Consider the following 60,328-nt stretch of genomic DNA (forward strand, 5'->3'; position numbering starts at 1 on the left):
TACACTAGTGGTGCCGGTTACAGCCTGAATTCTAGAACCTTCGAGGCCAGACCAGGCTCAGAATGGAGCCAGACTCCTGACACAGTCAGGTGAGACGGGCTCTGCCCTTTCCTCCAGCTACCCTGCTGGGGCCAGATCAAGTTCCAGTACCTTCGAGCCTTCCACCCAGGCTTGACGGCAAAAGGGCTCTGAGTACCTAAGGGCACAGTGCCATGATCCGTGTGGTCCAGCCAGGGGCAGTGGCTGTCCCCTCCCATCAGCACAGCCCCAGGACCAAAGATCCTGGGACAGACAACTGCCTGCCCTCGGGTAATTCTTTTTTTAAGGAAAAATTCCTAGAACTGAATTTGCTAAATCAAAGGAACCCACATCAAAAGAGTTTGGTGACCCACCAGGAGATCGTCCTAGGATTTTGCACCAATTCCCACAGCTTTAGGAGTGTGCTCAGGGTGTGAGGAGTGTTTACCTCCTAAGTCACCAACAATGCCTGGGGGCCCAACCAAACAGTGACAAGAAAGCACAGCCACCGGGACTCTCATGCACTACTGGTGTGAAGAATGTAAATGGTGCGACCACTTTGAAAAACTGTTTGGCAGTTTCTTAAAATACGAAACAAACACCAGCTGTACGATCCAGCCATTCTACTCTTAAGTCCTTAGCCAAGGGAATGAAAGCATTTGTCCCCACAAAGACTTATGCACTAGGGTTCCCAGCAGCCTTATCTGTGATAGCTGAAGAGTGGAAATTACTAAAATATCCATCCATATCTGATTGAATAGGTAAGGAAGTTACAGCATATCCTACCCAGCAATAAAAGAGGGAACTATTGATAAACACAGCTGCAGGGATGCACCTCAAAATAATTAGGCTGAGAGAAAGAAGCCAGACAAAGGAAGGGTGCACGCTGCAAGATTTTATTTAGGAAAAATTCTAGAAAACGCGAACTGACCTCCAGTGACAGGACGTAGAGCAGTGGGTGCTCCGGGAGCAGTGGGGAGCGAGTGGGAAAGAAGGGATGGTGACAAAGGGGAGTCGAGAGCAGCGCCCTCGCAGGTCCCCCGATCTGTCTCTTGCTTCAACGGTGCTTGAACGGAACAGGCCCAGGGACGCCCCTTCTCCCAGCCTCTGACCACCCTCCAACCTCTTTTTGAGTTGCCACCTTCAGAACCATCTCAGCCATCCTCTGCCTCCCAGACCAGCCAACACTGTTTTTTGAGCTTAGTTCCTTATTACTGAGCAAACATGAATTCCCGAAGGCGGAGGCCCTGTCAACCACCTGGTCAACCTGCATCTGCGGGCCTCCTACACCTACCTCAGTCTGGGCTTCTACTTCCACACAGACAATGTGGCTCTGGAGAACATGGGCCCTTTCCTCTGCGAGTTGGCTAAGGAGAAGCGTGAGGGCACCCGGCGTCTCTTGAAGATGCAAAACCAGGGCAGCGGCCTTGCCCTCTTCCAGGATGTGCAGAAGCTACACCAAGATGAGTGAGGTGAAACTCAGGACTCCACGGAAGCCGCCGTGGTCCTGGAGAAGAACCTGACCCAGGTGGTTTGGATCTGCTTGCCCTGGGATCTGCCCGCATAGATCCTCCGCTCTGTGACTTCCCAGAGAGCCGCTTCCTGGATGAGCAGGTGAAACTCACCAAGAAGATGGGCAACCACCTGACTCAGCTCCGCAGGCTGGTGGCCCCCAGGCTGGACTGGGCCAGTGTCTCTTCAAAAGGCTCACCTTCAAGCATGACTAGGAGCCTTTGGAACCCAGAGGCCTTTGAGGGCCCCAACCCCCCTGCATCCCCTTGGTGTCTGGCTTTTGCCTGAGCCAATTCCTGGAGCCCTGTCTCATGCCTTGGACCAAATGGAAACAATAAAGGTTTTTGCAGTGAAAGAGAGAAAGGAGGGAAGGAGGGAAGGAAGGAAAGAAGGAAGGAAAGAAGGAAGGAGGGAAGGAAGGAAGGAAGGAAGGAAGGAAGGAAGGAAGGAAGGAAGGAAAGGCAAGGGAAGGGAAGGGAAGAAGCACCAAGAAACTTGACAGCGATGGAGATTTTCATGACATTCTCATTGTCTGAATTGCGGTGATGGCTTCACAGACATACATACAAACTCATCAAATTGTTAGATATATGGAGTTAATTGTATGTTGACTATACCTCAATAAAACTGTAAAAGAAGAAACAGATAACTGGACTCCACCAAACCCACCCCGTGGTCATCACAACGTCCACCTCTGCATTTTAAAGAGACTCCAGGTCATTTCTACGTGCACCGATGTCTGAGAAGCCTTGTTGAGGAAAAGCTTTCTGCCACTCATACCCCATGTCATCAAGGCCCCTTGATGGAAAGAGTGGGTAAGAAGGGGCTCTTCTGTGGGACCTGCTGCTTCGGGACGGAAGGTATGTGCATCACAATGCTGCTCGTTTTACAGGTAAGGAAACTGGGACCTTGAGGAATAACCTACATCTTAGGTAAGGGACCCGGGGTTACAAGTAACAGAAATCACCCACGTTAGCGCAAGGAGTGGAAGGAGCTATAAAAATACAAGGTTCCTGCAGGCAGTGGGGAAGGAGACTTGGGGCAGGGATCAGGGCTGGGAGCTTTATGGAACCATAGTCACGTACATGGGACTCTCTCAGCCCTGGCTCTCCTGGCATGCTCCCTCCTTCCTGTCCCCATGACAGCATCCTTTTCTACTTCTTGGCATGTGAGGTGTAAGAAGGTTCAAGCAGCCACAAAGACTGAGCCGATCTCTGGATCCCAGGTCCAAATTTGGGACAAGAAACCTGATTGGCTCAGTTTGGACCAGATTACCTCTCCTTGTCCAATCAGCTGTGGCCAGACAGGCAGATGTTCAAACATGTTGGGAGGAGAGTGGAAAGAAGGCACAGAGGGCGGCCAGTGTTTTGGAATTTAGGATTTAGTCAGAATCATCTGTGAGCTTGTTAAAAGTTGCAGGTGCCCCCACACCTGCCCAACACCACCAGATCTGTTTCCACTGGTCCAAGGTAGGGCTCAAAAATATGCATTTACAACCCTGATGGTCCTAAAGCTAAAGTCCCTTGGTTTACAACTCGAGAAACAGCTGATCCAGGCAAATACTCTTAAGATATTTTGACTTGGAATTGAAATCACAGATCCTTACCATGGGAAAAAGCTTTAGGACGCTTTCAACTGCTAGTGACAAACACTTGCTTAAAATGACACAAACAACCCTGGAGATTTGCAGGTGCTGTAACTGGTAAATCCAGGAGGGTAGACCTAGCTTCAGGAGCTGCTGGATTCAAGTGCTCAAACCTGAGCTGAAATCTTTCTCCATCCTCTGTTTAGCCTCTGCTAGGTTGGTTCATTATAAGGTAGGCTTTCGCCATGGGGTGACCTCCCCAGAGCTTCAGATTTTCATCCCACCAGCTTGGAAACTTCATTAGAAAGAGCAAAAAGTCCCAGGGCAGACTCTCATTGGTCCAGTTGGGTCATGTGCTCACCCTTACCCAATCACTGTGGACAGAGCGATGCATTGCTCTCATGGACCAGTCCTAAACCCCATCCTTACCACTGAAGCCAGAATTGGGGTCCTTCCTTTGAACTGCATGGACTGAGAGTGGAGGAAGTGTGTTTCCTCCAAACAAAACCAGGGTGCCCACACAGCCAGGAGGAGCCCTGAATGCTGTGTAGGCACTAAAGACAGCCAACTGAAATCACTGGAGGCCTCTTGGCCCAACCTCCTACCCAGACAGGATCCTGTTGGAGGCCTGCCTGAAAAGAGTGCTTCTACCAGCCTCAGCCTTGGTGAAGGTCCCCTGTGGCAGCCAGTCCCCATTTGTGCTTGGTGGCTGACAGGCAGGTGGCATGTGAGTGTCATTGCCATGTTTGTCAGGACTGACTCAGCTTTGAACAAAGCAAGAACCCAGCCCAGGTCCTCCCAGTGAGTCAGTCCCAGCCTGAGCAAAGGAGGGGCATTCAGGAGGGGCATCTATCCCTAGTAGGGACCATTCCAGCTAGGACGACCAATCCCTAGCTGGATGGGGAGACCAAGGTACAAGAGAAAGAGAGAGCTGGCACCGAGGCCTCCTGCCTACCAACTTCTGCTTCCAGGTGCCCTCCTCTGGCTCCTCCTAAGAAGTACAAACTGGCCCCCAAAGAGTTAAATACAGAGCTTACAAACTGACTTTGATGAATTGATGCTAGCCCACAGGTGTGTTTTGTGTGGCTTGCATAAGATTTACAAATATCAATATGTTTAAACTGGGACATGTTATATAAAAGCCCAGGTTTCTGGCTGCTTTTATAAAAAAGAGAATATCTGGCAGGATGGGCCCACATTCCTATCTGTCAACATTTCCTAGTACAGCCTCCTTGTGCAAATGCAGGGGGGACCGCGGGGGCGGCGAAGGGGAGGGACCTGTTATCTGAGCCGAGGGACTCATCTGAGTGGCTGAAGGCTGGTCTTCATTTCTTCCCTTCCGAGAGGCCAGGCCCTGTGTGGGGCTCTGGGGCTGTATGTCACCTGTGCACAGTCCCTCCCTTCATCCATCAACTTCATTTATCTCCGTTAGTCCTCTCAGCACCCTCAGAAGCAGGGACTGCAGAGGAGGGGACAGCCCAGTGGGGGGATGCGGCCCGCCCAAGGTCACAGCACACAGGTGAGGCTGAGCCTCTCGGGGTGGGGCACCTGAGGCAGCCGTCACAGGTCCAGGGTCCAGGCTGCAGCTCCGGAAGCCTGATTCACGCTCATGATGACAAGGGGCTGACTCACAAAGAGGAAGCAGTGCTGCCAGGCACACCTGGGAGGGACGCCCAGCACTGGTCTTTACAAAGCATGTGCCAGCAGGGGAGTCTCGCCATCTACCAAATGGGGCAAACGAGGGACATCTTACAGAAGTGCTACTGACATTCGATTCAACCAGCACGGCAATGGAGAGTATTAAATACCTGTTCAGGGACTGTGCTGGCGCTTGGAAAGCAACTATGAATGAGACGGATCAAATGGTGACAGGAGGAGACTTCCTTGGGGTGGTGAACACACAATGGAGGTGATGGATTATGGAATTGTAAACCTGACAGTTATATAATTTTATTAACCAATGCCACCCCCATGAATTCATAAAATGAAAAAGAAAAAAGAAAGAAATGGAAAAAAAGCAAATACAAATGAAACTTAAGGTAATATAAATAAATAAACACAAATAAAACTACAGATGTTGCTGTAGGACCATTGTTCTCCATGGGAGTGATTTTGCCCGTCCCCGGGGGACATTTCACGATGTCTGGATACGTTTCTGGTCATCACAACTGGAGGGGAAAGTGTGACTGGCATCCAGCGTACAGAGCTCAGGGATGCAGCTAAACATCCTACAATGGCCCTCACGACAAGGAACGATCCAGTCGCAGGTGATTGTTGTGCTGAGGTTGAGAAACCCTCCTATAGCAGGATCCAGACATTTAAACCTGTGACCACAGTAGAGTGTGATGAACATGTGAGAGGGGAATCACAGGGTGTGACCCAAGAAGGCTCCCTGGAGGAAGTGATGCCCAAGCTGATGTGAAGGATTAATAGGAGTTAGGAAAGTGATGAGGAAGAAAGTTGTTCACAGTAAGAGGAACAGCAAAGGCAAAGGTTTGCAGGGTAGAAAAAAAGCCTGACATTTGTAAGAAAGTAAACTTTTGTTGTTGTTGTTGTTGAGAAATTGTCCCCAGGATTTATTGAGATATAATTGACAAGAAAGTAAACGTTTAGTGTGGCTGAACGAAGTACAAGGTGAGAAGCAGCATCGGACCATGAAAGGGTCTGTAGGTCACATTCAGGAACTTATTCTTTACCCTGAGACATAAGAGAAGTCATTCCAGGGATGGAACAGGGAAAAGACCCTACTCAGAGGGGCCTGGGGTCAGGGAGGCCCTTGAGGGGGCTGCTGTGGGTAACCCAGGAGAGAGAGGACGTAGGATAGGAGTAGGAGAAGGAGAATGAGGGTAGATTTGAGGGCTTCCAGGAGGAGGAGTCTTAACAATCAGTGGATGTGAGGGGTGAGACAGTGGGAGGAATCCAGGATGTCCCCTGGGCTTCCAGCTTGGGCAACTGGGGAATAGAAGTGCTGGGCTAAAGGTCGCTGAAGCCATGGGGCTCCCAGTGAGGGCGATCAGATAAGAAACAAGCAAGTCCGAATGGGACAGAGAGGACACTGTTCCGGGAGCTCTGTGTGTGCACCGCAGGGGAGGGCCTACCTGGGCTGGCAGGTGGTTGGGAAGGGCCTCTTGAGGAAGTGACATCCAGGCTGAGCCCTGAGGGCTGCCCAGGAGTTGGCCAGGGGGAAGAAGTGGGGCAGAGACGGTGTCCTCAGCTGGCAGAGAACTGGCAGGTTCCGGCACAGCCTCTGTGCTGAACAGGCTGTTTCGGGAACCACATCCCTCTTTGTAAATATGCATCCCAAGTTTAGCTCATCAGTTCTAACCAAAAGAGTGGATGTAACTGAAGGGAGGGGGGTCACTGGGTGGAGGGGGACAAAGGGAAAAAAATTGGGACGACTGTAACAGCATAATCCATAAAGCATATTAAAAAAAAAAAAAAAAAAGTGTGGATGTGTCCCTGCCTGCTCCTCATAGCAACCACCTAGCCATCTGGTACCAGTTGTCTAAAATTTACCCAGGAGTCAGGAAGTCTTTTCAGGCAGGTCCCACAGATGGGCCCCGCTTAGGCCCCGGGCCCCCTTTCTGATGCACAAAGATTTCCGGCCATGTAAAAAGAGTCAGAGTGGCCCGGTCCTGCCAAAGATTTTCTCCTTCTAATCTCTTGACTCAAAGATACTGAAAATGGAAAGTAGCTCCAATGGGTTTTCTTCCAAAATTTGGGGGGCTTCCCAAATGTCCCTTACCTCCTGATTGGTGGACTGGAGGGAGTCCTCATTCCCCCAGGAATGCGAGAGAGGCTGTCTTTCGTGGGTTTGGAGTCCTGACCCCAACTGGTAATACAAGCAGCATGTCAACTCATTTCCAAAGATGACCACCATCAATTCTTCCTCTCCTTGTATGCCTGAGCCACACCGCCACCCTGAGCCGATTCCTCTACCCCCTTAAATCTGGGCTGGCCTGGGACCGCACGAGAATTTGACAAAGTGATGTTGTGCCAGCTCTAAGCCCAACCTTTAAGAGGACTGGCAACTTCTACTTCCTTGTTCACGGAAACTGAGCCCCTATGCTGTGAGGGAGCCCAAGCAGCTGCAGGGAGAGACCCACGCAGAGAACGGAGACGCCCGCCCCAATTCCTGGCCCCAGATGACGGTCCCAGCGCAGTCCCCAGCCCGCATCCAGCACCCACTTGCAAGACATGTGAGTGAGCCATCTTAGAAGTAGATCCCGCAGGCCCAGCTGAGCCGCCCCTGTTGATACACTGAGAAACAGAGATGAGCTGTTCCTTCTGAGCCCTGGTCAAACTGCAGAATCCTGAGCAAATAAATGATTGTTGTTTTCAGCCTCTCGGGGTTTGAGTGGTTTGCTGCACAGCAATAGCTCGCTGGGACAGGCTGCTATGGAGCACCGCCACGTGCCAGCAGGCGCTGTGTTAAGTGTTCTGCAGGCACTAACTTGTGAACTTCTCACATTAACCTCATTAGAGAAGGATTTCTAGATAAGGAAGCCAAGGCTTGCAGAAATTAAATGACCCTACGCCAGGGCACACAGCGAGTAAGTAAGAAGCTGGCTGACCCCGAAGACCTGGTACGCACTTGTGAGGAGTCCAGCTCCCAACACAAACCTCTGGGTAATCTTTCAGGCCCAGCCCGAGGCTGTTATAGGGGTTTTACATGGCAGGCCTCACAGGAGGACACTGCCCTCTTCACACCGGACCTGGGGCCCAGCCAGGGCACTACAGTCCCTGAGGGAAGCTGCAGTCAAGGAGGCAGGCCCCCTGGCTGGCCGAGCTCTTGCGCATAGCTGCATTCCTAGCCCAGGGGCCTCCTTACGAGGTCTCTTCCTTGGGGGCCGTCAGTCGAAGCCTTCCCCAAGTACCCATGCCAAGACCTCCTTATTGGGAGCCATAGGGAGACTTTGCTCTGACTCAGTACTTTTCCACTGCCAGCCCGTCCCCTTCTCTTCACCCCCAACACACACACCAGTCCAGAAAACAGCAGGAGAGTTGTGTTGGGGGTTCCCTCCGCAGCGACATGACTCCCCGACTGTGACACATCTGACCCCTGCTTGGAACACTGGGGGAGCTGGCCCTTTCTCCTCTTGCTTATATCATCCCAGTAAGTGCTTACACACAGGCCCGCTTCTGACAACTTGCTCAATACACCTCTTCCAAAGCCCTTGTAGCAAGAGCCCCCCAGGGTCCAGCTCTCCCCTGGGCTGGCCTTGGTGCCCAGGCCCCAGGCTGCCTGGAATCCCAGCTTAGTCTCTGTTCCCTGTGCCCCGCACCCTCTAGTTCCAAGGTCACGTCTTCTGTAATCTGACTCAAACCTCTTGTGACAAAGCTCCCATTGTGATCTCCAGAAAAGACTCCCTCTTTCCCCTCTGGAGTCTCAGACACTGAGAGGGGCCAGTATTTATTGAACACCGGATGAGGTCTAGGCACGGGCTAAGTATTTTACCAACATGACTTCGTGAAATGAGTTCGTACATATAGTGCTCAAAACGACATCTGGACATGGTAAGGGCTCAATAAATGGTACCGCTTTCCGCCCAGGAGCACTTTTGTTTCCTGTCAGCCAATTTTGGAATTGAGAAAACTGGGGCCCCAAAATGGTTCAGACGGAGAATAATAAGTAGTGGAGCCCATCTTTCCACGAGGCAGCACTGCCTCTCGGGCCTATTGGGCGAACTCTATTGAATAAGAAACAGCTGGGTCAAACACAGTTCACAAAAAACCTATTTTTGAAAGACTTCCATCAAAATGCTTTAAAATGTAGAAGGTTTCAAGGCTTGAAGTAGCAAGCTTCAGTGGCTTAGAGGTGCTTTCCTTTATGTTATTAGAAAACCAGATTCAGCTGAGTAAATTGGAAAATCTAATTGGTTTTGTTAAGTGATTCATGAGTTAGGGTAGCATCCCACCCAACAACTGGAAGGGCACTCCAAGGGGCTGTACAACATGGAAGGTTTTTTTATAGGAAGAAGGGTGGGGGGCAAGGGAGCTACTAACAAAAAAAGGGGGGTCGATTATTTTTAGACCAGGACATCTTCTGGGGGGGGGTTGGCAAGGATATCAGGCAGACTGCCTCTTCTTTCTGTGGAGGGTGTAAGGAACAGAGTGGGCCCAGGTGATAGATTATCTTACTGGTGCTTGACCAGAAAATTTTAGACCGATTGATTAAGGTTACATTTCTGGGAGAGACTAAGAAGGCAATTAGAACAGATATTAAATCTAGGTTTGGTATCATGGGCTTTTAGCACGAGTGACACCATTTTGGGCCTGTGAGCATTCCTTTTAACAATGTAACAATGTTTCAGAAAGGACTGCAAAAAATCATCCTACTGTAAGTGACAGTTCTCCACCAGCACCACCAAGGTGTGGGGGGCTTAATTCTGTTAATTCACCGTTTTCCCTCTTAATATAAATGAGTCCAAAGCCTGCAGTGAGTAGGAGAGGTCAGTGTTCCCTTTTAAGTGCCAAGAACAATAACAAAAACTATCTCCTAGACCGCCTTTGACCTAGAAACTCTTCAATGATAGGCTCAAATTACTTCTGATTTCACTTCTACAGGCTGCAAGGTTAAAGTAGTTAAGAGTTAAGAGCAATACAGCACTTATTGCGGCCTCACTGTATTGTGGGATTTTTAAAAGTATTTTATTTAATTATTAATCGCGGATTTTTCACTATACCGTCGCATTTTGCGGTACTGTATACGTGTGTTCTTAAAGTTACGTAGGTTTAAGAGTGTAGGTTTCAGAACATGAGTAGTGTTTATAAAAGTGTGGAAAAGGTTAGTAAGGGAGTGGGAAAGGTTAATAAGGGACTGGGAACAGTTTATAAGTGTGTGGGAAGGGTTTATAAAGCCTTAAAATATATATACTAAAATAAATGTAAGGTTCCTACTTTGCGGATTTTCACCTGTCGTAGGGGGGTGGGGTCTAGAAAGTAATACCCGTGATAAGTGAGGGAATGCTGTAGTTAAGGGAACAGACCATCCCAGGAAATTAGGTAGCTGTGTGACCTTAGACAAATTATTTAACCTCTCTGACTCTTAGTGTTCTCGTCTGTAAACCGAGAACAATGCCAGAACCTAATTCATGGGGCTGCTGCAGGGAGTCAATGAGGACCTGGACAGAGTAGGGCTGGAAAGAGTTTTTATGATTACTAAATACTCAAGTGAGTGATAACTATGTCCAGGAAGGCTAGGATCCCTCCAGAACAAAGGCCAGTCTTAAATGAGAATCTCTGCTTAGAGAAACTCCTGAGAACCAGCCCCACTCCAGCTCAGTTTAACTCTTCCAGTCTCTGAGCCAAAGTTCTTAACCTTCAGGAAATAACAGAATCGCCCAGGGTTTGTTTACCATGCATATTCTTAGAGCTCTCTCTTTAGGAGTCTTTTCCAGGCTTGGGGGTGAAGCCAAGGGTTGGGTATGTTAGACCAACACCCCAGGTAGTTCTCAGTCTGAAATACTGCCCAACGCCAGGAATAGGCAGACATTTTCTATAAAGGGCCAGAAAGTAAATACTTCGGCTCTGTGGGCCAAAGGTCTCTGTCACAACTGCTGGACTATGCTACTGTAGCACAGAAACAGCCGAAGACATTACATAAATGAAGGGGTGTGACTATGTTCCAATAAAACTTTATTTACAAAGACCGGCAGGGGCCAGATTTGACCTGTGGGCCACAGTGTGCCAGCCCCTGCTCCCCACCAGCCCATATCTCTTCTATATATAACCAATGAAGACACAGACATGGGTATTAAAAAAAAGTGATATTTCTTTAATTAAAAATTATGACCTGGAAAGAACCGGTCAGTTTAAGTGATCCAGGCTTCCTTCCTCTGTATACCCAATTGGAACAGACGCAATATTGGCTCAGAACGTCAACCCCAGAGAACAACCAAACCAAATCGAAAATCATCAGCAAGTCCCTGCAGCTACCCTGCTGGAGCCCTCAGGCTCCTCAGAGGGAAATGTGACCAGGTTGCTAGGGGCTGCTGCTTTCCAGCCGCACTGAGAAGAGCTTTTCTTCTGCCACCCAACACCCTCACACGCCTGATTCCTCTCCATTGCTCTGTAGCTGGCCCTGCACATGTCCTCCACAGAGATTGGTGGCATGAGAGTCACCTCCCAACGGCCTCTGGGGGCACCTTTCCATGACTGCAACAATGGAGCTGAGCAATTCTGAATGCACGTGTCCAGAAGGGCAGCACCTTTGTTGTTCAGCTGAGATCGGGAGCCTTGAGTTGTAACCATTAGTCGTGTGTGGTTGAGGCTCCAGCAGCAAGATGGCAAACCTGGGAAATGATCTGGAAAGATACAAGAGTCTCGGTAATTGATTCAACCAATTTCATTGTGAAAATGGAACGGGTAAGTGTCATCTGGGTAAATTCCCTGCAAACAGGGGAAAGCGTCAAGAGGGAACAGGGAACATCTCCTCTTCCAGGACTCCAAGGTCTCTCTGCTCTTCCGTAGCACAAAAATCAAAGGTCCTACTTCTTAGGTCAGCGACGTTTCCACCCCATATATTCAGGGCCAATCAGGCCTGCAGGTTCACCCAGCCAGTGGGTTCCTCCAAAGAACTCAGGGCTCTGAATAATGTGTGAAGGGAGCCCAGGGGGTGATGCGGAGCGGGCTTTTTTCTTTTTTGCAGAGTTTTGGAAATGTGTAGTCAGTAGAGAAGAAAGGAGGAAGGGCGTGGCCAGAGCAGCCCTGGAGATCCTAGAGGCCTTCCCAGGAGGAGTTCATGGACGGAATAAATACAACTGGCTCGAAGCAAGGCTTCTGGAAGGAGCCAGCAGGTCACCACAGATCTGCTGCAGTGGGACAATGAGTGTCCACACTGGTTTGCTTTCTCTAAAATTTACAGCACCCAAAGCCTAATGCTTGACCTGAGTCAAAAGCCGTTGGGACAAGCCACTAAGGGCTGCCCGGGGACGCTGTGGAAGACTGGACGGCAGCCAAGCCACCCCCACCACACACAGCATTCCTGAGCCCGGTGGGCCAGATCCTCGGTGTAACGCAGAGGCAGCCCGGGGCACAGGGTGAGGAGGATAGGGCACGGGCGTTAAATAGAGTCCCCTGAGAACCGAGGCGCAGTGAGGGGGAGAGGGGTTGGTTTCTCCTCAGGCCCAGTCACTGTGCCTCCCAAGGGAGGGAGATATTACTGCACTACTGCCAGCACCACTGACATTATCTGACTCAAAAGATGGCACCTGGAGGTGGGGCTTCTCAGCACAGACACCTCCCACCCCTTTGCTGTGTGGCTGTGTGATGATTCCCCAGTGAGAGACTTCCTTACAAGTGTCCTGGACTGAGGCTGCGTCATGTCGCGAGGCCTGACTGGTGACAGCACGTGTTCCATCACAAGCGCCTGACTAGTAGTCTTTGGGTTCTTAACAAGGCAGCTTGAATGGTGGGGTAAGAAGGTTTGGGTCCCAGGATCCCAACAAGTTCCTCTTCCCAGTCTCCTTTCTTTCCTGAAAATAGTGAACCTCCTAAATGCTTATTAAAGAGGGAGCTGTCCACGTGGCCGGTCCTAGCCAAAGGCCAGCCACAGAACCCACTTATATGACCATGGCGGTGTCATCCAATCACAGCGCAAGGCTGGCTCGTGGCTGCCCCTCACTGGATGATGCTGTCTGGCTGCCCATTCTGGGCCATCTGTCCAGGGTCTGAGGCGGGGGGAGGGTTGGGCGTGTTGCTCTGCAGGTAGCGGCGGAAATCTTTGATCATGGGCCGGAGGACCTGGATGAGGACACTCAGAGCCGCCTGGGTGCCCTCCATGGCCTGGGCTTGGCGCTCCTGGGCACAGGCCTGCACCTCCTGCGAGCGGCGGATCATCTGTAGCAGGTCGTTCTGCTGCTCCAGATGCTGGGCGATCTCCTTCACATGCAGATTGGTGACCCGCTGCTCTTGGATCAGCTTGGCCGAGTTGAGGGCAATGCGGCTCTTGAGTGCCTGTGGCTTGACTGAGGGGTCTGCGTGCTGGCTGATCATCTCCACGGGGGCCTCCGCAGGCAGGGGTGGGGGGGCCTCAGCCGTGCAGTACTCGACCACTCCCTCTTCCAGCGTGTGATAGGTGGTCTCTGTGGGGACTGTGGAAAGAGCAAAGGCAGTGTCAGGTCACTTTCTAGAAAGAGTGAAGCTGGCCACGTGGTGTGGGGAGGAAGCCATTAAAACCTATTCTGGGGAATTCAGGCCTCCTATGGCTTTATAGCTATGCACATACCTAACAAAATCTAGAAACTAAGGGGTTTTAGAACCTTAATCTCCTTGGTAATCAAAGGGTCAGCTCCAGATCTGGCAAAAGCAAAGATGCTAATAATAACACTAGCAAAAAATACTATGTGCCGGGCACTGTGCTGAGCCCTTTGCACCCGTTAGCTCGATGGATCCTCATGTCCAAGAAGTAGGTCCTGTCATGTTCATTTTCAGAAATGACGACACAGACTCAGAAACATGGAGTGACTTGCCTAAGGTCACAGCTTTTTCAGCAGGTGCAGGAAACAAACCCAGGTTTCCCCAACACCATGATCCATAGTATTCAATACCACCCCATGGAGCTGTTTCTGGCTAATAGAGGCAGGACCACCTGCTCCCTGTGGTGTCAGTACACAGCAAGCACCTACAGGAGCTGTTTGTGGCTACACTAGTCCTACCTTCTTTGGTGCTTTCTTGACTTGTAGTCTTGTTTGACCAAGCAGAGAAGGAAGTGGGAGTGGGGTGGCAAAGTGCCCAATAAATGCCTCCCTGTCTTCTTGATCACCCTGGTCAATGGGATACCTAAAGGTCTTCCCTGTTCCAGAACAGCAATTGATTTAGGTCAGTGCTGGATCCTCTGTCCCACCTCAATATCCTTGAGAAGTATGGCACTGCGGGGGATGGCACTCACACCCAAGTCACCAAAGCCCCACAGAGAATCAATGATCGGTAGTTTATAACCCAGCACAAAGAAGTAGTTAAACAGATTACTGAGGCAAACCCTTATCTGAACTAAAAAGTACAACCTAAGCCATTCCCATTGCTATTCACAGTTGAGAACCTTTGAAGGGATTCTTGGCGGGCTGTTTGAGCCTCCATGCATAGGGGAAAGATCAGTCTTCTCTACCCTTCAATGCCTACATCAACTGTGTGTCCCTACCCCAACCAAGAAGGCAAGGCCCCTTTCCAAGTTCTTAGGTTCTCCCAACTGACAGTGTACTTACTCATATATTTCTTATCTGTCCTATTAGACTGTAACTGGCCTCTGTCTTAGACACCTTGCTAGTCCCAGTGCCAAGCATGGGGTTTGGCACAGACTAAGTGCTACTGTTTGTTGAGTGAATGAATGAGTAGATTAGCACCAAGTTCCTCAACTGTGCCTGATGAGTGTTCGGCACACTGAAAACCCAGAACGTCTCTGGCCAGAATCCATGTCTAATTTGGGCATTATCATTCCCATCTCTCCACTCATTCAACAAATATATCCTGACTGCTGACTATGTGCCAGGCCCTGTGATAAGTCAGTCCTGTGGGGATATAAACATGGCCTCTGTCTTCAAGGACCACACAGTCCAGTCATGGACATGAATGGTGGCGACACACAGTTGAGAGCAATCCAGCTCAATCCACCAGAAGTCCAGACTGCGCGCTGAGGAAGTCCCAGAGAGAACAAGATCACTTCTGCCTGGGGAGCTCTTGGAAGGCCTCATGGTCTTCCAAGACTATCTGACCTTTGACCCTTTACCATCAACCTTCCCCAGGCTGCCCCATCTCTTGCTGGCCCGTCCCATTTATGCACGCTGGACTGGGTGGAGAGGTCACTCACTCTGTGTCAGGGTGACTGTGGCTGAGGCTGCAGTAGCCGGGGGTCCGAGGGCCACGGGGTGGATCTCTGTGGTGCTGGGCAGGCTGATGATGGTGGCCTCGCCCAGCAGATTGCAGATGCGCTGCTGCATGGGGGTGAGCAGTACAGGGGCTACAGCTGGGCCACCGCCATTACTGCTACCACCTGTCCCTGGCCCGCCAGCTCCATCCTCCTCAGTGGGCCCTGGGGCCTCACCACCCTCCACAGCCGCCCGGACCTGGGCAACCTTGCGACGGACCTCGGTCTTGAGATCAGACCACTTCTTCTTGACCTCAGGCAGCTCTCTGCGGCAGGTGGCCACAGCGTTAACCCTTCTCAGGATGCTGTGCCAGGCCGCACTCTTGGCAGCCAGAGGGACCCCGGCGTTGAAGTGGTTCACCAGCAGGTGCTTCTTCAGTTCCAGCTCCTCCACGATGATCTCCACCTCTCGTTCAGAGAAGTTCATCTTCCTCTTCTTGGCTGGGACGGCCATGGCCTCTCCCTACTCCTTCTTTTTAAAGAAGTTATAATCCCTTCAACTGCCCAATTCCCCTTCTCTTCCCTCAACCTACGCCCCCCACCCCACCCCCTACATGGGATAGGCTTGGCTTGCCCAAGGCTAAGCCCCAGGTCTTTAGTAACCCCCCTCGTTACGCAAAGTGCGTAGGGCCCAGCGCCGACCGGCCCAGCCGCTGCCAGCTAGCTGCGTAATGGCTTCCTGAATCTGCCTCTTCCGCCGGGGTGTGCGGAGATCCGCCCACTTCCCCTCTTCCCGCCTCCCAGCGCATCTCCAGGGGAACCCGCCCTCCCGCTTGGGCGCGGCTCAATATCAGGTCGCTCACTGGTTCTTTTAATCTGTCGCTCAGCTACAGAGCACGCCCACTTACTGGAATTGGTCCGATTGCTGATCTAAAGGTGTGTCTGCCGCTATAGAGCGCCCCGCCCACTGAGTCTTTATTAACTTCCAGTGACAAATCGTTGACGTTCAATCATCAGTATTACGACCACTACGCTATTAAATTAAGCTATTTTATTGGTGGTTTAGGGAGTTAGATTATCAAAACCTGGCCTCCTGATGATCCCTAGTGCTTTCGGCTTGAGCGGTTGGCCAATTCCTCTCAGGGCTCAAAATAGTTTGAGCTGCAGCTCACAACTGCTCCTCACACAACTTCTATTTTCCCACTGAAGACTACGATCTCTTCGTATACGATCTCTCCTCCCAGCCTTACGATTCCGAAGTCTAAATAGAGTTACTCAATGGAAACTGGACACGGGCCCTTCCGCCTGCCAATCATATGAATTCTGCCTATAGCAGCGTGATTTCCTCTCTTTGGTCCGGCTCAGCCAATCCCCGCCTCCTTCAGTTTGAATCGGCCCCAAGCTGAGCCGAAATCACCCCGCTCTCTCCATTGATCCGGGTCGTCAAGAACGAAATGGGCAGTCCTTAGGTGAGGTTCCGCCCCTCTGGGTGGTAGTCCGGGCTTGTGACTGGGCAGCGGCGAATCTAGGGGCGTGGCCATAGAGGCGGGCAGTGGGGTGGGGCTCCCGGAAGCGGCCCCTCCCGCCAGTTTGCCGGCATCTCGGAACCCGCGCCGGCAGTCTGAAGATACTCGCGTGTCTTCCGCGTTCTCCTGTCCGCCCGGCGCCCCTGCCTCGCGCCCGATGGTGAGCAGTGTGTTGTGCCGCTGCGTGGCTTCCTCGCCGCCGGACGCCGCCGCAGCCGCCTCGTCCGCCTCGTCACCGGCGTCTGTAGACCCGTGCGGCGGCGCTGTCTGCGGGGGCCCGGACCACCGGCTGCGCCTGTGGAGCCTCTTCCAGACCCTCGACGTCAACCGCGACGGCGGCCTGTGTGTCAACGACCTGGCCGTGGGACTACGGCGCCTGGGACTGCACCGCACCGAGGGCGAGCTCCGGGTAGGCGGCGCGCACCGTCCGCGCGGGTGGGGAGGGGACCCCCTTCGCGTCCCAGACTACGGAGAGGTTCCGTTGACAGGTCTGCGCCCCAAGGTGACAGCTCTGAACGACCTGGATTCGTGGGCTGCCCCTTGGTTCGTGGCGGGTCTGCTGGACGGCCTCTTGGGCTGGATGGGACCCGGGTGGGACCCGGGTGGGACCCCCCCCCAAGTGACAGATGAGTACCCTATATATGCGCTGGTGGGAGTGGAGCTCCTTCTTGACCTCTGTGGGCGCTTGGGCCAGGGGGAAAGGCTCTTCGTGGGCACAGGTGGGCACCCTCTGGGCCTTCTCATGAACGAAAAGCCTCTTCCTGCCCCGGCTTTCCCCAGAGTAGTAGAAGGTCAGCTATCGGAAGTCTGCCTTTCCTCACTCCTCACCTGAGGGCCAAGCTTGAGGCACCCGCCCTGCCCACCATGGACGGGTTCATCCGTCCTCTCCCAGCGCCCCCGCTTCCCCTCCGGGGTCCATGCCAGCCTGTGGGCCCTGATCTGTTCCTCTCAGAACCATGTGGGGGCTGGGAAAAAAGGGGAACTGGGGTTTTAGGCAGATCTGTGACGTGTGGGTGGTGAGGACTGACAGTTCTCCTGGTTTGGGCTCATCCCTATTGTCAAGCTTATGCAGAAAATGGGATTAGGATCCCCCGCAGGGTTGCGAGCCCTAAGGAATCTCGGGGAAAATACTTCCTAAAAGTGAAAGTGTCACACACCCAGGAGGGGCATCTTACTTGTTCAGGAGTGGGCTCTTGGCCCAGGGGCTGGGGGCAGCAGAGAACGGCCATCCCCCGGCCTGGCAGACAGAAGTGCTCTTCTTTCCTAATAAGACTCTCAAGCAGAGGCGGTTTCCCCCCTTCTCTCCTGGTACATTTTTCCATACGACTTTGTAGCTGTAGCTTCCCTTTCCCGAGTGTTTCATTTACTGGTGGCTTAGCCTGATTTACAACCTTGAGGAGGACTTGGGGGTACTTTACACAGTAACCCGTTTCTCCTCTAAGTTTGGTCCATTTGTCCATACAACAGTTAGAGAACCTCACAGCCGAGTGTGAAAAAGTCTGGTAAGATACTACAGAGTTAAACCATTTTTTTGGTCCAGCAGGTGTGCATGAGATGTTTTTAACTCCTGTCCAAAGTGTCTTGGATTAACATCCAACATATTTAACCTGCGTAGGATCTGCCCAAGAAGAAGACCAAGGGGTAACCCTAGGCAAAATAGAGCCATCAGGTTAAATCGAAGAGGTTTTAGAGGCAAGTTTAAAAAAAACTTAAGTTTTACACAAAGTGGCATTGCGAGCTCAGCTACGGATCTGATGAATAAATCATTTGGAAAGATAGTGTGGCTAAATGCAGAGCGCCTGTTATGCCTTATGGGCTCAGGGAGGTGTGGGCCCAGGTTTACCTTTCTGCTTCTGTGCACTTACCCACTTGACATCTGCTGCCAGGCACAGCGAGGGCATCTGGCAGTGGGAGTGGATTCAGTGTTGGTGCTATGCTTAGTGCCTCGAGTAGAGTCACAATGTTCTTGCCATTCATGGCACATCTGATATTGATCCTAGTCCTTTTTTTTTTTTTTTTCTTTTGGCAGTAAATTTCTAAGGGCAAATAAGGAGAAAGTTATCGGTTTTCTATTTAGTGTTGAAAGAAGCTTTTTTGATTAACCAAAGGTTGCCTAACTCCTAATCCCCTTGGTCACATTGTCTCTCAAATTTTTTGACTCTGTCTAATCTTAAATTCCATGATATGAAGCAATTCTTTTTTATTCCTTTGGTGTGTGGATTTAGTATGGACTGTATTTCTACAACTCTTACAGCTTCTGAATAAGTTAAATTATTATACAGCTTTGAGGATGGGAATGATCTATTTTATTCGTTTATGACCTGTAGAGGAGTACAAGTTAGTCTTCTGGCAAGTGGTTTAAGTATTGTATTGAGAGAGAGAACCTGCTTTGTTGTAAATAACCGGGCAACAGGAAGGCACCCTGCCTCATGAACCCCCATGCCCACTTCCTGTTGAAATAGTATCAAAACTGCAGTGCTGCAGTCCTGCAGACCAGCAAAGCCAGAAGAGAATAGGGGGCCCTTCGGTTATAAATGGGGTATCAGCCATGGGAATAGGCGTTGAGAAATACATCACCAAACTTTGGCAGCTGCTTGGTGTGACCCTTAGGACCAGTCTGAAATGCTAGGGTTTGCTCAGGAATCAGCGCGGATCAGTGGGGGATGGGTGAACCCAAGCCATGTGACTATCCAAGCCTCTTGCAACCTTACAACAGGTTGGGTCAAGTTTTCTTTAGAAATGAACTAGCACTGTTTGGCATCTGCCCCCTCCCCCCGTTTTTTCCCACCCAGAAGAAATTGGGACCGTCCGGGGGAAAATTACTTAAAATGGAAGTGGGCAGAGCAACTGATGGCAGCCAGCCAGGGAAATTTCCTTTGTAAAGGACATGTGAGCAAGAAGGCCGACCTGGGACAAAAGAAGGGAAGGGTTTATTGAAGAAAGAAAAAAGATGACGACAGCGGTAGTGACTTTGGGAAATGAGGCTTCAGCTGGAGCTAATTACAGCATCGCCTATATAAGGCATTTGCATGTGACCAAACAAAAACTTTGTCTTGAAACAAATTTAAAACAAAGGTTATAATCACGCAGCCAGTCAGAGGAAGAATGCAAGCTGGGTTCCATGCAAACAGTTGTCCCCTTAGCTGGGGCTTGTAGGGCTCTCCTAAGCAGCTGGTGTTCTGTGCAGGGAGGATTCTAGAAGATGGAGTGGTTTGCTGATTTAGAAACTTGCATGTGGACCGGCTAATTTAAGCCTCACCAGAACTTTGTGAAATAGGCAAGAAAGGGATTTCACCTCATCTTACAGAGGAAGGAGCAGAGGTTCAAAGGACTATAAAACAACCTTAAAGCCCATTTGACCAGTAAGGAATTAGACCAGAGAAAGATCTGGAACCGACTTCTGGTTTGTGCTCCACTTCACCTGTCCCGGTTGTTTCTAAGGCCCAGGGTGCAAGTTCGCACCTGGGCTTCTGGGAGAACTAGAGGGAGGTGAGGAGGGCGCCGTTGATAGAACCCTGCCCTAATTTCTCCTTGACCTGAGCAGCTCATGAGGCAATCTCTGTTGACTTGAAATAATTGAATGGAAGACCATTAAGGTCAAGTTGGTATTGCTTAATCAGGCAGTACTGTTAGACTCTGTACTTTTTAAATGTGTGGCCATTTGGGGGGAAGCTGGACTTAGATATCTAAGACAGTCTACAGAAAAAATAAGTTTTTTATTCCACAGAAAAGGGATAGATGTCATTTGATATAATGACCCTTTAGAAAAAGAAAAATGCTATTTGCAGCTTGGATCCTTTGCATATTAAACTTGATTGTGTTATATTGTTGCAATATTGGTTCCTGGCTTGAAGTAATTACCATCAGGATATGATTATTTTCTTTTGCCCTGGCTGGTGTGGCTCAGTGGATTTGAGTGCAGGCCTGCGAACCAAATTGAAAAGTTACTGGTTTGGTTCCGGGTCAGAGCACATGCCTGAGTTCTGGGCCAAATCCCTATTTGCAGGGTGTGCAAGAGGCAACCAATTGATGTTTCTTTTGCATCAAGGATGTTTCTCTCCCTCTCTTTCTCCCTCCCTTCCCCTCTCTCTGGAAAAAAAATCTTTTAAAAAAAATGATAAAACTTTTTTAAAAGGAAGATTAAAAAAAAAAATTAGTTGGTATTTGGAAAGATGGGGTCAAGTCCCTTGATCCTAAGACCAGGTGAAAAATAAGACTATAGCCTGAGGAAGTTTCAGTTGCATGAAGCCTTTTGATGTTGAAGAGTCATTCATTGTTGATGTCTCACAGAAACCACAGGGGAATGAGAGAAACAAATATTTTGCTGGAATTCACTTCTAGTCCAGCTGAGTACAGCCGCAGGTTGAATTCAGTGAACAATGCTGATGTGAATTTGGCAGAACCAAAGAATTTGGACCGCGGGGTCACTGGCCAGCCTCCTGCCGGATGTGGGGAGCATTCCTCCTGGGGCATCCTTCACAGATAGGCAGCCAGCCCATTCCACTGTGGACTTAGGGTCATTGTGAACACTTTCTTATGTCAGACTGAGGTCTGTCTGCTTGTATCTGCTTCCCATTTGCCCCAAGTTCAGGAGCAATACCCAAACGTGAGCCAAGGGCCCTTTAAGTATCTAAAAACTATCTTATCTCCCTATAGTCTCTACTGCTATAAAAACAGTGGCTTTTATCCTGCACGTTTCACGGGCTATAAGCTGTCCACACCTTTCACAGTCCCTCATCTGAGGCAGTGTATCGAGGGAGTTAATTAAGAGAACAGACCTTCCTTGGAAACACTACACTAAGTGAAAGAAGCCAGTCACAAAAGGCTGTATGTTATATGATCCATTTATATAAAATTCCTGGGTATGGAAAGCTGGAGACGCAAACTGGATTAGTGGTTGCTTAGGCCTGGGAAGAGAGGGGAATGGAGAGATAGGCAGGTGAGGGTTTGGGGTTTCTTTTCAAGGTGAAGAAAATGTTCTAAAATTGACTGGCGGTGGTTACGCATATCCTGGGAGGGAAACTGCTTCTGCCCCTCTTCTGCTCCCGGCCACACTGTCAGGGCCGCAGCCTGACTTCTCCCCCACTGCTGTGCTAGCCAGCCTCCCAATGGGCCCCGAACGGTGTCTGCAGCCATTGTCACAGTCCGCCGCCCCTGCTCGTCCCGGTACACCCACCTTCACATAACCCCACGCGTGGATCTTTGAGGCGTGTGTCTGGGTGGAGCAAGGGGATCCTTGTTGAGTTCTGGTTGTCTGACTTGAAAATTTAAGGGGAAAAACAACGAAGTCTTCTCACTCTGCCGTGATCTGAGGTCATCCCCAAAACTTTTTAAAAAAACAGTACAATACAGGCTTTGTGGCATAAATCTGGGTTTGAATATTGTTTCTGCTGCTTGCTAACCATGTGACTTTGAACAAGTTACATGACCTCTCCAAGTCTTTTTCCTTATCAGAAATGTGGTATTTCGTCAGTTTGTGGTGGGGATTAAACCAAATGCAGTAAATAAAGGACCTGGTACAGTGTCTGGCAGGTGTTTAGCACAAAATTGACTTTTTCCTCTATTGAATCTTTGAAAATAAGATGCCCAGAACTCGTTGTAATCATCTACATTTTTCCTGGGTTGCTCAGGTGGAAAGCAGAACAGAAGGAAATAGAAGTCTGGGGATGTCAGCAGTGAAGGGTGTGTAGCACCCAGGGAAAGGAGTCTTCTGGCAGCAGAGAGGGCCTTTCGCAGTTGGGGAGGAGGAATGTAGGTTGCAGAGACCCTGCGCCCTACAGACTGTAGGGAAATTAAAACAAACAATAAGAGGCTTCGGGAACCACAGACTTTGATGCAGATATGGCCAATTCCAAGAACCACACCACACACAACCAGTTCCAAAAAATGGCACAGGAACAGCATCACGAAACCCCAGTCACAAAGATGCAAGTGTCTCCAGGTTCCTGAGGAACATGCACTCTGCCAAGAAGCTGAACAAGAATGGCCTGAAGATGCAGGCCAACAACGCCAAGGCCACGGGTGCATGTGCCCAGGCTGTCAAGGTCCTCGTAAGGCCCAAGGAGGTCAAGTCCAAGATCCCAAAGAGCAGCAGCTGCGAGCTCAATCGACTTGCCTGCATCGCTCACCCCAAGCTTGGGAAACATGCTTGTGCCAGCATAGCCAAGGGGCTCAGACTCTGCTGGCCAAAGGCCAAGGTCAGTCAGTGCTCACACGGAGTCCCAGGTTGTAGCTCCGACTCAGCTCCCAAGGTTGCCCAGGCCACCACAAAGGCTCCACAGTGGAGACCTCTGTCTGCTGATGTGAGGATGGAGGAACCGGTGTGACCCCTGGGCTACTGTCTGCATGGGGTTGGTGTCCTCTTGTGCTATTTGTAGAAATAAACCTCAGGCAGGATCTGTTAAAAAAAAAAAAAAGAAAAGAAAAAAGAAAGAAAGAAAGAAAGAAAGAAAAAAAGAAAAAAAAAAAACTTCCTAAAAGAAAAAAAACCCTCCAGGTAGCAGGAGATTTCTTAAAAGTTATTGAAGTGGTTGAATCACTGTACAAGTGACAATCTCTTTAGCCCACATGTTTCCCTGGGTGGAAATGGGCCATGAATGGTCTTTTTCCAAATACAGAGTCCACTCTGAAGTTGTGAAAATGGAAGCTTCAAGGAGAGCTTAGTTAAAACCGTTGGCGATTATCTCAGTAACGGCATTATTTTGCAGAAGCGGGGCTGAGGCCGGGAGGCCAGGTTGGGTGAAGGCAGAGCCAGTAGCAGGACCCAGGATTCTGACTCTGCCTCATTTAGCTCAACATACTGGCTTCCTACCACGGCCATCAGACCCCTGATGGTGCGCAGGAAGCGGAGACTGAAATGGGGGATCCGTTCTTCTTCTGTGTGGGACATAGAAGACTCGAAACAATAACTAAAAGAAAGGCTTTGTTGTCTTAAAGATGCACCTTCCTTTGAAATAAATACACGCATAACAAAGGTAGGACACAAAGAGCTTCTTATCTGCTTTCAACTCTTGGCATGGCTTTCCTGGAAGCTTGAGTTTCCCCGGGTCAGGGGGGGACTGGAGAGGGTGGCTGTGCCTGTTCCTGCTGTTGCCTCCTGAAGCTGTCCACATTCCATCGACCCCTGGCCACCGCCTTCCTTCCCCCAGTCCACCGTCGCTTCGACTGGAGTCTGATGTGTGGCTAAAACACAAAGAAAACCGACCACTCACGTTGTGGAGAAAGCTCTCCAAGACCACAGAAATGCGAGTGGCGGGGGCAGGGTGGTGGTGGTGGTGAGCAGAGGGAAGGTAGTTTAGATCACCAAGAATAAGCACAAACAGCTAAGTCCTTGCCTGGAGGGCTGACACAATTGAGTGGTCCTGTTGGTTCCCGCCCCCGCCCCCCCGCCCCCCAGGGTGTCCACCCGCGTCAGCTGTTAGCCTTTTCCCTCTCACACGTAAAGTGCTGCTGTCATCTCTGGTTCAAGCCTTCAGATGAGTTTGAATCCACAGGACGCTAGAGCTGGAAAGGTTTTCAAGGTGTCCGGTTCAGTCCCCGTGTCTTACTGCCGGAGAGGCTAAATTACATCTCTCTTGTACCCCTTAGTGATGCATTTATAGACACAGTAAACGTGTTTTCCTTTTTTTATTCACATCTCGAGTGTCTTCTTTTTTGCTAGACTCTCTTCTTTAACCTATATGAAAAGTAAAGATAGTGTGTAGTAAACAGTTTTATAACTAAAGAAAGCCTTTTCTGAGTAGTTTCGAAGAGCTGGCTTGGTTTAAACCAGTTACTCTTACACAGACTTCTCCCGGCTGCGCTTCACGCACTGAAGGCGGCTGTTGGTGGGTTTCGCACCCCTGTCCCGCCCTTGTCTCTGCTGTCCTCCCTGAGTCCGGGGCAAGCAGCTGCTGAGGGCTTTGTTTGCACTTACTTAGGCGGTCTTGGTTTTAGCCTGTGATCCAGAAGTCACTTTGAAGAAACTGAAAACATTTAGTGTGGCTTTAATAAGCCTGCTGCTTTGCCTTTTCCCGGAGGAGAAGGGAAGGCGTGAGGACCGATAAAGTCGCTGCAGCAGGCAGGCTGAACGCGGGCCAGTGGTTTGGTTCCCACGGATCAATTTTGGATCCGTTGAAAAGTTTCTGACTGTTTCAGGTGATTGAGTTTTTACATGCCAACCTCAACACCGTATTCTTCCCCTGTCCCTTATGCTTGGCACGTGTGTAATCTCAGGCAGGATCATGCTCTTATAAGAGCAGAAAAATAAGAGACTTGATGCTGTATTTCTACATGGTCTCTTGCCTCTGTAGAACTTCAGTTTACATGTTACCTCTTAAAACCCTGCCCTTAACCCAGCTAAAGCTAGGTTAATTTTATATACTTCTAACTTTCTTTTAGATAAAAGAAAAAGACACCTTTGTTAGTGGGCATTGACCTTGAACTTGGGACCTTGATGGGGACTGGCTTTTCACCAGGAGTAAACAGAAGCCATCCAAGAGACTTTTTTTTTTTCTGTAATACACTTCTCTTTCTCTTCCATATTCACAGGAGTTTTCTTCAGGGAGTTTTTGCCAAAGTTAGAATTTCTGGTTTTAATTCCTAAAATAGAAGTAGATTAAGGGGATTTCAGGGCCTGTGCAGAGAGCGTCATCCCGATGCGCCAGCGTTGCGGGTTCAGTGTCCCTGGTCGGGGCACATGTGAGAGTCTGCTAGTGGGTGGGTATATGGGTAAGTGGGGTAACAGGTTGGTGTTTCTCTCTCTCTCTCTCTCTCTCTCTCTCTCTCTCTCTCTCTCTCTCTCTTTCTTCTCTTTTCCCCTCTCTCCCCCTTCCTCTCTCTAAAATAAATGGACTGGGGTGGAAAAAGGAAACAAACCAAAAAAAGATGGAAGGGATTTCACCCTTTTTTGTCACGGCAACTATCGCCGATGCCTTGGTTTCTCATGCACCAAGTGAGGCGAGTGCCTGGCTGCCCCTCACTGTCTGACCCTGGGCCGAGCGACGGCAGGAGGGCGTTGGGTAGCCCTGCTTTACATCCTGGGACCCGCTGCCGCAGGCCGCGCAGAACTGCACGCAGCAGCTGTTGATTCATGTCAGTGGGGAGGGTGGCCACCTGCTGCCGTTGTGCCTCTGAAATAATAAATTGCTGCTATGTGTCAGTTACCAGAGATCCTTCGGACTCTTGTTCCTATACTGTCCTAAAAGAACTTAGAAAACAGCTTCCTCCTTGGACATACTCAAGTTGACATCCAAAACTTTGTGTCATGAATTTAATAGCTGCAGAGAAAAAATTACTGGCATATTATACATCTGCTTTAAATGTTTTTGTCAGTTTTGGTTCTGGTTTTGGTTTTGCTCAAAACATTAGTTTTGCAGGTTTGACTCATTCGGTTTATGGAAAATGTAACCCAATTGGCCCAGCCAGTCTTCACTTTAAAGTCAGTCTGGCTTTCTGTCAAAATCTGGCTTCATCTCAGTTTTTTTTAAAAAGGTGTTAATAGTCATCCCTCTGACAACATGTCTTCTGAAAATAATTCTAAGGTAGATAGGTAGCAAGTAGTTTAACCGGTAGGCACAAGAGATGGAGCACTGCCCTGGAGGGAGCTGTCCGCTTTGTTTTATGACTCTCAGTGATGCACTCGGGGCACTTAGACCTGGGCAGCTAGCTCATCAGGGTGATCTGGAGTGGGTTCCCACTGAGAGGGGGGAGGAGAAACATCAATTGGTCACCTCTCATATGCACCCCAACCAGGGACCAAACCCACAACCTAAGTACTGTATGTACCCTGACTGAGAATTGAACCTGCAACCTTTCGGTTTACGGGATGAGGCTCCAACCAAGTGAGCCACACCGGCTGAGGTGCATTCCTGGTCATTTTTTATTGGATCTTGCCTTTTTGGTTCCTGGTTATTTTTGTATTTCTATAAATGTTCTTGAGCTTTATTCTGGAATGCAGTTATTTGGAAACAGTTTGAACCTTTTAGGGCTTTTTTTTTTTTTTTTAAGCTTTGTTAGGCAAGAGCAGCACTTAGTGTAGGGCTAGTTTTGTCTCACTGCTGAGGCTAAAATCCCTGAGTGCCCTTTCTGAACCTTCCTATGTGACAAGGTTTCCACTCTGGCTGGTGGTGGGGACAGAAACTGTTCTTTGTGCAGTGATGCCTTTGGATGGTTCTTTTCCCACCTTCGGGCAGTTTCCTCAGGTGCTAGTGCTGTGGCTCTAGGGGGCCTGAGCAGGTCTACAGAACCTTCTCTCTGTGCATCTCCCTCCTGTTCAGTACTGGGTCCTGTAAACTACCTGCCCTGGGCCCCCACCCCCCTCCCCCATGTCTTCAACATGGATTGACTAGCTGGGCTCAGTACCCACCTTCTATACGGTAGCCTGGAAACCCCAACCAGGAAGCTGGGGCAATGGTGGGCTCTGCTCATTTGTATAGCTCTCCCAGGAGTCACTGTCCTTTGTCACCTGAAGTCCAGTGTCTTAAAAACCACCATTTCATGTATTTTGTCTGGACGTTTAATTGTCATTGGCAGGAAGGTGACTTGGTCCCTGTCACTCCCCCTTAGCTGGAGCCCCCTGAATTCATAACTCAGTGCTGTGATATGTAGGGGTCCATTAAATTAAAAGCCAGTAACCAGCTAAACACAGGGTTTCTCTTCTGTTTGTAGGTGGGGGCCCAAGACCTCACCATCTCCCCCATTTTAGCAGATTTTCAGTGCGTAAAAATAAGATTTGTTTTCGTGAAAGGAGTGCTTGTTTAGTTCGGGGTTTGGGCTCTGGGCTCTGGGTGGGCTCTAAAAAACAAAATTTAACTGATGAAATTGGGAGACCTGATTGGCTTTATTAAGCAGGTCAGTGTCCCATCCAGCAACCAGAAGCGCTCTCCCGGGGGTTGTACAAAACGGAAGGTTTTTAAAGGAAGAAGGGTGGGGGGCAAGGGAACTGTTAACGAAGGAAAAGAACGAATAATTTCTAGACCAGAACGTCTTCTTTGAGGAGTGGATGGTAAGGTTTCATTTTTTGCTTTTTTGAGGATTTTATTTATTTTTGGAGAGGTGGGAAGGGAGGAAGAAAGAGAGGGAAAAGAACATCGATGCATGAGATACTTTGACTGGTTGCCCAACCGGGGACCTGGCCCACAACCCAGGCATGTGCCCTGACTGGGGATCAAACCAGCAACCCTTTGGTTAGCAAGCCAGCACTCAGTCCACTGAGCCACAGCAGCCAGGGCTAGATGGCAAGGGTTTTATCATGCAGATTGTCTCTTGCCTCCTCTTCCTAGGAGGGGCACCATGGAGAGGGCCCAGGTGACAAAATACCTTACTGGTGCTTGACCAGAAAATCCCAGACTGGTTGACTAAGATTATGTTTGTGGCAGAGGTTTAAACTGCAGTTAGATCAGGTATTAAATCTAGGTTTGATATCATGGGCTTTTAGCACAAGTGACACCATTTTGGACCTGTGATTTTTCTCTTTTAACAGTATTAAAACTACTTATTTGCGACACAGCCCCCTTCTTGTGGTCTGTGCTTTCTGACCCCTCTGGGTTTCCTTTGTCAAAGGAGCCAGTGACCTGGTTACATGGAGACACTCATAAATCGAAGTGAAAAGATTACCAGATTAAAGGCAGACTACAAATAAAAGATAATTGGGGCAGTGCCCGATTTAAAAACAAAGGAAACAAAAAAAACTAGTTGCATGAACTCACAGTCATTTTCTAGATAATGATAGTAAAATAGCCAGTGGTTATGAAAGAATGTCCAAACCTATAGAAAAGTTTTATAAGAGTTTATTTGAGCCAAAAAATATTTAAATTATTTATTTGTTTGCTTGTTTGTTTATTTGTAGAGAGAGGGGAAAGGAGAAAGAGAGGGAGAGAAACATCACTGTGTGGTTGCCTCTCACTCACGCCCCCAACTGGGGACCTGACGTGCAACCTAGTCATGTGCCCTGACTGGGAATCGAACCAGCGACCCTTGGCTCGCAGGCCGACGCCCAATCCACTGAGCCACAGCAGCCAGGGCTTTGAGCGAAATTTTTTAGGACATGCTCAGAAGCAAGAGCTCAATGGATTGAGAAAAAGCTCCGGAGAATTGCAGTTCTGCATCTTATTTTACACACTAGACTCAAAGGCGGAGACCTAAAGAGGGTTACATGGAGAACACTGAGGGTAGATTAAAGAGGCGGGAGAAAACAAAGCAGGAAAGTCTCTAGGACTGGATGAAAAGCAAAATGGAGAAACACTTGCCTCTTTTCCATCGGTGGATACAGTGTAGTTAATAATTCACATTTACAGCCCATAGAGATGGTATGCAGGCAACAGGATAACAATGAGGGGTTTTGTGGTCTGTGCTCTGGTGCCAGTGTTTGCCTCCAAGGAGTCTGGAAAAGAAAATTACCCTGACATTTCAAAGGTATGTTATCCTAGATGTATAAGAATAATGGACAGAGCTCACTTAAGCTTAAGACTGATCTTTGCTAAGGAAGCCATAGGTCTGAGATGTGACTACCCGCCATGGTGTGCCCCAGTTAGGGTTTTTTTGTTTGTTTTTGTTTTTTAAGATTTTATTTATTTATTTTTAGAGAGAGAGGAAGAAAGAAAGAAAGAAAGAAAGAGAGGGAGAAAAACATCAGTGTGTGGGTTGCCTGTTGCACACCCCCAATTGGGGACCTGGCCCGGAATCCAGGCATGTGCCCTGACTGGGAATCAAACCGGTGATCCTTTGATTTGCAGGCTAGTGCTCAATCCACTGAGCCACTCCAGCCAGGGCCCCAGTTAGGAACTTTTATGTTCAGACTATTTGTGTGGTTACTTTTGGTCACTGAGATTGTTGGGTTTATTACAGAACCCCTTTTTTGTTCAGTTATTGAGTATTCTATATACTGTTCTAAGAGCTTTACATATTATCTAATTTAGTCTTTAACCAACTCTCTGAAGTAACAATATGGTCTGTTACTATTCCTATTTTCCACAGAGAGGTAAAGTAACTTGACCAAGGTCACACAGCTAGTAAGTCATGGCCAGGACTTGAATCTGGGGTCTGGCCTCAAAGACTATACATTTAATCAATATACAAAACTGCTTGTAGATAAGATAATTCTTACTTGGTCAGCTTGCTGTGCTTGTGTGTGTTTTTTTTTTAAATAATTGATTGTATGTATATATGTATATGTGTGTATATGCCTGGTCATACATGCTGGATTCAGTTTCACATGATATGAGGATGTTCAGTGAAGGTAAATCTTCCATCTGCTTCTCTCCCCCCAAGGCCCCTTCTTGCCCCAAACCATCTCTTCCATGTTTGTGTGCCTTCCCAGAGATACTGTTCATATGAGCAAGCTTAGAAATAAATGGCAGCATATTATCCCCTTCTTCTGCACCTGGCTTTTTTCATTTACCAAGATATTTTCAAATCATTCCTTCAGAGTGTTAACTTAAAAATAAAAGTGAGCGGCAACAAGTGTTTGTTTGAGATCCAAAAGAACAGCTGTCTGGGAAGCACTGATTCAGGCAGAAACCCAGAAAGTGATCCGATTAGGAGGCAAAAGCAAAGGGTATTCATGAGAAAGGGAAGGAGCATGATCACGTAAACAGAAGGAAGGGACTTCTATGGCTCCTAATGAGTCCAGGGAGGAATTCTATCCCTGCAGATAAGCTTACACGCTAATTCTAAAGATGTCTTTAATTTTCAGTCTGGTAGTCATAACAAGTTGTTTGGAATACAGTGTTGCCTTAGGCCCAATCCAAACGCTGATTTTCCCGGTTTTAACATTCTAGGGGTTTGAGGAGTGAGACCTGCAAGGCAGTGCTCTGGGATGGCAGCCCCGCCTCCACTACGAAGTGGCTCCGTTTACATTGTTTTTTACAAAGTGGGTATAGAGCTGCCTAGGGTTCCAGTGTACGGATCCGCCATAGTTTATGTACCCACCCCCTGAGAGGACTTCCAAGTTGTTTCCAAGTGAGTGCTATTGTAAACAAGGCTGCAGAAAAAGCCCTTATATTTCATCACATGTGTGTACATGTGACTTCTCACATGCGCAAATATACCTATGGGATAAATTGCTTACAGGGGAACTGCTCTGTCAAAGGGTTTGTGCCTTTGAAATGTTGGTAGCTGTGACTAAATTGCTCCTCAGAGAGGCGATGCTGAAGTACACGCTTCTAGCAGCATGTGAGGGTGTGTGGCCCCTCATACTCTTCCAACACCGTTTGTTAAACTTTTTCCATGTTTGTGTTTTTAAAATAACAGTTATGAACACTGTATCAAAGGGTCGCCTTTGTGAGGGATGGCAGTTGGTCCCTGCATTTGTCTGCTTGTAAATTAAGAAGCAAATGAGCAAAGATTAATTCCCTTGTATTCATAATCATTTGCTCAGTCTGGTCTGCAGACTTAATCTGTGCCTCGTTCTGGGTGCTGGGGATAGAAAGATCTGTCACTTGGTCCCTGTCCCCACGCAGCTTACCATGTACAGGGAGACCCGGGGGAAGAAGTAGCTATGATACGGCGTGTGTTGTTATTACACATGGCTGGAGAGAATGGGATCATGGAACAAGGAAGAATGTTCCTAGGTGTCTTAGGAAGTGTTGCCAGGGACTCTTGATCGTGTAAAATTTGATGGTGAATGTCATCCCAGAAACAGCGCAGGCGGAGAGGAGAAGGTTGGGCCCCCTCCACGGAGCCAGCGCAGGGCGCATTCCGGGAGCCTGGAGGCTCGTCTGGAGGTTGCCATCGGCAGCTCCCGGCACAAGTGCTGGGCTGCTGCGGGGCTGCAGGCAGGGAGTCGGCCGCCTGTGATTGGAGGGACGTTGCCGGTTGGGATAATGAACTTGGCAGTGTCGGCAGAGGTGATTGGCCGCGCCCTGCTGCAGTGAGAATGCAGACTGGGTGCTCAGGTCCTCGCTCCCGTGATGATCGTTAGCTGAGCCAGCACAGTTGAATAATTGGGATCTCGAAGTTGCTTCTGCCTCCGGGAGAGATCTGTTGGGCGATTGCTTTTTCCTTTTTAAAAAAGCCAAACATTTGATAACCGTCCACCTGCAGAAGTGAGTTTTTACTGAAGAAGCTCCAGCTGCTCTCTGCTCGTTGCCAGCAGCCCGGCGGGGCTCCCTGAGAGTGAGCTATTTCTCAGGCCAGGCACGACAGCAGTGCTAGCAAACTGGAAAGAGCAGGAAACGGCCACTGCATGCAGAACTTCCAGCCTTACCGCTCCCCACGCTAGTCTTTCTTCCCAGCAGCCGTGTAGCCAGCGACGCGTGGGGCTGTGGTCACATTCCTCCTCAAAAGTGACCAGTCACTGTCCGCGACGCTGGGAGAGAGCCGTGATGCTGCAGACGCTGTGGCACTTTCTGGCTAGCTCTTTCCCTGGGGCTGGGTGCCAAGGCTCCAGAGAGGGGAATGATAACGAAGTCAGAGACACCCCAGCTCCTGCTCGGGGAGACCAGATGCCAAGCTTTTTGGGGAAACAGGACGGCAGGGCTGAGGCCACGGAAAAGAGACCCACCATTTTGCTGGTGGTCGGACCTGCAGAGCAGTTTCCTAAGGTAATGGCAACCTCTAGAGGACCTCCTAGTTGAGGGACTGGTCTAAGAACATTTTCCTGGGAAAAAACTGGAGTGTGGGGAGGAAGAGCGGAGTTATCAATCAATCAGTTTCGTATTGGGGGCTGAGAAGAAGAGTTAGACTATAAAGAAACTGAAATCTCCCTCCCAGAATCTTTCTGTGGCCACTGTAAAAGTTTTATTACCCTATTATGGCCACTTCAGCGTGGCCGTTGGGGAAGAAAGGTTGAATGCAATGGAAGATTTGCCTTAGATTCTTCAGTTTGACCCCCAAAACCCATTTGAAAGTAAGGGGCAAACAATTACAGTATGCCTTATGCCTTAGCATATCTGAATAATTCGGGGAGGACAGAGCTAGGCTGGCAACAGAATAGACTCAAAGTTGAAGCCCAGAGCCTGCAGCTAGGCAGGGCCAGCCTGTCCGACATCCCTAAGGTCGGACCCCTTGCCTTGGTGGACAGAGGGCCTTTGGGTCTGGAAGGAAGGGAGTGATCAGAGGAGAGGCCAGAGTTTCAAGGCGCAGAGGCCCTTGCCTCGTTTGGGTCTGAGGGTCTGTTGAGTGCCAGGGCCTTTCGTCCATCTTGTGCTAAGTGTGGGTTATCTCATCTAATCTACGCAAGAGCCAGGGTAAGTGGTGGTACCCCCATTTCATAGATGAGGAAGCTGAGGTGCAGAAAAGTGAAGTAATTGGCCCATGGTTGAACAGTTAAGGAGGGGTGGAGGCGAGATCCCACCCTCGTCTGTCTGGAACCTCTCCCTGCGGTGCCTCACTTTCCCCGAAGGAAGCAGTTCTTCATGGGGCCGGGTGCGCTCTCAGGATTAGAACAGAAAGGCTGTCGGGCCTGCAGTAGGAGTGACCTTGTTCACTTCCTGAGCTTTGGTTGTTTTGAATCTTTTCTTCTTTCTCAGGATAAAAATCAGCTAGAGAAGGAGATTCTACCTGTCATGTTGTAGATGTCTAAAAAACATGTTCATTGAATTGAATTGCTACATTTAAAAGATAAAGGTTCAGTTTTTCCTTGGCTAGGTGGGAGGGACTTCTGGTGCAACAACTTTTGCTCTCTTTTAAGATTGAGCATTGAGGAGAATCCTGAGTCTAATGAGCTCGTGCTGGTCCGCGGGGACCTCCCAGTCTGTATTGTACTTGAGATGTACTCCAAGGGGTGTCACTTTCTGCCTTTTGATTATTTTAGATGAGCTCAGAAATGGCAGTGGCACAATCTTCTGTGAGGAGCTTTTATCTACAAACCGTCTTGCCTTGTGGCCAAGGAATTAAGGGGCTGGCCGGCTCCCTTTTAAAGTCACCTACTTTTGGCTTAAATAATTAACTGCTCCATTTTCTAGACTCATAGTGGCACCTCTTGCCAGCCCTTCCCCAGGGTGGCCCAGCATCAGAACTCTGTGTTCTGAGCAGCTTGGTTCCTGGCCTGCAGAATTAAGACTGAGGGGGACTGAGCCTGAGACCCACACCTTTCACTGATGGAGAAGGGAGACGGATTAGCTGACTGGAGGGGGGGGGGGGCGTGCCCCAAGAGGGAGATGGATCAGTTGGTTTGGTTGAAGCAAGAAAGCAAGCACTTCTGGGTAGTGTGGGCTCCTTAAAAGCAGGGGATGGGAGCACCGGAGGACAGCAGGAGCGTTTCTGCAGCCCCTGGCCTTTCCCAGGGCAGCTACTGTTGAAGGCGGGCCTCGGGGCTTGTGGTCGCTGGCCGGTGGGGCCTGGCCTCACCATTTCTCTCAGAAAGAGGCTCCCCAAACATTATGGGAACCTTAGAGAGAAGTTCATGTTGGTTCTCAGGCTTCTCAGTTTCCCAGCTGCTCGACTTGGTTTGGCTCTCACTTCCTCTGTCTAAATATGTCCGCTAGTGAGTCAGGTGCCTGCAAGCTTTTTTTCTAGGACCTGTTCCAGTTTCCCCTTTATCTTCAGCTGACAGTTAATCTGCTGTTGGAGAAGAAAGCCATTAGTCTGGATTGGGAGGTGCCCTCAGCAGCATCCATGCGTTCAGATCCTGAGGGACTGTCTTCTCAGAAGCCAAGAGAATTTTGCTTATTGTGTGTCCGATTGCCAAGTGCAGGCAGGTTTCGTTGGAAACCAGCTACGCTGGGCTGTCATGGCAACCTGACGGGGCCACAGCAGCAAATGAAGTTCTGGAGAGCTGTGCGGGTGGGTGGGGCCCGCGGCACCGGATGCTGGCAAGGCTGCTTAGCTTATTAATATTTTGGCTTGCCTCTGAGTCATTGCAGAGGAGGGGGAATGCTTTATGACCTAATGCTGCACTCCCTAAGGTAGTCTACCTGCCCTGGTCTTACCTGTGGTACTTACTTACTGGCACTTACAGGAAGCACCTGTTTTGCGGGCATGAAGCAGAGTGGTAGAACAAGGAAAGCTTGTGGAGCCATTGGCCGATTTGAGGATGAGAAGATGCTCGGGGAGGAACAGTACCGAGTCCGTGAAATCTGACACCACTAATTCCGAGGGATCTAGAGCTGTTGTTCCCAAATGCTAATTGTTAGGGAGAGGAAACAAAAATAGATCTGGGTCACAAAATTAGAATTAGGAGCAGAGAGGAGTGGTAGATGAGAGGATGGGTAGAGACAGCAGGACACACGGGATCTTAAAGAGCCTGAGCCGGTGTGAAGCCTCAGGCAGGAATGCGAGCCATGCTTCAGTCTTCCCTATCTGTGTTTCTTGTATGTGCTCAGGAGCAGTGACACAGATACATTTTTGTTGTTGTTTTTTAGCTAAGGCTAAGCTTGCACTTGCTTGGGTCACACCTTTCCCCCACACCTGCACCGTCCCGTTCGAAGTGCTGCCTCCCTCCGTTCTCAGTGTCAGCCTGACTACGGGTCTTTGGAGACAGGTTCTAAAATCTCCTTCTGGCAGTGTCACGTTTGGGTGCAGTTTTAAGTGGCTGTCGTACAAGAGCCAGGCCCTGGATAATTCCAGGGATAAAGCATTTAATTTGGACACTGGGTGTCTGGGAAGAATCCCCAGTTTCTGTGTGACCTGTGAAACTCAGGAGGGTAAGCAGTTTAAACACCAGTTTAAGTTTGTCCAGTGAAGACACTCTGTTGGACTTGATCACAGCTGCATCATAATGGTAAGTTACAACCCCTTTCAAAAATTAGCATTGGAAAAGGATTAATGTTAGCATTGAAAAATAGCATCTTGGCAAGCACTTATAGAATTTTTCAGAAAACATTTCCTGACACTGTTGGTCTGTAAAGTAATGAGCTTTGTTATAATCAAGAAAATTCCATTCTAATAATTTTTCCCTGTGTACTGAATATAGGTTTCCCTTCAGTATTATTTTAAAATCTGTTCCCAGGTTTGTCTTGTAAACACATCATAAAACTCAATGGTACAAAAAAAGGAAAGCCAGTGGTACAGTAACCAACATTATTTGAAAAATAAGGTGTATTAGGGAATGAACAGCTCCAGTTGACTGTTCGGTCAAATATTGGCTGTTTGGAATGACTGCAGTCATCCCTGAAATGAGATACTGTAACAGAGCTAAGTAATTTATTTTTGTTTCAGAAGCAAATGTGAACAATTTAATGAAGGAACATCGGCATTTTAAAATTCAGCTCTTTTATTTATAAATGTGAACCTCCTTTAAAATAAGAAAAGCAATACATTATCTTGTCAAGGTAGACCAAATGGGGTCTCAAAGGCCTGCCAGGCCCAATGCATTCATTTAGAAACTGTTTATATGTAGCATTTTCCATGATCAAGGCAAGGGCTCCTTCAACACCAGGAGGTAATAGTGTTTGAAACAGTAGCGTCCTGCCTTCAAGGATCCCAACTGTAGAGATTAAAATGGCCCCAAAGCAGAACATTCTGGATTAGACGGTTTAAGAGAGAGCCGAGTGTCACGATGTTTAAGTGGGAACTACCTGAGCTGCCTCTGGAAAGCTCATTGGATCCACCCTAGAGAGGCCCAAAGCCTGTGTATGTAGACTGACTCATCATCAGATCTCTTTTAGAAAAGCAGAAATGCCGTGGAAGTTAATAAAATACACTGTACGCTCTACTACATAAGCTTCAACATCTTATTGTAAAAATCTTTTTTCAAGTTCTTCACAAAAGCTTTTTAGCAGCTTGAGGAATTCCTTTTGCTTGGTTGATCCCCCGAGGCCAGCCCTCCGTCCCTACACCCCCGGGCAGGGCAGCAGGTTCAGTCCTTGTTAGGAGGCGGTGTGTCGCAGCAGGGACGAGCTCCACCGCCTTTCTTTTCATCGTTGTGACGCGCTCTCTTCCCCCGCAGCACGGATCCCTGCCGCCTCCCGGGGGGCAGGAGTGAGGGAGACTGCGGGCTTGCCTGGAGAGAGTCACCCTGAAAGGAAGGTCAGGTCGGGACTGTCCCGGACGAGGTTTTCCCTCATCCTCACCCCGAAGGGGCGCTCTGGAGCAGCGCCGCCCGGGAGGGCTTTCTGTGGTGGTGGCTGTGGCCCTGCCACCAAGGAGCGGAATTTTTCGTTTCGTTCCAACTAATTTAAAGTTTAACAAGGGCCATGCTGAGCAGCACAGTTCTAGGCTAGAGGGCTACACTTACACTGAGCTGTCGGGTGTTCTGAGTGGAAGTGGGCTCTGAAGACTCCCTCTGTGGGTCTCAAGGGAGGCCCTGGCTGACCCCAGACCGATGCTGCTGGGATGTCCCTTAGCCCAACGACCTTTTAAAAGCCTGAAGTGCCCTCATTCCGTCCCCATCGTGTCAGCTCCTCGGTGCTGCGGGATCCCCCCTGGGAAGGCCGCGGGGGACTGGGTGGCTTCCAAGGTGCTCGCATCATTGAGTGGCCTGGAAAGGGTCACTGGAGCTGGTTGGAACTGTGCCCGGAAGGCCGTGTGGCCAAGGCAGCCAGAATCCAGGCCCGGCCAGCTGGGGCAGGCAGCGCCCCTGCGCATGGGACCTGGCCCTCAAGCACCCCGGGCGCACTTCTGCCTCCCAGCTGAGCGGGGCGTCCTCGGCTGGCGCTGGTTCAGTCTCTCTGCGTCCACTTACTTTGCTGTTGGGAATGATTGACTAAGGGGAGAAAATCACCGTATTGTGTGACGTGTTTGGGGACCTTGTGGCAAAACAGGCTGAAGGCTGTTTGTTCATTTGGCGGGGTTGGCAGCGTGCGGGTGAAGGTTTGTTTGGCCAGGATGCCGGGGCAGGGCAGCGGGCCCTCCTGGCCGGGAAGGGTTAACCCCGGGAGCGGGCGGCGTGACGGCAGCCCTGCTCGGTAGCCTCTTGAGCAATCGCGGCCCTGTGCTCATTGGCCGCTGGCGGGCCTGGCGGGGGCGACTTTTTCAATTAAGTAAAAGGGCGGGGCCGGAGCCGATGACGCGGGGCCCCAGCATATCTTGCCGGGGGCGCGGCAGCACTCGCCATTCTCCGCGCTGCCGGGACTGCCGCGGTGCCGCCGCCGAGCTCCGGCCCTCCCCGCCAGCATGCTCTGCCTGTGCCTGTACGTGCCGCTCATCGGCGAGGCCCAGACCGAGTTCCAGTACTTCGAGTCCAAGGGGCTGCCCTCCGAGCTGAAGTCCATCTTCAAACTCAGCGTCTTTATCCCCTCCCAGGAGTTCTCCACCTTCCGCCAGTGGAAGCAGGTGTGTGTGGGGGCCTGGCCTGGCCGGGCTGCGGGCGTTTCATCCGTGTTGGCCGAGTGAGGGGCCGGGACGAGGGCTGGTCGGGGGACAGCTGGGAAACGGGAGCGTTTTTTCCCGTCGTCATGTGGCTGGAGCTGGTGAAAGGGCTCCTTGAGTGGCATGACTGGCCGCCTTTCACTTGACTTTCAAGGAAGACTTGAATTATAGGGAAGGCACTTGTAGGAGAGATGGGAAGTTCTCTTGTTGGGGGCGGGAGGGGGCTCCTGCGAAGGGGTACGGTCTGGCTGCTGTGGGGTGTTTCTCTGAGCTGAAGGGAGGAGGACAGGAGGACATGACAGGGGAGAGGCAGAGAGCCTTCTCATTGGAGGCCCAGGAGTTGGGACGTAGCTGCAGAGGCCGGAGCTGGCCCGGCTGTGCCCTGCGTGAGGCAGACCGATGTGCGTGCGAGGGGAGGGCAGCCTCCCAGATGTCCCTTTGGAGTGGGGGGCAGCAGAAATCATTACCATTATATATTTTTAAAGATTTTATTTATTTTTAGAGAGAGGGGAAGGGAGGGAGAAAGAGAGGGAACAAAACATCGATGACCGGAAGATACATCCATCAGTTGTCTTACACACCCCCAACCGGGGACCTGGCCCACAACCCACGCTTGTGCCCTGACTGGGAATCAAACAGGTGACCTTTTGCTTCGCAAGCCAGTGCTCAATCCACTGAGCCACATCAGCCAGAGCTCATTACCATTTTAAAGGCAGAGAAGTATAGCTACAGGCTGTGGAGGTTGCTTGCTTCCTAAAGGGATACCCCAGCTTCTCTGTTAACCTGATTCCATGCTGTCCCCCAGCACTCCTGGTGGCGGAGGAGGTCAGATGGTGTGCTGGGGGTGGTGATTACATATCCTGGGAAAGAGACAGAAATAGGCTGTCGTTCTTCAGTAGAAGCAAGGAGTTGGAGACTGTTTTGAAATCAGCTGCACTGAGCGCTCCTGTATCATGGGGCACCCACCCCACCCCAGTAAGGTGTATGGTTGTGTGGTTCACGTTGGTGGCAGAGCAGCCGATACCGAAGAACTTCGTTCCTGCCACTCACCTCCTCCCTAAACAACATGTAGAGTCTGTTTCCGCTCCTGCGATAAATCTAGAGCACAAATGTCTACAGGAAGTTAACATAGCTTCAGATAGTAGATAAAATACCAGCATTGGTCCCACATTCCAGCCACACCCACTGCATTGTTCTTGGGATCACGTTAAGTGACACAGTATCTGTCCAGGCCTCCTCCTCCTACCCTTGGTGGCTGAGCAATCCCAGAGCAGTCAGGTGGTTCAGAGAGCGACTGATTATAATCGTTGGAGAGCCAATGGTCTGTCAATTTCCAAACCCACTGGTCAAAAGACAAACCCATATTGGTATGTGAATGGGTTCGCACCGAGAGTTGGTCAACAGGAAGATTATAACCACCTTCCTTAGGAGATTTCTGTTCCTAGTTTTGGGGTGTTGCTGGGTTGGAGTGACTCATGTATGTCCCCCACCTTCTTGAGATGAGCCTTTAGGGTGGCCTAGGAGTCCAACAAGCCTGGCTTGAATCCCGCCCACCACTTCCCTAGCTATGTGACCCAGGGTTAGTGACCTAACCTCTCCAAGCTTCTGCGTCCTTCTCTGTAAAATGGGAGAAATGGGAGTGCCTACTTCCTAGAGCTGACTGGGAGGATTCAGCGGGTTGCCAAAGGTAATGCATTTAGTAGGACCACAGCTTAGAACCTAGAACCACAGGGTCTCTTCAAGCCTCTTGGGTTACTAAACTAAGTAGAGCTCCCCTCCAGTTCAGTGCCTGGTTGAGGGAGCTGAGGTTGGTTATGTCATCAGGCTCCCCTGAGATCAGAGGCCGGCAGTTCCCTGTGGCTCTTACTGCTTCTCCAGCCTCGAGTTCTCTCTGGCTGTATTTCTGCGAAGCAGGCATTGGCAGGCGCCAGCTCTGCCCCATACCTTCACCCTAGCCACCCGCCTGTTCTTGAGCCACTGCCACTTGCAGGGATATAAAGAGCAAGCCGTGGAGTTCTGGTGGAATCTGGAGCTCCAAGGCTATCTGCACATTTGGGCAGAGAGCATGTGGGCTGAGGCCTGGCACCAGGGATAGCGCTGCGGGGGAGCCAAGCAGCTGACCTTGGCGGTACAACAAGTTGGTCTTTAGAGCACTTGGAACGAAAACTCACCAAGCCTGCCACTGCTGGCCTCTGCCTAAAGGGCTCCCCGGGGCAGGGGTGGGGGAAGAATGACACCTGTTTCTCCTTGCTTGAGAGGGAAGCAAGGTGGGCTCGTGATTGGGTTCTAGCCAGCCCTTGGGTATCTAAGTGGCTTAGGGACTAGAGCAGAGGAAGCCTCTTGGGTCATAAGGGCCACCTCTGTTAGCGCAATTGTTTCCTGGGAACAGAGCACCACAAAGGACAAGCTAGTGCATGAGCTAAGGGACAAAACTTCACTTTTGTTTCATAGAAAATTGTACAAGCTGGCGACAAAGACCTTGATGGGCAGCTAGACTTTGAAGAGTTCGTGCATTATCTCCAAGATCACGAGAAGAAACTGAGGCTGGTGTTCAAAAGTCTGGACAAAAAGAACGATGGTGAGCACTGCCGCCAGAGCCAGCCGCTGGCCCGGCCTTGGGCTCTCCCTGGGCCTGGCTCCGGCTCACAGCCTCTGTCGTTGCAGGGCGGATCGACGCTCAGGAGATCATGCAGTCCCTGCGGGACCTGGGGGTCAAGATATCCGAGCAACAGGCAGAGAAGATTCTCAAGAGGTGCGTGCTTAGCCCGTCTCCGTGTTTGGTTTAACGAAATAACTGTGACGAAAGAAGTGTTCTTGTACTAACCCTGGTGTCATTCACTGTGTTATTGACCCTGTTCTCCAGACTTTGGCTTCTGGTAGTTTGGAGGGATGAATAAGTAACTCCTCCCTAGGTTCCAGGTCAGCCCTTGTCTGAAAAATCACTAATCACCTGGAAGTGGGCCCGATCACCAGTGACCCAGAAAGAGAAAAGATTAGTGGGGGGCGGTGGGGGGGGGGGGGTTCAAGTAGGTGAAAGGTGAGCAAAGAACACCTCTCTTTGCCTGGCCACGAAGGGGAGCGGGGCTCACGTCACAGCCCCCCACTGAAGGTGAACCTAACACCGTAATCAGGTGTGCGGTCCCCAAAGACAGGTTGCAGGGGAGCAGTGGCCCTGGGGGATAGTGTAGCTGTCGCTGTGCTGGGAAGCGGCACAGAATAGCCCTAGGAGCAGCTCCCTCCCCTGGCTCAGCCTCTGCACCTCTCTGGGCCCCGAGCCCGGCTGGTCAGGGACAGCAGGCTGCTGTCGGGGTGCGTCCTCGTTGCTGTGCTGTGCGGCTGCCTCACTAACACCTGCTTGGAGCACTTACTTGTGTTGTTTCTCCTCTCTCCTCTGCGTCCTCCTTTGTCTGTCTGTCAGAATACGAACGGGCCACTTCTGGGGCCCTGTCACCTAGTAAGTATCCCCGTCACCCCAGTGACTGCCTCCCTCCTTCACCTCTGTGCCTGATCTCAGTGGGGGTTTTGTGAGCCATTAGATCCCATTTTTGTGCGGAGCGAGGTGTGGAGCCACCTTGCCTTTTCTCCTCGGGGCGCAGGCGCCCTCGGTGGCCACGTGCCCGCCCTTGGCTCACCTGGAGGGGGAAGTGCGGCCGACAGGTGGGCCCACGTACACGTGGTAACCCTGCGTCCCTCTCGCAGCATGGACAAAAACGGCACCATGACCATCGACTGGAACGAGTGGCGAGACTACCACCTTCTGCACCCCGTGGAAAACATCCCCGAGATCATCCTGTACTGGAAGCATTCCACGGTGAGCCCCGCGCTCTCAGAGCCTTGTCCGTTCCCAGGGTCCCCTCCACCCAGCATCGGTCCCCATCCCCGGGGTGGGGGCGGGGGTCCCAGCTTGCTTCCCCTTCAACAACAAGACTCTTCTGCCAGCCCCACAGAGCCCTCCATATGCCCCCTCTGTTCCCCATATCCAGCCCTCCTTAACAGCCCAACCGTTCCCCAGACACATGGTTTCCTCTGCCGGAGGTGCCCTCCTGTCCCCACGGGCCACCTCTTCTTCAAAGCCCACTTCAAATACCCCTCCCAAAGCCAGTGTGAGTCTTCCTGGGGCGAGGGGCCCTCTGCAAGGAAAAATGGTACCACTACTGTGGGTTTTTCCCCCCACCACCCTGTTTCGTGTGCTGTTTCTCTCTGCGGCTAAAGAAGACGTTCCCAGCCTCCCACACATGCTGCTCTTACCCCCCATCAGAGCTGTCGCTGGGCAACACAGATGTGCACCCTCACTGGTAGTGGCCAGGGTGACCCTCCTGCCCTTGAGCCCCCTTCACACGGGGTGCGTCCCTCTCTGTTGGTCTTTGCTGAGCACCCTCTCGATTTTAGTGGGATGCACCCAGGTTGTGATCTGGGAGGGGAGGCTGAATCTTCCCCTGGTCTGTCTCCTGCAGTACCTAGGCCAGGGCCTCACCCTCAGGGGACACCTGGCATCTTGTTGGGTGAAATGATATGGACTGCTGACCCGTGGGTCTGGCCTGACCAGCCAGGACGCCACCCAGAAGAGAGGCTGATACACAGTCAGCAGAGCCCTCATACTTGCTGAGGCTTTACAGAATGTTCTGCCGGCGTGATCCAGTTACACATCGGGTCTCAGGAGAATTCTCACCCCCAGCTTGGTCATGTCAGTATAGGCAGCCTGGGATCCTCGACTGAAAGGCCTGGGTCAGCTGTTCTTGCAGCAGCATCCTGGCCGTGATGGACATGCTGCGACCGCTCTCACATCCCACACCCGGGCCTCTCCAAGGCCACAGACAGGGACCAGAGAGCTCTGCCACCTTCACATAGAGGGCGGGGGGTGCATCCGTTTCCCACCCACAGTTCTAGGCATTCTCGCCATCTGGGTGGCTCCTTGGGGTGTCAGCCATTCCACGTGGAGGGAGATTATGGACCCAGCTGTCTACCAGCTTCGCCTCAAGCATCAGGGCCTGCTTGTTTGACCCTTGTTGGTCTTCCTCGCAGATCTTTGACGTGGGTGAGAATCTGACAGTCCCTGATGAGTTCACAGTGGAGGAGAGGCAGACGGGGATGTGGTGGAGACACCTAGTGGCCGGAGGTGGGGCTGGGGCTGTATCCAGAACCTGCACAGCCCCCCTGGACCGACTCAAAGTGCTCATGCAGGTAGGTACCTGGGAAAACAGGTCCCGAACCTCCTGGTTTCCACCCTAGGGTTCTTCGTTGGGTCGGGCTCCCCAGCCTTGTCTAAGGCCCTGCTTTGGGCCCATATCTTTCTATCCCAGGAAATTGGATTGGAATTATTGCTCAGACAAGGGCAACAGTAGGTTTAAGCCTAGATAACCTTTTACACATAGATGATCTAATTTTATCGAGGCTCTTGAGTCAGGGGTCACGTAACAGAGCCATAGTGTGGACAGGTGAAGCCGGTGAGAACGGGGTGCGACAGGAACCTTTTTGTAGGCGCTGCCCTCACACAGGCGGGCAGGTGTGAGCACAAGCTCCCCTGGCCCAGACACCATGAGCATGGCCCGATGCCTGACTCCACGTCCACAGGGCAGAGATAAGCTGGACCAACGTCAGGAGCAGGGTTGCGAAATCATCCTGCACGCGTATGCACTGTTGGACTTCAGCACCTTCCGAACAGTGGCCAGTTACCCCTTGTCCCCTCGCTTGTTCTAGCACTTTCCTGCTCAGGAAAGATGTCATCCTTTCCCTACCCCCTACCCCCTCCCGGCCTGCCTTGGTTTGAAGCCTGTTGGGGATAGTGTGACCGCCCCCTGGAAGTGCAGTGGTTCAGGGAGAAGTGCTCTCGCCTGGGATCTGGCCCCGCCCCACGGTCACAGCCAGTCACGTGACCCCCCCTCCCCCAGGCCTTCATTCCTCTGAGCCAAAAGGCCTTGTAACACCTCACCGCCCTTGTCAGTTTGCCTTCCTCACCAAATTCCCAGGGATGTTGTAGATACTGAAAGCACTTTGCTCGGGCGAAATGACACGACCCTGCCGTATACTGTCAAGTAGTCCCGCGGGGGTGGGCGTGTGGGGACACAGCTTGGCTCTGGTTTCATGACTGGAAGCCAATCGTGGGTTCATGGGCGCTCACTGTATAATTCTCTGCACTGCTGTACATATATGAAGTTTTTCCATAATAAAAAGCTCAATTAATTTCAAAAAGGAGTCATTGTAGAGTGTTCGGCAGTGTCGGCACACAGCAGTGCATGGTGAGGTCTCCCTGGACCGCGAGTGGCCGCGTTCGAGTCTCGCGGCGCTGAGTTAAGTCTTCAGGGTACAAGAGGGAAGAGCCTTCCTGTCCACTTGGGTGGCTGGCCCATGAGAAAAGGCTCTCTGTAGGGTGATGGCAGCCCCGTGGCTACTGAGTTTTCTGACCGCTTGTCCTTCTCTCTTCAGGTCCACGCCTCCCGCAGCAACAACATGTGCATCGTGGGTGGCTTCACCCAGATGATTCGAGAGGGAGGGGCCAAGTCACTCTGGCGGGGCAATGGCATCAACGTCCTCAAAATTGCCCCAGAGTCAGCCATCAAATTCATGGCCTATGAGCAGGTAAGGACCCAGTTCCGCAGGGAGAGTTGTCGATTGGCAGCTGCGGCTGAGCTTCCCCTGGGCTGAGGTCGGCCCCGCTGATGCCCCAGAACCTGGGGTCAGTCATTGTGCCTGAGGGACAGCAGGGCGAGCGGGGGAAGCGGGAGGCCGGGAGCCAACCCAGCTTTGCTGCCGTTCCCACTGCGGGCCAGTTCCTTCCATTCCTGGGAAGCATCAGGTGGGCCAGGGGCACCGCGTCTCGTCTAACCCTGACTGGCTCTGTGAGGACGGGTGGGGCAGGGGCGGGGGCGCTGGTCTCTGGGGTGCATCCGTTTAGTTTGTTTGCTCCCTGTTGTAGATCAAGCGTCTTGTTGGGAGTGACCAGGAGACTCTAAGGATTCACGAGAGACTTGTGGCAGGGTCCTTGGCGGGGGCCATCGCTCAGAGCAGCATCTACCCGATGGAGGTGAGGAGCCGCGATGGTCCTGGGCGGTGTGCGTGGGCTTGAGGGAGGGGGTGGGCCATGCTCATGCTCCTGTTGCTTCTGTTGGGTTCTGCAGGTTCTGAAGACCCGGATGGCCCTACGCAAGACAGGCCAGTACTCGGGCATGCTGGACTGTGCCAGGAAGATCCTGGCCAGAGAGGGGATGGCCGCCTTCTACAAAGGCTATGTTCCCAACATGCTGGGGATCATCCCCTATGCTGGGATCGACCTAGCCGTCTATGAGGTGAGGCCCTAGAAGGCTCAGGCCCCTTTAACTGGGAGGAGAGATTCGTAAACCCCTCCTCACCGTGTCCCCACCTGTTGTCTTCCTGCCTGATAGACCACTGGTGATAGCTGGGACAAGGAACCAGCACCAGAGTGTCTCCTTCGGACTCATCTGTTCATTACAAGGGTTTCCTGCCCCTGGCCGCCCCCAAGTTCTTACCCCCCCCCCCCCACCAGGGGCTTGGCGGGCAGATCTCCAGAGCACGATGCCCTGGGGATTCACTGGGCCCCCAGCAGACTCCAGATGACAGAAGTCAGGCTCTGGGCAGAGCGAGGAGGAGGGGGTGCCCCCTGCCTCATCTCTATTTCCTGCCCTGCCCAGGAATCCCTAGTGACAGCAGAAACAAAGGGCAGGCAGGCCAGCAGCTCAGCCAGCCCAGGCCAAACGAATCAGGTTACAGTGGCTTCATGAATGCCATGTGACGGGGATCCAGTGACTGTATCTCCCCCACCCCCAGCCGCTTGCTGCCTCACGGGCTCTCCCTGGGGCTTACAGGCCCTCTGGCTCATGCCTGCGCCCTTTCGCCTTGCAGACACTCAAGAATGCCTGGCTGCAGCGCTATGCGGTGAACAGCGCAGACCCTGGAGTGTTTGTGCTCCTGGCCTGTGGCACCGTGTCCAGCACCTGTGGCCAGCTGGCCAGCTACCCACTGGCCCTGGTCAGGACCCGGATGCAGGCCCAAGGTAAGGCTGGTCCTAGGCCAGCCCCCTGGGGCCCATTTCCCTGGGCAGGTTGGGACCCAGGGAGGAGCTGGCAGAAGGCCTCTGACAGGCAACCTCTGTCCCTGCAGCCTCCATTGAGGGCGCGCCAGAGGTGACTATGAGCAGCCTCTTCAGACAGATCCTGCGGACTGAGGGAGCCTTCGGCCTGTACCGGGGGCTGGCACCCAACTTCATGAAGGTGATCCCAGCCGTGAGCATCAGCTACGTGGTCTATGAGAACCTGAAGATCACGCTGGGCGTGCAGTCCCGGTGACAGGAGGGTCCTGGGCCTGCGGCCCCAGGACGTGTAGCCATCTCATTCTGTGAATGTGCCAACACTAAGCTGACTTAAGCCAAGCTGTGAAAACCCTGGGACGCACCTGCAGGGGTGGGGTGGGGGAGCGCCCATGGGCTTTGTCCTGCTGACCGTGGCCGGCCCTCGTGTCCGTTCCAGAGAAGACCCGTGGGTGTCCCTCAGGTCCAGGGGTCAGCAGGACACAAGCTTATGCGCAGTAGGGAAAGGACATTTCCTGCAGTGGCTGCCAAACAGCAGGGCTTGGAGGCCAGCTTAGTTCTTCCATCTTTTCCTCCTCCCCAGACCACCGGCCATGGGCTCTTGCCCTCGGGCCTGCTGGGCATCTTCCCCGTGCCCACTTTGCTTCTTCCTCACTGCTGTTCTTATATGGTAGGAGGGGGGCTACCGGCCCACTCCCACGGCCTGCCTCACTCCTCTCCCCTCAGGCCCTGGGGAAAGGTGCTCCCACCTGACCTCACTGCCCAGACTGCCCCGGCACAGCTCCACCTGTGGCTGGGTCGTGCGGGGCAGAGGGGTCTGGCTGTGCACTCCCCTCACCTAGGCACCGCTGCGCACGTGCATGCGGGGGCAAGGCCCGGCCCCGCCACTGGCTGCCTGGCGCATGGCTTCCTGGGAGGCGTGTGCCAGTCCTGGGACCCAGCGGCCTCTGCCCGTGTTGCTGGGGGTCTCCTGGTGCTCTGAGCTGGCCCCGGACTCTTCAGGACTGGCACTAGCTCAGAACCAACTCTGTCCCCACGGTGGCACGAAGGAAGCAGGGCGCGGTGTTGTAGCGGGAAGGCCAGTTTCTGCCCTGTGTCTACATGCCCTGGTGAGAGAAGGAAAGGGGATTAATGGCCTTAATTATGTATCGTTGAGAAGGAGTTCTGCTCAGAAAGATAAGCTGGACAGATGTGCGAGTTTTGTGCTTCCAGAGGGAAGACAAAGCAAGTAGATAGCTTAGCATTAAAGTCTGTTTCTGACGCCCCTGGGGATTTGTGCTCAACCCCAGTTGGGGCGAAGGGGGACCAGCCTCACATTCCACTGATGCAAAGTATCATACTGCTTGGAGCCTATTTATTTCGTATTTATTTGAACAGAGTTATGTCCTAACTATTTTTATAGATTTGTTTAATTAATGGCCTGTCATTTTCAAGTTCATTTTTTTATTCATATTTATGTTCATGGTTGATTGTACTTTCCCCACACCTGAGAGGTGGGGTGAAGAGAAAAGGGGGCTGTGGGCGCGACTCCCGCCACTGCCCACACGACAGAAGAAGGGCAGGGGGGGACGGGGCGTGCACCCACGGAGCTTGGGGGCTGAGGGCTGCTGGGTCTGGGAGGAGCAGCCAAAGTCTGAATTCCATTGAAGATGGAAGTCCAGATCCTTTTTGAGACCAGAAGGATTTCTGTGCTTCACGCTCTCTGAATGACAAGGCAGCGAGGTGCCTGTCACTGTGAGTTTGAGGAGAGGGTGCCCGCTCCCCACCCCAGCTGTGAAGTGGGCTCCTCCCTGGTGGCTCCTACCCCCCCGCTCGGTGATGCTGGTCGGCCTGCGGCCTCACAGTTGCACTTTTCATTCCGCCGAATGGCCCGATGAGGACAATTTCAGTCGGATGCAAAGATCAATGCAGAATTTACTGTTAGGTATAAATATACTTATAACCGGGATTGGTGGAAAAGCAAATTAAGAAAGAATTGGAAGTTATTTAAAACGGCCTTCTAATAAAGTTGTTTCAAAGCTGAGTATGCACTCTGCCTCCGTTCTCTGTGGTCAGGGTCACGGGCACAGATCATTTCCCAGCCATTGGGTCTAGGCAAGCTGGTGCCCCCTCCCAGCCTATCCCATCCTGTCCAGTCCTCCCCTTGGGACTGTGGCCAGGTTCCTCCCAGATCCTCAGTTCCATCCCGCCGGGAGAGGGGCTTCTCCAGCACAGACGATAACCTTGGAAGTGCGAGGGGGCTGACGCTCTGAGCCTCTCCCCTAGCCCAGCCCCATGTCATTTTCGTTTTGTCTGTAGCAGTTTCACCGTCAATGCCACTGCTTGCTCTTAATTCCTTGATTTATCGTCTGTTTCCTCCAGGAGGGCTGGCTCTTTGTTGGCTCTCTTCACTGCTTAATGAATAGTTCCTAGTTGAATGAAACCCACCCAAAAGTGTCGTGGTGTGGGAGGCAGGATTATGCCCCCTCCTAAGGGTGTCCGTGTCCTGTGAGTTAGGGGACATGGCCAAGGGAGTTAAGGCTGCAGATGGAGGTGGGGTTGCTAATCAGCTGAACTTAAAATAGGGAGATGAGCCTGGATGACCCACGTGGCCCCAAATAATCACAGGATCTTTCAGTGTGGGAGAGGGAGGCAGGGAGAGAGCCCAGAGAGGTTATGCAAGGACTCTGCCCGAGGCCACTGGCTTTGAAGACAGAGCAAGGGGCCACGAGTTCAGGAACGCAGGCGCCTCTCGGAGCTGGAAAAGGCCAGGAACGGAGTCAAACCCTGGTGCCCCCAGAAGGAACGCTGCACTGCTGACCCCTGATTTGAGCCCAGTGAGCTGCACTTCAGATTCTGACTTTCAGGTTTGCCTGCAAGGGCTGTTAGAAAGTCGGGAAGACTATGGACATGGCTGGTCCTTAATAAGCAGTTTGACCTCCCAGGTTCCCTCCCCTTCCAGGATTCCAAACACACACAGTCACTTCCACCAAAGTGCTTTCCATTCCAGCCTCCCAGTGAGGATGTTCATGCGGGCCTGGGATCTCTGGCATCTGGGGGAATCCAACCCCGAGAGCAGGGTGGGGGTGGGGGAGCCACTTGCGCTGTAGGGAGGGTGTCTTCAACCTCCTTCCTGGAGCTCGAGATGAAAGGTCGTCTCTAAATCCTGCGGGTGATTTATGGAACACCAGCTGGGGTGCTGCCCACACAGGTCCAAGCTTAACCCTCAGCAGTTCTAGGAGGTAATTCTGCCACCACACCCCCGTTTTACAGGTGGGGAAACTAAGGCTCCAGGAGGGGAAGGGGTTTGCCTACGACCTCACCGTGAGTAAGGCCCTCAAATGCAGGCCAGTGGACCCCCAGCAGGCTGTATACCTGGGGGTGAAGACAGGGTAGGCTGCACAGGGGTTGGAATGGTGCCATGATCCATTTCTGGGGACCTTCACTGAGGGGCACCTGGTCCCTGGCTGCTCTCCTCAGCCAGGAGGCCACAGAGAACCAGTAGGGCAGGCCTGTGCTTGAATCAATCCTGGCACCTTGGCAGTGGGATCCTGGGCAAACCTCATGCCTCCCTGAGCCTCACAAGCAAGATAGGCCCAGTACCTTCCTTACAGCCCAGAGGGGAAGGATTCACCCGAGTTCATATGGGGTGAACGTTGAGCTGAGTTTCAAACCAGCTTGGCTGACTGAGGCCACGCTGTCCTCGGCTGCTGGCTGGGCTGCCTCGATCTCACCCGTCTGATGGGGTTGGAATGTAGGGGAAGGGTGAGACCCAACGCACGGCCGTGTGCTGGGCCCGGCTGCCCAGATGTGGACCTTGGTCTCTGGTCTCCAGGGTGGGTGAGGAAGCCAGAGCAGACCAGCACAGCCCGGTCACAGTGGCTGGAGAGGCCGGCCAGGGCTGGATGGGAAGGGCCAGCAGGAGGAGGGGGATGGAGTAGGGCTGGGAGGACCCGGGAATGAGGAAACTGAGGCCTGTCCCAGCCCCCAGAGGGAGAAGGATAAACCCAGGCCCCCTGCTCTCAGCTTCCCAGGCCAGGCAGTGACCACAAAGGAATGATCTCTTTGGGCCATTTGCTGTCCCCACCAGCATAGCCGTGGTGGCCCAGGAGGACCATTGATCTCCCCACGGCAGTTGTGGTGGCTGAGGAGAGAGTGGCGGCCCCACGGACACCGGCCAAGGAGCCCAAGCCTCACTCCCTCCGTGTAAAGAGGAGGACACCGACCCATGGCAGGGGACTTGCCTACCATTAGTCACCGTAGCTGTCTCTCTTCCCTGACTGCACTGGCTGATACCATTTGTTTTCGTTTTTTAAGATTTTTATTTATTTATTTTTAGAGGGGAAGGGAGGGAGAAAGATAGGGAGAGAAACATCAATGTGTGGTTGACTGGGGACCTGGTTCGCAACACAGTCACGTGCCCTGACTGGGAATCGAACCGGCAACCCTGTGGTTTGCAGGCCAGCACAAAATCCACTGAGCCACACCAACCAGCGCCGATACCATTTGTATTAGTATCCTATGGCTGCTGTTAAAAATTGTGTCAATGCAGCCTGGGCTAGTAGGAAAGGAGGCACGCCGCTGCTTAGATCGTGCCTGCTCCAGCTGACTCTGGAGTCACCAAGGACTCCAACTTGCAGACCCAGACTCTATTTGGACTCTTGGAACTTGAGACATATGGAGAGGACACCCTCTTAGGACTTGTGCCTTTCCTGATTTTCACCAGAATCCAGCATAACACGGTACATGCTTTTCTGGACCATTATACAGAGGCTGAAGACACACTCCAGATCCTGAAGGAGAGAGCTGGCAGATAAGAAATGGGGAATTGTTGGGCTTGGTTATGGTTTATAGGCTTTTGGGGAGCCAAGGAAAGTGCTGGGTCTCAGGGGAGAACAGGGATCCAAACAGAAATGCTCCCAGCCGCGCCAAGGTTGGAATATTGTAAACAAAGACCTGTTTTTCCCAACACCAATTGTTGGGGCTTACACCAAGGAAAACTCTGACTCCAAAATACCTCCGCTGCCTTGCGGCATACCTCCTCAGGGGAAAGGCTAAGGGAGTAAACCCCGACAGAAAATCCGGAGCCGGAGTCCCTAAGGCGGTTTGACGTTGTAGTCAACACCGGCAACTCCTGCGGCGCACCTGAAGCCAAGCTGTATTGACTCCGTCTTTCCCTTGGACCCTTCAGCTGCGAAGAGAGGGGGGGTCTGCTGCATGGGCAACAGCAGACCCTCCGTATCACCCTGCCCAGGCTCTGTAGCTTCAGCTTCACTGGAGAGGACACTCCAGCGTCATCGCAAGATGTCGATTCAACAAGGGAGGAGACAGATACCGTGTCACTCCCGAGTCGGACTGCACAGCCATTCTCGGCGGTGCAGATAGACTCTTAAGAAGCTACACCATCATCTCTCGAGACGGACGGCTGCCGACGACGACACCGAGGCCCACGTGAATGAGCCCTGCTTTGCTCAGTAACAAAATGATATTTAATAATTACTACGTCACATGACTCAGCTTATGCACAGCATTCTGTTTGTGCTTCACTTTGTATTCCAATAGCTTTATTCATTGTTATATATTTTGTGACTATTCAATAGTACTTGATGATTACATGTGGAAAAAGTTAAGTGAGAAGATCTGATCTGAGACTTGCAATCAAGATGGCTGCGTAGGCAGACCTGGCCTGCCTCTTCGTAAAACCACATAAAAACTACAACTAAAATACAAACACCACCACTCACAACCATCAGAAACTGAATTGAATGGAAGTCTGACAAATACAGAATTAAGGAAACCACATCCATCCAGACGGGTAGGAGGGGCAGAGATGTGGAATGCGTTGGTCCCACACCCACGTGTGGTGAATCAAAGTTTGGGAGGGACATCTTGGGAGCGAGGAGTTTCAGCCCCACACCAGGCCCCCAAACTCAGGGTTCCAGTGCCAGGAAGATAAGTCCCCACAACTTCTAGCTGCAAAAACCAACAAGGATTGAGTCACTGGAGGAAACTGCTGGAGCCCCAAGCAGTTCCCCTTAAAGACCCACACATGGACTTACCTACTCAGACTCACTCCCTCTGAGCTCCAGCTCTGGGGTAGCAGCTTGAAAGGCACCAGTGGCACATTGGGAGAGGAATTCAAGTGTCTGGCATCAACATGAGCAGAGGCCATTGTCCCTTTTCTAAATCCTCCCCCACAGAGCCAACAAGCTGGTGCCATATCTGAGACTCCATCAGCCTGGCTAACACTGCTTGACCCACCTTGGAGATTCCCAGAGACTCTCTGCCTCATCCAACTTACAGACCCACCCAAGCTGCTTTCCCATATGAATGGCTTGTCTTGGCTCCTGCTTCACAACTTCCTAAATCCCATCAAACAGGCAACAGCTGGCCTCAGTGAGCCCCAGGCCCAGCCCAGATTCACAGCTTGGCTTCACCTGGGAATCTCCAAGCCCAGCACAAGTAGCAGCCATCTCAGATTGCTCTGTAACTCAGGCAGGATGGCCCCGGGCAAAACAGAGGTGGGGGCTGACCTTGGCCTGCACCGCCTGGGAAATACCAGAGCCAGTGTACCCAGTGGACAGCTACAGACCACTGTGGCGCACCACCACCCTGCCCCCGCACAGCTGATCCTCCATGGAGGGTGGAAGTTGGTGGTCAGTGGTCACCGCCAGTCCTTGATGCGACTGGCCTGGGTAAATCTCTCCCATTAAAAAAAAAAAAATGTGTCTTAAAACAGCACAAATTATTCTCTTATAGTTCTAGAGGTCAGAAGTCCAAAATCAATTTCACTGGGCTGAAATCAAGGAGTCCTCAGAGCTGGTGCTTTCTGGAGCCCCAGTTCTCCCTGCAGAGAAGCCAACTCCCTGCCTCTCCCAGCTTCTGGAGTCCACCTGCATTCCTTGGCTTGTGACCTCTTCCTCACATGACATCAACTCCTTGCTTCTGGAGTCAAGTCTCCCTCTTGGGAAGACACTTGTGGTTACATTTAGGGCCTACCTGGGTAATTCAGGAAACACTCCATCTCAAAATCATGAATTTAATCCCACCTACAAACGCCCTTTCCCACACAAGGTAACTTGTGCACGTGCCAAGGATTAGGGCCTAGATGTATGCGGGGCCATTATTCAGCGCACCACAACGCCTGTTCCCTATTAGACACGTCTGCCCGACAAAGTCCTCCCCCCTCCCTGGTTAAATAAACCAGGGAACAGCCCTCCTGTGGAATGCTGTGGACCATGGAATGTTACACGGTCAGCAATAAGGAGGAGGGAGAACAATGTCTAATCTGGGATTGAGCAGCTACGGTGGGATCTGAATTTTTATTTACAATAAAGAAAAACTCATCGAGAGAGAGAGAGAGAGGAGCCATGTGACACTGTGATGAAAACTACAGACTCTGGAGCCAGGAGGTCTGGTCTCACATCCGGCCTCTGCCACCTACTAGTTGTGTGACACCGGGGAGTTCACTTAACCTTTCTGATGCCTCAGTTTCCTCATCTGTAAAATAGTTGTACCTACTTCACAGAAATGTTGTAAGCGAGGTAATGTACGTGAAGAGCTTAAAATAGTGCTTGCCACCAAATACACCCCACTTAACAGTTAGATATATATAAATGTATATTTATTACATATAAAATGTAAATATATATATGCACTATAAGTAAACTGCATAAAAAATGAAGTAGAAGGCTGTACGCCAAAAAAAATTTAAGTGGGAGTCTCTGGGTGGTAGGAGGATAATAGATGGTATCATCTTTTTGCTTATCTTCCTGTTCTCTTTATGTACAATAAACATTATTTGCATAATCGAGGTGAAATTTAACAACCTAACAAAAAAAAGCCAAAAGCAAACCAGAATCCTCCCAATTTTTGAAATCTAGGCTGCGTCTCAACCTCTCCAGGGAGCCCTCTGGACTCCCAGGGAGGAGGGATCTCCCCATTCTCACCACCCTCGTCCCTTCCTTAGTTCCTGAAGCTCTTGACCACGAGTTCTGAGAACCTGATTGGGAACAGCAGGGAATGTGTTCTGAGAACAGACAGCAGACCCACTGGCTGCATAAAAATGCCCCTCACCTGTTGACTTGCTGGGTGCGTTGACCCTGATGGCACCGACCCCATGGCAGTTAACTGTCCTCCAAGGGCTTGTCCAAAGATGGCAAGATTGAGGCTTGCCCACGGCACAGCGAGCAGTGGCAGTGTTCCCACCTCGGGCCTTCTGCTACCATCGAGGCCAGAGGGGAGCCGAGCATGACCAAGATGGAGCAGGCGGGAGTCCTGGCTTGAAGCCTTTTCCCCTGGGAGGTGCGGCTTTTCCTACCCGCCCATCTTCAGACCCTTGCGTGCTAAACCCATTTTACAGATGGGCACAGACAGTCCCTGGGTAACGACGACTGCCCGGAGGTGCAATCCCGGAGTTTGCCCAAAGGTGGCAGCACCAGACCCTGTTTTCACCTCCTACAGGGATTCGCATCCTCTTACCACCCTCTGGTGGTCACTGACAAACAGCTCAGGGGCCAGGCCAAGGAAAACAGAAAAACTGAGGCCGGGCTGTCACCTTTCGGGGTGTGTGAGGGCAATACTTGGTGAAAGCAGCAGGGGTCCCTACCACCTGCCTAATTTCAAAAATTGGGGCTCAGTTGGTCCCATATGGTGGCCTTGGGTTAACTAGCTGGTCTCCAGCCCAGTCATAGAGATGGGGGTCTAGCTAGCACAGGCCTTGGACTTCTCATCGAGGTGACCGTTGAGGAGGGTGAGGATGAGGCAGGTGTGCGTGCAGCAGCCCCAGGGGAAAAGCCCCAGTCACAAGTCAGTCCCGTCCCCAGCCACCAGCCATAACCTCCTTTGCGAAATGTGGAGACAACAGAAAGCATCTCTGTGATACATGAAAACAGGGAGAGGGGAGAGGGCAGGTAGGACGGGTCCCTCCTGCACCCAGAGCCTCCTTAGTTGGTCGGACTGGGGCTCAAGGGGAAGCCGAGGCTGGGAGACGCAATTGCCGGGCTGAGAGGGAGGAGCAGAAAGGGCCCGGAGCACGGGGTGGCGTGGTGGCAGGGAGCCCCTTCCCTGGCCACGGTGTCATGGACAGAAGGGCGCTCCCTTTGGACTGACAAAGGAGAGGTGAGTCTGCCTCCTTGAGCAGCTGAGAAGTACCAAGTAACCCTGGGCGAGGTTTGAGGGTGGCAGGAAAAGGCTGGCTGTGAAGAGAGAAGGGAAAGTGGGGTGAGGGCAGCATGGGTGCAGGAAAGGCCCTCCTTCGGCGCCCCCAGCACCCACAAACCTCACTGCAGCACCACCATGAGGGGGCAGCAACCTTTTTATTTATTTCAAACAACACAGTCCCGGGGCTGCTTGGGAAGAGCAGGAACCACGAGGAGCCAAGGATGGGGTTCTCCCCTAACCCAGGGTATCCCTACTTCCCTTGTCCAGAGCGGGGACCCATCCCAATTCCCACCACAGGGTTACACAGGGCAGCCACCGAGAGCCCAGGACAGGGAGGTGGGGGGAGGTAGCCTCTCTGAGCCCCTCAGGGCACCGTGTCCCCGAGCAGACATCCAGTGTTAGAAGCAGAGAATGCTGCGGGGCTGGGGGTGGACAAGACGTAGAACGGTCCTGTCACCCTGCACAGCATCGCCGGGTGCTGGCCCCGCGGCCCCGGTCCCAGGGAGCCAGTCTTCTGCAGTCTTCCGGGTCCTCCTGGTGGGACGCGCCGTTCACTGGGGGGCCTCGGCGATCGCCTTCTCCACCCGCAGGTACCAGGGCTGGATGCGCGTGTGACGCATCAGGTCGTCAAAGGCCTCCAGGCCCTCCATCACACGCAGCACACCATACACTGCCTGGGGACGGTACACGGGGCATCCAGACCTGCTCCTGGGGCCTGTCGCCCCCCCTGACCCACTAACGGGCTAACTTTAGATGTGGGGCTTCGAATGAAGTATGAGGGATAACTAGGTTTTACCTGCCCCATACCCACATCTCCTTTTTGGGCAACCCTCCCCTCCCCCCACCCAGATTTTGCTTTGGGAAAATGCCTTCCCCCACTCCCACGTCCTGAGACCTCCCGACCACCCAGAGACCTGGGCCTGCCAATCAGCATGTCTCACCCAGGCTGCAGGAATGCTTCCCCATGGACGGGGAGGCGGGACGTTTTGGGGAGAGGCTGATGCACTGGACAAAGGCTGGTCTCGGGCCAAGGAACTGAGATGCAACAGGGCATCCTGAGCCCTGGTAATACCACCTGGGCCCCTGGATCCAGCCAGGCCTGAAGCCAACCCCTCCAGTAAGCTTGTCACTTATGGGAACCAAGACAGTTCCTTGTAGTGGGTCTTCCTTAAGCCCCTGACAACAGATGGAGCCAGTCGCCTCAGAGGTGGGGGAGCTGGGAGATACATCTGGGCTCTCCCTGCCTGGGCTTTCCCGACCCAAAGCGAGGCCCCTTGATCTGGGATACCCCCTGCCACCACCACACTCACCAGATCAGCCAGGTTGGGCTTCTGGCCCCCCATGAAGGGCCGGTCTTTGCCCACGGCTGCCACCCACTTGTTGGCGGCCTCATACAGATCCTTACGCACATCATCCTGGAGGTGATGCCTGGGCAGGGGCAGGAAAAGCCCGTCAGGGGAGCTCCCACCCAGGCCCAGGGCAGGTCAGCAGGGAGGCCGCCACACACGCGCACGCACACACACACACGTGCGCCATCACCTGCTCTTGAGCCGCTTGCTGATGAGGTACATGGCAGCTGCACCCACGTACTTGGCCACAGCGCCCTCCACGGTCCCGAACTTGCCTTCCTGGACAATGTAGTCAAAGGAGGCCAGGGCCTCGGCGGGCGTGCGGTACACGTTGGGGGAGATCAGGTGCACCAGCCAGTCGTCTGCCCACTGCCGCCACTTCATCTCCTCCCTGTGGGTAAGCAGGGGCCAGGGGGAGGGCCGGGTGGGCTTCCTAAGCCAGAGCCTTGGAGATGGGGAGCAGACCCTCTATCTAGACCTCCCAGCGTCTGGATGGGAAGCTAAGGTCGAAGCAGCAGGTCCGTATGGAGACTCGGCCTCAGCCCTCATGGTCTCCGACTGCTGCCCCCTCCCAGTGTCTCGCTCAGCCTGGTCTCCTCTGGGGAAGACCCGCACCCCCACCCTCTCCCGGGCAGCCCCAGCCCCACTCACGTCCTGGCCTCCTTCCCGCCATACATTTGCTGGGCCTCCTTCTCGTCTAGCATTAGCCAGTACTTGTTGCAGAATTCAGTCACCTCCTTGCCCTGGTCATTCGTGGCCTTCATGGGTGGATAGTAGGTGATGATGACTTCCAGGGGCTGCCTTCAGGACACATCCAGAGTCTCACCCCGCCTCCTTTCTCCCCCCGGAGACCACACCCTCGCCTCCTGAGAGTGACTATCCACCCCAGCCTGACCCAGCCCCGAGGTGGAGCCAGGACCAACCCACAAAAGTTTTCCACCCTCTTGTGGGTGACACAGGAGGTCCTGCAGCAAGAGGGATTTGGGACAGACACCGGGAACACTTCCCTGACAGGGGGAGATGTGGGGGGGAGGCTCAGAGTAGGGCAGCCAGGGCCCATCCTGGAAATGAAAGCAGCAGCCCCACCCTGACCCCATGCTGGACGCGGTGAGGCCTCCCTGGAGACAGAAGGGATAAAAGGTGGCCCGCTGGGCCTCCTTACCCCGACACCAGGTAGGTCTTGAGGACACTGATGATGACAGAGGAGTCATTCAGTTGTTGCTGGAGGAGAAGAGGTTGGTTTAGATCGTGGGCAGGAATGGGGTTCTCTAAACAACACTGGTGCTCACGCATTCCACGGAAACTGGTCGGGCAGAACCAGGGCACTGCTGGTCCTCTACTTGGGGTTCTCCCATAAAACCCATGGCCGCTGTGCTCTCTCCTTCTCCCGGGACGCAGTCCCCACTCTCAGGGAGATCCAAGTATGGCTAATGGGGAAGAGGGTGTGGGGAGGACCCAGGGTCCGGGCCTGCCTACTCCACCTGCCTGGCCGCCAGGGCCCTGAGGAGCAGGGCGGACTCCAGAAGCTCCATACTAGCAGCCAAGCACCGGGCCAGGCACTCCCCACACCCTGGAGAGTATGGCCCTCTGCTGACTGGTGATGAAGCGAGCCCAGAGAGGCTAAGTGACCAGCCCAAGTCACACAGCCAGTAAGGGGCAGAGGCGCACCTTGAACCCAGACCACCCTAATTCGGAACCCGCATTGTTAAACTCTGTGGTGCTCGGTCTGCATCCCTTAGACCAGGCGGGTGTTTGGTGTTGGGGGGCAGGGGGTGGCAGCCTACATTTACTGAGTGTGTGCTGTATACCAGCTACTTCCCCCTCTAATCCTCTGCTGAGGCCAAGAGCCCAAGGTCCTTCCAGGGCTGCAAAGCAGCGCCTGACTCCAGGGATCTTCCAGGACAACCCAGGACACGGTAGGGGGCTCCCGGAGCTCACCAAGCTGTCTCCTTCCTGGGCCAGCAGGATGGGCACCTTCCTGTAGGAGGAGAACTTGATCTCGGCCCTACGCACAGGGTTCACCTCCACCACCTGGTAGGGCAGGGCATGGAAGTCGAGGAAGGCGCGGACCTTGCTGCAGAAGGGACACGTTTTATACTGGTACAGAGTCAGCTGCAGGCGGTCGGACAGGGAGAGCTGGGTGGGGAGCAGAGCGAGGGGGGCTTCTGAGGCCTGGTTCCCAGGCCTGTCCCCAAGCAAACTTGTTTCCTAGCAGAGTCTTCTAAGATGACCCTGAGAACATCAGGAGGAATGGGGGTGGGGGGGGGCAGGGAGAAAGGGGATATGAGGAGGCAGGGGGCAGGCTCTTGCAGCAGACAGCGCAGGCTCAGCCACGATCCACAGTGCTTTCCAGGAAGCAAGTCTGGTCTGTGCAGAAGGAATCTTCTAGTCTGTCCTACACTGGAAGGACACTTGTCCTCTTCCTCTTGTCCCAAGGGGACAGCAGACATCAGCAGGAGTGCCTTCCCAGACGCAGAGCAACTGTCTCTACTTAAGAGTGCCCATCCCCACTCCCCCAACCCCAGAGACCTCTGGGTGAGGGGGCAGAGATGGGCTACAACCCCGCCAGTAGCCCAGCTTTGGCCAGAGTGGGGTCCACCTCAAATCTCCAAGGGGGAAGGACTGTATCAGGGCCTTGGGCCTGGATCCGGGATCCTGCACGTCCAGCAGGAAAGGCCCAGGTGAGCTGGCGGCAGATCATGTTTGAAAGTCACAGCTGCAGCCCACTGCCCTCGATGTTCCGCCGGGAAAAGGCTGTGCCGTGGAACTGAGCAGGGAGATACAGAGACCTCTGCTCCCCTCCCACCCACTCACCCCTGTGACCCTGAGTCCAGGACAAAAGCACCTGCGGGCGGATGGCAGGGACTGCAGCAGAATAAGGACTGTGCTGGTGCAGTGTACAAAGCATGTGAAGGGCAGCTGGGCCACCACCTGGCTGGGGGACACTTCCATGTCCCTCCCTGTCTCAGGACCTGGAGTCCAAGGGTCATCGATTCCATAAAAATACTAATAATACTACCAATAAATATATATACAGCCTTAGGATTTGGAATGGGATAAAGAATGAAAGAGGCTTTCTTTCCCTTTTCTGTGACCTCAAAATCTTCTCATTAGAAAGTTTTTAAATAAGTTAGGAAAATGGCTTTAAGACAGAGACAACAATTCTAGTTAGCAGGCATCAGTAGCGGACCCATTTCACAGATGAAGACGCTGAGGGCTTCGAGTCAAAACCAAGTCACTCGCCCAAGGTCACGAGCGGACAGCAGGGGCGATTCCTGGCTCCGCCTCTTCCCCGAAGTCCCGAAGTTCGACGCTGACCTCAGCGTCCCTCCCCACGCGCGGCTCGGTCCAGCCCGGGCTTACCTGCGTGGCTGAGCGCTCTGCGCGCAGATCCTGGGAGCGCAGGTGCCAACGCGCGGTGTAGTACAGCCCCATGGCGCCCCCCAGGCCCAGCGCCGCCGCCCCCAGCAGCCTGCCGCCCCCCTTGGGGACAATGGCCGCAGGGCCCCGGCCTCCCGCCGCCCCCGCAAAGCCAGCCCGACTCTGCACTGGTAGTCCGGGCGCCGGGCTACCGCACAGCCTCCAGGCCAGAGCGCGCCCGCGGGGCCACAGCACCCGTGCAGCCTGGGCCATGTTCACTCTGCCGGCGCCGCGGGCGGGAGCGCGAAACCAAGACCGTAGGTTTAGGCTTCCCTTAAAGGGCCGGGTCCCCGGCGTCCAGCAGGTTGCCGGGGTGACAGTGAGCCAACTCGCATGGGGCTAGCCCTCTCGAGCTGAAGCGTGTTTGCCCAGTGCCCAGCTTTCATACACTCCTCAGAGCCGCAAAAATACACCCGGGATGTCTGGAAGTCGCTAAATTCCCCGGCTCCTGAACCTGTAGATGTAGCGGAACTTGGTGGTGACCCGCGCCGAAAACAAGGAATACCCGGGCGCTGCCCTCGACTCGGCCACGTACCTCCCGGTGTGGCCTCTGAGCCCCAACGTAGACTGCAATGTGTTGTGATTTCTACCTCACGCACCCAATAGAAAGTGACTGAACCCTTGGAGTGTCAGGAAGTCACGGCTTCGGGTCCTTATGGACTGCGGAAACGGCCAGACCTGACCAACATTGGGAGCTAGAGACTCGGGCTGTTTCTGCCCTCCCGCACCGCTGCACCATTTCTCCTCTGACCCGAAACATAAAAT

The 60,328-nt window shown here is 52.3% G+C and overlaps 3 protein-coding genes and 1 pseudogene across 11 annotated transcripts; 2 read left to right on the forward strand and 2 right to left on the reverse strand.

The window, feature by feature from the left end:
* The first annotated feature begins 212 nt into the window (after nt 1-212).
* LOC150013764 (ferritin light chain-like) lies at nt 213-1,911 on the forward strand (annotated as a pseudogene).
* An 8,960-nt stretch (nt 1,912-10,871) lies between these two features.
* On the reverse strand, nt 10,872-15,511 carry NAIF1 (nuclear apoptosis inducing factor 1). Its single transcript, XM_090276026.1, has 2 exons — nt 14,922-15,511; nt 10,872-13,209 (listed from the first exon to the last, which is right to left on the reverse strand). Exons 1-2 carry the CDS (start codon nt 15,430-15,432, stop codon nt 12,737-12,739), a joined length of 984 nt encoding a protein of 327 aa, XP_090132152.1. The 5' UTR covers nt 15,433-15,511; the 3' UTR covers nt 10,872-12,736.
* A 1,002-nt stretch (nt 15,512-16,513) lies between these two features.
* Nucleotides 16,514-47,676, forward strand: SLC25A25 (solute carrier family 25 member 25). Of its 6 annotated transcripts, none has more exons than XM_090274785.1 (11): nt 16,514-16,853; nt 40,064-40,190; nt 40,277-40,364; nt 41,031-41,066; nt 41,312-41,423; nt 42,635-42,793; nt 44,036-44,188; nt 44,526-44,633; nt 44,728-44,895; nt 45,470-45,620; nt 45,728-47,676. In XM_090274785.1, the coding sequence occupies exons 1-11, from the start codon at nt 16,602-16,604 to the stop codon at nt 45,910-45,912; spliced, it is 1,539 nt and encodes a 512-aa protein (XP_090130911.1). In that variant the 5' UTR covers nt 16,514-16,601; the 3' UTR covers nt 45,913-47,676. The 6 variants fall into 6 exon arrangements, with proteins under 6 accessions (XP_090130911.1, XP_090130914.1, XP_090130913.1 ...); XM_090274787.1 differs by lacking the exon at nt 16,514-16,853 and adding an exon at nt 31,747-31,965; XM_090274790.1 differs by lacking the exon at nt 16,514-16,853 and adding an exon at nt 37,331-37,576.
* A 7,254-nt stretch (nt 47,677-54,930) lies between these two features.
* On the reverse strand, nt 54,931-59,877 carry PTGES2 (prostaglandin E synthase 2). 4 transcript variants are annotated; one of them, XM_090274793.1, is made up of 7 exons: nt 59,507-59,803; nt 58,082-58,279; nt 57,306-57,364; nt 56,795-56,944; nt 56,334-56,534; nt 56,105-56,222; nt 54,931-55,468 (listed from the first exon to the last, which is right to left on the reverse strand). In XM_090274793.1, exons 1-7 carry the CDS (start codon nt 59,774-59,776, stop codon nt 55,346-55,348), a joined length of 1,119 nt encoding a protein of 372 aa, XP_090130919.1. In that variant the 5' UTR covers nt 59,777-59,803; the 3' UTR covers nt 54,931-55,345. The 4 variants fall into 4 exon arrangements, with proteins under 4 accessions (XP_090130919.1, XP_090130921.1, XP_090130918.1 ...); XM_090274795.1 differs by having other exon boundaries at nt 55,380-55,468; nt 56,419-56,534; nt 59,507-59,809; XM_090274792.1 differs by lacking the exon at nt 54,931-55,468 and adding an exon at nt 55,498-55,829 and having other exon boundaries at nt 56,419-56,534; nt 59,507-59,877.
* Between the last annotated feature and the right edge of the window lie 451 nt (nt 59,878-60,328).

This window comes from Furipterus horrens, unplaced genomic scaffold (genome assembly GCF_987537825.1).
Source record: "Furipterus horrens unplaced genomic scaffold, mFurHor1.1.pri manual_scaffold_4, whole genome shotgun sequence".
NCBI classification, from domain to species: Eukaryota; Metazoa; Chordata; class Mammalia; order Chiroptera; family Furipteridae; genus Furipterus; species Furipterus horrens.

Coding starts and splice junctions, on each gene's coding strand:
- PTGES2 (XM_090274792.1), bottom strand. CDS start 59,776: ATGGCCCAGGCTGCACGGGTGCTGTGGCCCCGCGGGCGCGCTCTGGCC. Junction 57,365..58,081: donor CCCAGGAAGGAGACAGCTTG/GTGAGCTCCGGG, acceptor CTTCTCCTCCAG/CAACAACTGAATGACTCCTC. Junction 56,945..57,305: donor AAGACCTACCTGGTGTCGGG/GTAAGGAGGCCC, acceptor TGTGTCCTGAAG/GCAGCCCCTGGAAGTCATCA.
- SLC25A25 (XM_090274785.1), top strand. CDS start 16,602: ATGGTGAGCAGTGTGTTGTGCCGCTGCGTGGCTTCCTCGCCGCCGGAC. Junction 40,365..41,030: donor GCAGAGAAGATTCTCAAGAG/GTGCGTGCTTAG, acceptor TCTGTCTGTCAG/AATACGAACGGGCCACTTCT. Junction 44,896..45,469: donor TCGACCTAGCCGTCTATGAG/GTGAGGCCCTAG, acceptor TTCGCCTTGCAG/ACACTCAAGAATGCCTGGCT.
- NAIF1 (XM_090276026.1), bottom strand. CDS start 15,432: ATGGCCGTCCCAGCCAAGAAGAGGAAGATGAACTTCTCTGAACGAGAG. Junction 13,210..14,921: donor CACAGTCACCCTGACACAGA/GTGAGTGACCTC, acceptor CTCTTTCCACAG/TCCCCACAGAGACCACCTAT.